A 72,089-nucleotide genomic window follows, 5' to 3' on the forward strand; every position below is an offset into this window, starting at 1 on the left:
GTCTCTATTATATGTATATTCTTGGTTATCCATCTGACTGAATGAGCGAGAAATCATCTGAGAACTAATCCGGGGACACCCTTGTTCAAGGACATGCTGTACCAGGAGTAGGTCAGTGCCTTCAAGTGCAGGGCAGGTCATGCAATTGTCCAGGGCTAGGAGATGCTCAGAGGCATGAAAAGATTATAGTCTATAGCAACCATTTGAATCTAGTCTTTTATTTAAAAAAAAAAGAAGAAGAAAGAAAGAAAAGGAAAAAACCCTAAATTTAGTTTAGGAAAGCATGTGTGGCCATGACAACATCCAGCTCAGTGTCCCTCCTGTACCCTGGACTGTTTGGGTTCGAAGCCATCATGGTTGTCAGGCCACCGAGGAGGGGAGAGCAGGGGAGAAAGGCTCGAGCTGGATCATTCCCACCCTCTGCCCAGCCTCCTTTGTAGTAACAGCTCACAGCTGTGTCAGAAGACCATCAGAATTTGGGTTGTGTGTGGTCACTGTGCCTTAGGAAAATGGTGAAGTGGGCAGGATTCACCTCCTGGGTCCTAGGACCAAACCCACCCCGCACCCCAGCCCCCTTGGTCTGTCTTGTCTGCACTGTCTCCAGCTCTGAACTAAGCACATGAGATTCATTGACTTCACTGTCATCCTTCATCAGGTGTGAGAAAAAAAAGTGAGGTCCAAGGTGTGGGATTTCATCAAGCCCCCTCCCCAGAGAAACGACTGCTGGCCGTTGTGCACGCCCTGACATGCTGCCCCCCCAACCTCCTCCCGTTCTCAGGATGCCCGACGATCCCAGGAGGCACAAAGAGTGAAGGGCTGCACTTGGGCTGTTTTACCTGAACTTGGAGTTTATTTTCTGCCTGAGACATCCTTGGCTCCCACAAAAGAAAGCAAGAAAAGTGTGGTTAGCTATGGAACTTGGGGGACTGCTTCTATAAGGTAGTTTTTGAGGAAGCAAAACAAACTGGATAAATAAATGAACACGGGGGTCCTTCTGGGCATTAAGAGGGCTAGACTAGCACAGGATCGTTCTGTTTTCTGCGGTGACAGGCAGAGGTGAGGGGGGGCTGGCTGTCCGAGGCTGAGGGCTAGCCTCAGCTCTGCAAAGCGTTGTCAACATGACCTGGAGCAGGTCATTTCCCAGAAACACAGTGAGAATGAACCCACGCTGCCTTCCCAACTTCCTTAGGCTGGGCATGGACGGGGCTAGAACTGACCCTTAACCACCCGAGCCTTGTTCTCTCTCTCTGAAGGAGAATCCTGGGAGCCTTCACACACACACACACACTGACCCGGCAGGTGTTGGGTAGAAGCCTGGTGTTTCCCTGGACACTCCTCATTGTGCCTATTGCCTTCCTTTTTCTTGCGCTGAAGAAACCAGGCTGATTTGTGTGTTTGTTGTTTTTACATCATAAAAATTTCTGGTTTATTTTATCAGGCAGTTATAAAAAAATAGGCAATCCTTGCTTTATATGATCCGAATGCATAGCCTTGCTGTGTCTGGGCGTGTGGCATCGTGCAGAGAAATCAACACAGACTCTGGGGTCACAGAGACCCAGGTTCAAATCTGCCCCATCCCTCTTTGCCTGAGCACTGTGGGCAGATTGCTTGACCTCTGTGCATTTCAATTTCCTCGTTCGATAGATGGGGACGGCAGTAACTACCTCATAAAGCTTGCGTGGAAGATGAAATCGAGGTGGAAAACGCTCTCGCTCCAGCCAGATACTTAATAAAGAAGGCCGCTTCCTGTCTGTTTCCACATAAATCATTTCCAGGCCCTATTAGGATAAGATTCAGTTCACACATAACCATTTAGGAAGCGATACCTGCATCTACGTATTTTTATCTATATCTCTCTACATCTACATCTTAGATGCCAGGTAATTTTGATCCACTCATTTGATCCTGCAGACTGCTATCTTTATTGTGTTGTATTTCTGGTTTTTAGTTTTTGGCCGTTTACCACTTTCTCCGTGCTCACCCTGGCAGGCTCCTCTTGCCCTGAACTCAGTATCAGTCAGTTGCTGTCAGCTTTAAGAGTAGTTTAGAATCACATGAGGGGATTGTTCAAACACGGGCTGCAGGGTACCATCCCAGGGGGCTTGTGGATCAGTAGGTTTGGGAGGACGCCCGAGCATCTACGTCTCTAACACCCCCCTGGAGGATGCTGATGCTGCGGGTCCGTGGACCACACCATGAGAACCACTTCTCTGGGTGTCCCCGTTCTCCCGTGATCTCCTTAGAATTGCACGCCAGATTCCTGGAGAACATTTGACAGGGGCGTATCGACTATCTCTGTGGGAAAATGGACTCGGTCTTTTAATATCGTGTTCAATAACCAAACATTTGGCTCTATCATTTACTGAGGACCCAGTTGGTTGTTGGTTGTTTTGTGTAAAAAGAGTACGAATCATGGCTTTAGCTGCCTTATAGCTTGGAGGCATCTTGAAGCTTTGGAGTTTCCAAGGGCTTGTAAGATCAAAAGGAAAGTTAAAGACTCAAAACACCAGTTCACGGAGAAAGGGTTAATGCAGGCAGGGAAGTTGTGGATAGAGCTCATTTTAGGCTTTTCGGGGCAGAAGGGAAGAAGCTCTTTGCTCCTCAGTCAAGTCTGATTCCCCTCCTACATTCTTTGGATTCTTTTGCCGTCACCCTAGTGAGCGTACACAAAGGTTTAAGAGGTCCCTGCTACCTGCTGTGAAAATGAGCCCCCCCCCCCATCTAGTTAGATGGAAGGGGGGCAAAGCTCTCCATCTGTGCTTTTCGGGTTTGGGTACCTGAAACTCCGCCCTTCTTCTGGGTTCTAGCAAGGACTTCTCAAGGTGCTTCTCAGAGTTGTCCCAGGGTCCCACCCGAGGACGTGAGGCGGCGAGGGACCTGCACCAGCCCGCAAGCCAGAACACCCCCAGGGAGAGGGTGCACCAAGGGGAAAGGTTCAGGCGGTGAAGCCAGAAGCAAACAGCTTTGCCCCGTGCCGGCCCGTTTTCCTGCAGCGAGGAGGGCAGGGCTAGTCCCCATATTACCCCGTTGGTCTGCCAACACAGGCAAGAAGCTGAATTTAAAAACCATTTTATAAAACTGTGGCTGCACAATCTAGGGTACCTTTACACATTTCAACAGGTGTTAGAGTAAGGAGCTGTTCTCTTACGGTGGACTCCTGGAAGCGTATATGTGTGTCACACGTGTTCCCACAGATGGCTAAGCGGCTCACCCTCCAAGTGAGCTAGGAGAGTCTGTACGTGAAAGGCTTTTCCCCCCGAAGAGGGAGGACGAGGAGAAACGTTGACATGTTATAGAGAACGTGTCCCTGGCAGTGCTCATAGTCTTCTTACTTAACCCATTCTCAGAACTGGTGCGTGTGTGTGTGTGTGTGTGTGTGTTCACTAGATTGTCACATTTGAGGAGAAAATTGCAAATAGGATTTCTCAGAGAACTTGGACATCAAACAGAGACATCAAAATCCATCTTTATGTTCCCTCCCCTTCACAGGTGGTACCAAGTCATTACAGATGTCTGTCTCCTTCCTCTGGTGTCCCCAGCTTGCCAAGGGAGAAAGGAGGCATAGGACCTGGGTTCGAAACTGGGGGCTCACCCCCTCACCTGCCCCGGGGTGAATCACTTAGCCTCTCTGCGGCGACAGCCTGAGAAGGAGACGTTCCATGCCCCACAGGTGTACAGAGAGGAAGCGATACGTGCAAGCACCCTCCTGTTCCTGGGCAGGAGTGTGGGGAATAACAGCCTGTAGTTTGTAGTGTCTACTCACACCCACCTCCCCATTTCTTCGGAAAAATAACATTTGCGAGAACCCACACTGCCTCCAGTCTATTACCTTTGCAAAGCAGGTCTCTCTGTACCAACAAAGGGAGGATGGATTATTCCTTACCTAAAATGCAGACTGTGGTGTTCTGCACTCTGCTCCCTGGGGCTGGTGCCCAGGAGGGCGCTTGCAGCCTTTGTCTCTCACCCCTGTCCAGTCCCCAGTACGTCCTGCCTAACCCAGGGCAAATAAGTCATCTTTCATGGACAGGTCCCCAGCCCAAACCTTACCTGTGAGTGTCCTTCGCTTCGGGGTAGAAATGCTCAGTGAGGCGAGCGGCAGCTTCAGGACCAGGAGGTCTGCCCCAGAAACATCCCCTTGAACTTCTGTCTCTGCTGGGGTCACGGCTCCTTCTTTTCTTGTATTGTTCCTAAGTGGGCCGTGATATTTCCTCTCTATGGAAACCACTCCACTCCCTCGTGTGTATATATAAAAGTGACAGATTACAGGGTGGATTGTAATCCCAGACGCAGTGTCTACACTGGGATGTGATTCCGTTTAAAATACAACCGAACCAGCTGTGCGCGTCACTCTGTGTCCCTGACCCCTCCTACGCACCTCCCCACCCGGCCCTCCCTTTGCCTCCCACTTCCCCTCCTGCCCTAGCAACTTGCTCATTGATAAAAAGAAGAAAATGCGCTGTTAAATTGAGAAGCAGCTCCTTTGAAGGGTTTTATTACTGATCTCAGCTCTTACTGATTTCCGTCTTCCTACATCCTCGTCACTCGACCCCTCCTTTTGGGAATCTGGACGCAGGACCTGCTTTGAAAGTGGAGAAGGTGACTTGAAGTTCATCTGTTGTCTTTAGTCCTTGTGGGTCCTGATGTGCAGTGTTACCTCTGGTTGCTCACAGAGCTCTGTAAGTTCGTGTTCATCAAAGAGCACACGAGGGTGCCTGGGTGGCTCAGTTGGTTAAGCGACTGCCTTCGGCTCAGGTCATGATCCCGGAGTCCCGGGATCGAGTCCCGCATTGGGCTCCCTGCTCGGCGGGGAGTCTGCTTCTCCCTCTGACCCTCCCCCCTCTCATGTGCTCTCTCTCTCTCATTCTCTCTCTCTCAAATAAATAAATAAAATCTTTAAAAAAAAAAAAACAAAAAAAAACCAAAAGAGCACACGAGAGGACAGGCATAGTGTACCTAGAGCTTCTGATGGAAAATCATTTGAATTTTACCCATTTTTTTTCATCCATTCATCCAATATTTTTTGGAGCCCCTGCTGTGTGCCCGGTGTTGGCAGGGCCCTGAGGAATTCAAAGAAGTTTATCTTCTAGACACCACAGTTTAGAAAGATACGTAAAAACAGCCTAGTTTCAGCATGGCGAATGCCAGCGTACAGAAGGGAGCATCCCCGTCCTGGAGACTCAAGATAAGTCATGTGCATCAGGAGAGGAGAGTGGAGGTTCAGACAGAATGGAGGTTTGGGAGGGAGAGAACCAGCGAGGAGGACTGAGGACGTGGGAGGCAGGTGGGCAAAGCTGGGTCAGGAGGCTGGCTTCCCACTGGGAGGCCCCAACACCCAGGCGAGGGGGTTTCGATTTCATTCCAAATACAATGGTGAAGATATAGGGACATTGAGGCAGGCAACCAACCCCCTTTTTTCACAGATCGGGACACCAAGGACAGAGTCAGGGTGAGAATCCGGGTCTCCTGTGGGCCCAGAGCTCTTGGAACCTCTGGCCGAACCATTTGAAAGGGCCATGCAAGACCCACACTGTGTCCAGGACTCTAGGCAAGACCACAGCTCCCCAGCCTTGATGGGCGTTCTCACCTCCTGAAATTCCTCTAGATGAGGAGCTAAGTGGACTTCTGGAACTATCCCAACATCTTCATGCTCACAGGTATTTTGGGGAACAAGTGGAAAGCCTTGTGGGGAAGGATGCGAGGCCCCCCAGAGTCTCAGCCTTCATTGTGGACGCGCAGGATTGGACCTCACTGCGCCTTCTTCCGAAGGTGCCTGGCTGAGGTTTTCCTGGGATGAGTGGCCACGTGAAACTAGAGATCTGATCCAAACTCATTCATTCCCTTGTTCACTCATTCATATATCCGTCTTTGGGAGAAATTCTCTTTCTCCCATTGCAGATAATTAGGCAGTAATGGAATTTGTGTAGGTTGAGGGGTAGATAGTTAAAAACCCGGTTTAACCCCTTCTCTGCCTTTCTGAGCTCTGGGATTCGAGGGAGGTGGTCTTGGGAAGATACCCAACATTGCCACCCCTAGAGTGGAGATCTCAGCCTTGGCACTACTGACATTTTGAGCCGGGTGATGTTGTGGGGGGCTGTCCTAGAATCGTAGGATGTTAGCAGCATCATCCCTTTCCTTATGACATTCCAGAGCACACCCTAGCCTTGCCCATGTGTGACAACCCACACTGTCTCCAGCTAGGTCTCCCGGGGACCAAACTGACCTAGTTGAGAACCACTGCCCTAGAAGATGGGATTTAGAAAGAGAGACCATAAACACTGGCTTCTCTTTTTGCTGATCTGCCCTGTCTCCTCTCAACTTCCTACAAAATCTCTCTACCTGAGTCCAAAGCGCCACAGGATTGTGGAGCCTCTCTTGTCAGGGGCTAGTGGCTGTCCTTGAGCATACCATCCCCTCTCCAGACAGAGGCAGGCTCATCAGTCCCCATCGGCCCATCCGCGTTGGCCTTGGGGTTGCTGATGGCTCCCAGGAGCTCTCAGCCTGGGAGGAGGAGGGTCCCACGTGTGGTCGCATAGCCCTGGGTGGTGGCTGAGCGTGCAGTCCTAAAGGTGCTTTTCTTAGAGATTAAAACCTCAAGAGCAGTCTGTTTGCTTTACAACCACACAGCCACTTCTGGCTGCATCTGATGGAGGCTTGGAGAGAACCGTGGACAGAAGGAAGCCCACTGGTGAGCAAAAGCCCCCGGGGTGTCCTTCCCTTCCTGGTAAACGGTGGTCTCCGTTCTGTTCTTCTGCTGCTGAGCTCTGCTTGTGCTGTTCTCTGGCCCTGGCAAGCCGTCGGTACCTTCCGTGGATTCCGCACTAGAATGTTGGTTAGGGATGTAGAGGGTACGTGGAACACGCTGACCAGCTTCATATGAGAATAGAACCGGCTTATATTTACAACGCTCATGTCTCCGAAGCACTCAGAGCCGTTACACGTAATAACACAATTAGTTTCTCAACTGCTGAGCGAGGCAGCAAAAGAAAAAGGCAGGGAAAGGAGTTAGGGAATTGCAAGAGCGCTTGATTTACAGGGGAGAGGATTTACCTTGGTTTCGGGAAAGAGCATTTTCCTTTCTGCCGTAGTGGCTCGCATGGCGATTTGCTTGGGACTAGCGCATTCTCTGCTCCTTTGTATCCTGCTTTATGAAACTTGGGTTAGTGAGCCCTCCCTATTTTTCTAACAAGGTTGGTATCAAGATAGCATTTGTAGGAACTTGATGAAGGCTTACATGAACGCAGAATATTATTGTCAGGCTTACAGTCCTGTCTTCCCCTCACTTTCCCTGATTCTCAGTTTACTTGACTCCTCCGTGTCTGGCCAGTGTGTTAATGTCTCACTCTGTTTGTGGGTTTCTTACTGTGGATCCTTCTATCTTTTTGGCGTGTTGGGTACATACAAGTGTCTGTTTCATCATATGACTGTCTACCCCTTCATGCCAAATAATGCTGATTGTCTTGAAGTGTGCTTTGCTTGGTATCCAAATAGCTATTCCAGTTTTCTGTTGGGTAACGTTCCCTTGGTGCACTTTTCCGGTCTTTTCCGCATCAACATTTTTTTGTCAATGGTACATATTTAAATTTTAAAATAACCTGTATTTTAACAAGACATTTAACACACTTGTACTAAGTGATTACAGATGTATTTGGATTATTTTCTGCTGTGTCACATTGTGCTTTCTATTTGCCCTGGGGTTTTCCTCGTCTGTGTTCTGCTGGATTAATTCCTCATTTTCATTTTCCCTCCTATTCGTTTATAATATAAACATTCAAAGCCACAGTGTTTCCTTGAAGCCCTGCTTTCCCTGCATCCCACAAAAAATGAACAGCCCACTCTTAACCTGGTAAAATTGTTCTATCTGTTGGGGAGGGGAGACCCGTGCTTTGACTCCTGTTTCCTGCAACAAGCAGGATGGATTTCGTTGTTAATAGTGAGTACTTCTGCAATAATAGCAGGCCCATTACGCCGAGGTCACATCCAGTCCTAACTGGGAGCAGTCACCCAACACCTCCCCCGTGGATCTGTGGCAGATTGTTTTCACTGGGCTTTGTATTCATCTTGCACCCAGTGGTGGTGGGAACAGGTGGGGAAAGTTCTGGCTTGTCTCCAGATCCAGGCGCAGAGGTGATGTGTCAGACATTTTATGGTTCTCTCTAATGGACTTTGGGTAGCTGATGGGTTCATGGAGCAAAGCTCCTGGGGGCCAGGGCTATGTGGAACAAAGACTCAAAAGCTTTCTGCTTCTCCAAGGAAGGGGCGGACATGCGCCTTCTTGGAGAGCCTTGTATGCCTGTTCTACAGCTATCTTCCCAAACTCGGGGGGCTATTTACGTGGTGGGCAGACCAAGTAAGCAATAGCACCAGATCCATGTAGAGGACAGACGTTTTCTCTAGTGACAAAGGAAATGGGAACTCTCTGAAACATCTGCACAAAAACAGTAGAGTGGGCAGCGTGCTCCCCCACGTCTGCATGGAAGACGGTCAGCAGTGATGGTGGCCAAACAGACGCCATTCCTCCAAGAGCAGTAAATGCACCTGTGCCCCTTCTTCCCTTCCAGCGCCGGCACTGACTCGACGCGGCTTGGAACCCCTGTCTACATGCCTGCAGGTTAATCAGGTACGATGCTCCGTCAGTTATCTCATCAATAATGAGAAAGAGAACCCAGCATATTCCTATCTGCTAGGAATTTTAATCTGTTTCCCTTGGCAAGCGTCGGCTTTGGAGCCGGCTGCCATTACCACTGAGCTCGCAGCTGACGGTGCTGTACCTCCCGCTTGGGCGCAGCTCCGTCTAACGGGTATCTTCTCTGTAAGGCACATCACAGAGCTCCTGCTCTGAGGACCGCCTGACAGTATTTCAGCTCTCCACCTGGGGGCCATTTAAAGCAGCAAAATCACCACCAAAAAACACACAAATGCTAAAGTGCAGCAGTAGTGTATTGCAAAAAGGGCACGCCTTTGTACTAGGGGCGCTGGAAGCAGACGGCAGCGTTACCTTGCTCAAGCTGAGACAGGAACGTGTGCACTGGGGTCTCAAACTTTCACCCCTCTGCACAGGTACCTGTACCTGAACGACCCTGAAAGGGCCATGAGTATTAATTTTGGAGTTACAAGTAAGTTGTAATAAGTAAGTGGTCTCTTTTTTAACGTTTTATTTATCTGAGAGAAAGAGAGAGCACACAAGCAAGGAGAGGGGCAGAGGGAGAGAGAGAAGCAGACTACTCGCTGAGCAGGGAGCCCAACTCGGGACTTGATCTCAGGACTCTGGGATGACGACCTGAGCTGAAAGCAGACACCTAACCGACTGAGCCACCCAGGCACCTCAAGTAAGTGTTTTGTATTCTTTTATGACCTGGTCAGTCAGGTGCGGCTGTAAGAGGAGATGCAAGGAGGACTCGGGAAAGCAAAGTTTATTATACTCAAAGGTCCTGCAGGCAGGAGGCACGGCCGCCATGCAGGGCCACATGGGGAAACACCAGGGAGGTCAGGAGGCAGAAAACAGGAACAAGGAGAGTGCTTAGCCGTGGCCTTTTTTGGGGTTTTTGCAGGAAAGGAAAGACAAGATAGTGAACAACTTGGCAGGCTCGGGGCTGTAGGCGTGTCCCTGATTACCTGGCCCCTGGTCCTGGGATGATGAAAGCAGAGGAACCTTGCCTCCTGGGGTGCACAGACCCCACGGAGAGGTCTGGTTCAGGACTGGGTAGTTCGCAGGTCACAGGTGTGTTATCTGGAAGGATTGCCTAGCCCCAGGAAGGCAGTGTCTCCCAGCTGGAAAGTTTCTTCAGGATGACAAAACATCATAATATACAGAAAATCATACATGTATTTTTTTATGTGCATACAACATATACAATACAGTGAGCAGACTGTGGTATAGAATCCGTGATCACAAGGACCAGCTCCATGTGCTGAATGAATGAAAACAGGAAGCCGGAAGCAGGGTGACGAGTTTTTCCTTTGTAACAAGTTCCCTTTACCCTTTTGCCTCTCTCGTGGTATAACTTGTGACTCAGGTAAGGATGGCAGACTGCAATAAGCCTAAACCTCCAACTCTGACTATATAGAAATTCTGGATAAAAATACATCATTTAAAAATGCATTTCTGAGCTCACAAGGAGGAAGGGGAGTTGGGGAGGGTCCTCTGGCACCAGAACACAGGGGACTAAAAATCAAAGTTACGAACACATAAATGGATGTCACGTTTGCCCCGGGGGGAGACCGCTGGGCCTAGGAGTCAGGGACATTGGCTTTAACATCTACGAGGGACTCAAGGTTAGTTTTAGAACTGAGACGCCCGCAAAAACTTTCTATGGGAGCCAAAGATAAATCAATGTTCATTGCAGCAATGTCCACAATAGCCAAACTGTGGAAAGAGCCGAGATGCCCTTCAACAGATGAATGGATGAAGAAGATGTGGTCCGTATATACAATGGAATATTACTCAGCCATCAGAAAGGATGAATACCCACCATTTGCACTGACCTGGATGGAGCTGGAGGGGATTATGCTACGTGAAATAAGTCAAGCAGAGAACGTCAATTATCATATGGTTCCACTTATTTGTGGAACATAAGGAATAGCATGGAGGACATTAGGAGAAAGAAGGGAAAACTGAAGGGGGGTGGAATCGGAGGGGGAGATGAACCATGAGAGACTCTGGACTCTGAGAAACAAACTGAGGGTTTTAGAGGGGAGGGGGGTAGGGGATGGGTTAGCCCGATGATGGGTATTAAAGGGGGCAAGTACTGCATGGAGCACTGGGTGTTATATGAGAACAATGAATCATGGAACACTACATTAAAAACTAGTGATGTAATGTATGGTGACTAACATAACATAATAAAATAACATTTAAAAAATAAAAAAAAATCAATGTGGAAATGGAAAGAACTTTAAAATGTCTCAAGAGCAAAATTGGCTCCTTGTGAGAAGTGAATGGCTTGGTGAAATTAAGATATTTGGTTACAATTGTAGAATATCTCCCGCCCCTTGATTTGGAAGGCTGTGCTAAAAAGGGGTCTGAGAAAATTTGCCCTCTCCAGCTCTACGCTGTCCTGTGTGGGAGGTACTAGCCGCCTGGGGCTATCGAGCACTTGAAACGTGATTAATCTCCATCGAGGTGGCTCTGAGTGTGAAACACACTATATTTCAAAGACTTAGTATGGAAAGGTGTAAAGATCTCATTAACAATTTTTTATATCCTTATGTGTTGAAATAACATTTTGGATATATTGTATTAGATGAAATATATTAATCAAACTAATTTCACTTAGTTTTTTTCCTCTTTAAAAATGTGGTTACTGGGGCGCCTGGGTGGCTCAGTCGGTAAAACGTCTGCCTTCGGCTCAGGTCATGATCTCAGGGTCCTGGGATCGAGCCCCGCATCAGGCTCCCTGCTCTGTGGGGAGCCTGCTTCTCCCTCTCCCGTTCCCCCTGCTTGTGCTCTCTCTCTCACTCTCTCTCTCTCAAATAAATAAATAAAATCTTTAAAAAAAAATGTGTTTACTGATCCAACCCACCATGGTGGGTATAGTGACAATTACATGAGGTCACACATGTTATCACCTGCATAGTACCTAGCCTAAGAAAGGTGCTTACAAGATGTAAATTTCCTCCATTTCTTCTTGGCAACCGAAATAAAAAGTCTATTAACTTCAGCCAATAATGTCACCATGCATGAGGGAACACATCTCTTCATTACCCTTGTCAGCTTTGAATATTATAAAGATGTTTATCCTGTTTGTTTTAATTTGCTTTTCTTCGTATTAATGAGGCTGAACATTTTCTCAACACTGCTGGGGGTAGTGTAAAAGTTTTCTGAAATGATCTTATCAAGAATCTTTAAAAAGTTTATTTATACTTTTATTCAATTTCTTTTCTTCAAATATTTCTCTAAAATAATAGAGATAAAGACTGAGATTCATGTTTAAGAATCTGGGGTATGTCTAGGAATCTTCACTTTTTAAGATCAGGTTAAAATGGTTAAGTCATTAACTTAACCTGGGTACCTGGGTGATGCAGTCGGTACCTGGGTGATGCAGTCGGTTCAGTGTCCAACTCTTGGTTTCGGCTCAGGTCATGATCTCAGGGTCCTGGGATTGAGCCCCAGGTTGGGCTCTGCACTCAGTGGGAAGCCTGCTTGAGATTCTCTCTCTCTCTCTTTCCCCCTCTGCCCCTACCCTACCCTCTCTCTAAGATAAATAAATCTTTTTTTTTTTTTTTTTTTTTTTTTTTTAGGGTTGAGTCTCAGTTAGATTGGAATGTTGTTTCTACCAGCTGGTAGAGAGGAGCTGTGTGACCCTGGAACTGGGGGGGGTTGCCTGGTCCCCACCTGCACTGAGGCTGGGTTGCTGGTGGCTCTTTGCCTTGATGTCCCTCCTTTTTGTGTTACATCCCGCTAACCTTTCTATTCTCACTCCCTTCCCCTCTATTCCCCCTCTGCCTCCCACCCATGACCTACTCTTAACCTAGTGACATTTTTGTAAGGGAGACCCTTACTGTGACTATTTGCTATTCTCCCAAACATTTGTTTTATGCCAGGAGTCCCCTCTGTTCTCTTTTATGCTTGGGTCTTTGGAAGTCAAAGCCAAGAAGACTTCTCACTTATCTGCCTGTCCCATTGCTCCCCTGAGTAACTGACAGCAGGCCAGTCTAACCAATTAAATAGAAGGTGGGGAAAGAAAAATATGCAGTCGTGAGGGGAAAAATAATATATCAAAAGATTATTGCACTACACATATTACGTAGATGTGTGGGAGCAAGACTTTGCTTGGTAAACTCTCCGTCACTTCCTAAGAAATCCCATTTGGCTGTATATTATTTTATCTAATTATTTTTTCTCACATATGGCTTACGATAATGTGTGGTTTGTTAATTAAATGATTCAGATAGGTAGTTAATATATAATTATACATGTATTAGTAGTTATGCCTAAATATTATTTTACTGGTAGTGGTCTGTGCTCCTTAAAGTGAAGATACCATTTTTCCTTACATCAGTATTATCTTGCTGCTTCTCCTGAGTCCAACAGACAGCAGAACCCATCTGTACTGGGGGTTCAGATGTATGATGGTAGGAATTATCTGTTGTAAAAAAAAAAAAAGAAATCCCCTTTGGCTGCAGAGTAATTAATTTCCTTACCGTGCTGTGGTAAAGACTATGTACTGTACTCTACACAACAAATATTGATTGTTTGGACAGCAGAGTGGAAATAATATGGAGGAAATTCTCTGTCATAGAGGGAAGATCTTTTAATAGAATATCCTAATCCTTATCTTCTACAAAGAGCACGGAGGGTGGGACTAGTGGAGCAGGACTCAGGATTGTGTGCTTACCACAGATTGAAAACCAAAATCTAAGCATCATCAACCTGCTTCCACAATGAGCAAAGAAACAAAATAGAGCTCAGTTTCCAGAATTGCATGACGAATATGTAAATGGATATTTGCAAAGGTACCCCCCATAGATCCTCAATGGGTAGGATATTTTTCCTGGCAAAGTTTTACTCTTACAAATGCTTCAAATTCTGGTGTCCACTTTGAGAGAGGAAGGCTCTAGGGAGCAGGATACTGATAACCACAAAACTCATTTTATTTCAGAATGTTACTGAAGACCCATATCTATTGAGAACATCACTGGCTTTTGTGTGTCATATATTTAAAGTGATGTGATAAACTGGAATTTGAATGAAGAGGCTGCGTGAGGTGATGAGAGACCTGAAAATATAACACAAGAGCCGAATCAATGGGGGAAATTTCATGTGAAGAAGACAGAAGAGAGAAATGTTAACTCCTATTGAAAGGGCTTCATATGGAAGAAGGAGTAGATTTCTTTTGTTAATGTGATTCCAGCTGATAGAAATAGGTTTCATGAATAGGAATTACTGAGGGTCAGAATTTTCTTAGTTTTGAAGCTCTTAGACTTCCCCTCACCCCACCAAAAAAAAAAAATCTCCTGTGAGTGGAAGTGAGCACTGACAAAATGATGGAATGCATCAGCTAGAGTGCTGAAATGTTGGGATTCTGTGGACTGTTTCTTTTTTTTTTTTTTTTAAAGATTTTATTTATTTATTTGACAGAGAGAGATACAGCGAGAGAGGGAACACAAGCAGGGGGAGGAGTGGGAGAGGGAGAAGCAGGCTTCCCGCTGAGCAGGGAGCCAATGTGGGGCTCGATCCCAGGACCCCGGGATCATGACCTGAGCCAAAGGCAGACGCTTAACGACTGAGCCACCCAGGCGCCCCGTGTGGACTGTTTCTTAATGGGGAGGGGGGGCATGGGAGTGAAGGGTAACTGTGAAGGTAGAGTTTCAGATTGCTTTCCATGCTTTAACCACAGTGTCTACTTTTGTTTTATATACTGCGGTTCTGTACAGAATTTTGTTTAAAACAAAGCTCTTATTATTATAACAAATAAAATTAAGGAAGCTCCAAATCAAACAACGCTTCTAAACCACAAGTCTGAAAATGCTGCTGCTGAAGGCAGGATTGGGTCAGTGGAAGGAACACTAGTGGGTGCTGGTGGTGGCGCTTGATTGTGCTGTTGGTGGTGGTTCTGGTGGTGTTTGGTGATGGTGCTGGTGTGTGTGTGTGTGTGTGTGTGTGTAACTTTTACTGGAGATTACACTGGAAATCCATGGCAGAGTGAGGAAAGAATGCAAGCCATTTGACTCCTAGACCTGTGTGGTATATATTTTAATCTGTTTAATCTGTGAAATCTAGAACAAAGTAGAATTAGCAAAATTTTACATATACATATGTATATATGTGTATATATATAGCAAAAATTAATATTTATATGTGTTGCAAAGTTTATATGTATATAACTTATATATGTTTATAATTTATATATATGTATATAATATATATACATATTATGTATATGTATATATTTTATATATATGTATAAATGAGGCTGAACATTGAGTGTATATACACATATACACACACATACACACACTATTGCAGTCAATCACATATACCCGAACAGATGCTCTATTCCTTTAAATTTTATTTGTTTATTCATGAGAGACAGAGAGAGAGAGGGAGAAGCAGGCTCCCAAGGAGCAGGGAGTCCGATGTGGGACTCGATCCCAGGACCCTGGGATCATGACCTGAGCCGAAGGCAGACGCTTAACCATCTGAGCCACCCAGGCACCCAACAGATACTCTATTCTTTAGGTATTTTAAGTGCTTTTGCTTCTGTGAACTTTTCTAGAATCATAGACTGTTTGGCCTAAGAAACTTCATAATTCAGTCACTTAGAGTCGCACACAGGTTATTGTGATTGTTCAGGCCTCCTGCCACAAATATTTGTGAGGGTCATCTCTGTAGCAAAGCCAGACGATGCTGCATTTCCGACCATGAGGAGGGAACAGAACTTTGCCTTGAGAGTGAGTGATTGTTTTAGATGAGCCTATTACTGAAGGTCATATTATTGAAATAAAATAAAAATGAGAGATTATTAGATATATATTCAAAAAGACAAGTGCAGTGAGTCAGATCACATTGAGATTACACTTTATCTCTAATAATAAAAGAAGGATGAAGAATGTGTGTCTTGTTTTATGTAGGTCTAAGGCTAGGTTAGAAAGCGGTAATACCACTAATAGTTTGCTTTGGGTAGTGTAAAATCAAACAACTCATTTTCATTAGAGAGGCAGAAGGAGCCATTTAAATTAAAAGGAGTATGCTTGTACCTATGTATTCAAGATAGGGAGTAGTAGGGGAGAGTCAACAGTGGATAAATCTACGACTTTGACCAATAATGGTTGTGCAGGTAGGGATGGAAGCTGCTACAAGCAGGAACTTCAGGCTCAGCCTACGACGCTGGATCATCAGGCAGAATGGAGCGTGCCCCCCAACTAGTGATTCGCTTTCTTACAAACCCCCCTTTGCCAGTTCGCTTCTGCCTAACAATGCTCCAGCTTCCTTACTCCAAGAAAAAAGAGGTGCATGAGTGGGAGGAAAGGCAGATGTCTTGATAAAGCTTTTCTACTTTATTCTACTATTGTAGAAACATTCCATAGATGCAATCAGCCCACCAGAGCATGTTTATTGGATACTAAGTATGAGGAACACAGGTGCTAAGTAAATAGGACTTAGTACTAAGTACTGTGGGAGCCTGCTGCTCAAAGTGTGGTCCGTGGACCAGCAACCTCAGCATCCCTGGAAGCTTTCTAGACAAGTGTAGAATCTCAGCTTTCACCCAAGACCTAACAAACCAGAACCTGCATTTTAACAAAGTCTCAGGTAAGAAGAGCAGCATGGGTGCAGCCAATAAATGGCCTTATTATAGGAATATTTTTGTAGATAAGTTTGAGGAATCAGGTGGTTGAATGGGCGGTGAGCCTCCAAGAAGATTAGAAATGACCAGCTTTTTTCATTCTTTGTAGAACACACCTTACCTTTGGCCCAGTGAAAGCTGAGAGGAATGACATCACTTTGGTCCCATTAGGGTCTGTAGCTTTGGGAAGGACATCTGTGTGATCATGGTGGGGGGGCTGGAAATGGAAGAAGAAAAAGTCATCTTCAGGAGTTCTCATAAGACATCCCCAGAAATAGCTCCTAGGCTCTTGGGGCTAGTGTGGCACCGTGGGTCCCCTTGTTCTTCAGACAAGGGCATGAGCACCTGGATTTGTAGCCTGAGAAACCGGGTTACATGGATTTGTGACCATAGTATAGATAATGCTTTATATTTTGCCATTTTTCCCACTACCCACCGCACTTTCGAATATTTTCAAGTCTACTTCCCTTTTTGCTCATCCGAGACTTACTTTCCCACTCTGTTATGGGGATAACAACATTGCTCTTCTCATTTCACACTCTGGGTATCAGGTGGATGACTCGCTGAGCTGCACACACTCCTCCAGCGCGCCCCCCCCCGCCGCCGCACCCGCAGGAGAGGGAGGTTGGAACATCATCTTGGTAAGCAGCAGGCACTCACTCAGGGACCGGTGTCTGCAGGGGAGACTGCTGATGTCATACTGTGTAGAACACGTGGAAATCTGAGCTGAGCCTGGGCTGCTAATGAGAACATCACTTTTCTCTCAAGTCTTCCTGCCCCAGCTCAGAGGTGAAAATGAGATTTCCCCTGACAATAATTCATCATGCATTCACAACTGCTCATCCTTCTCTCCTAGGCTTATTTTCAAACATCCAAGCTTGTTCCTGAAGAGATGGGCCACGTGTCAGTGCTCTGCCACAAGGATAACACCACCACCCCTTATTTTAAATAAGGGGTTGCCCAAATGACTCCCTATGTGTTCTTTTTAAACCTGAACCTTTTATTTTGAAAATTTTCTAAATCTCCAGAAAAGTAGAAATAAGAGCATAATGAACACTGGTGTACAATTTACCTAAATTAACCAATTGTTAACATTGTGTGTGTGTGTATGTGCACAATCCAAGCCACGTATCTTGTAAAATGCCTCACATTCTAGATTTGTCTGTTTCCTCGTGTTTAGATTCAGGTTAAACGCTTCTGACAAGAATCACACATCAATGACATTATGTACCTCCTATTGCATCACATCAAGAAGTGTGTGATAACAATTTGTTCCGTCACTGGTTATATTACTTTGATCACTTAGTTAACGTGATTTTGCTGGTGTTCTTGATTGTAAGGCACCTTTCCCCCTTTCTAGTCAATAAGTAATCTGTGTTGATATTTTGAGAGCATGTGAATATCTTGTTTCCTGGTAACGTTTCACTCAGTGGTTTCAGCATTTACTGACAACATTGGATAAATCTTAACATAGAGGATGCAAATGGTGACTTTCTAAATCTACAATTCCTTCCACTTTTATTGGCTGGCATTTATCTGTAGAGAAGAACTCCCCACCCCCACCTTTCTACCTTTCTCTCCCTCCCTCTCTCTCATTTCTGCATATCAGCACACTTAGAGATTCTTTTTTAAATTCCAGGCATTATTATCTATTACCATATTTTTTTTTATTCTCAAATTATGCAAAATGTGTTCAGTAGTGGCCCTTCAGGCTAGCTCCTGGGTCTTTTGACATGTCCCTATTAGTTTCTTTTTATTTTTTAAATACATCCTTACTTTCTGGTAAGACAAGATATTATAGGCTTATAATTTTATTATCGAAGGACTGGGATCAAACATTGTTCCAAGAAGCCCTGGTTATTTTCAGTGGGGAATGGTGTTTAGAAATGATATTTAGTGGGCGTACATGGTGGCTCAGCAGCTGAGAGTCCAACTCTTGGTTTTGGCTCAGGTCATGATCTCAAGGTCGTGAGATCGAGCTGCCCTGCTTTGGACTCCGTGCTCAGCAGGAGTCTGGTTGGATATTCCTTCCCTCTGTCCGTCCTCCTGCTTGCATGCATGGTCTCATTTTCTTTCTCTCAAATAAATAAATAAATAAATCTTAAAAAATGAAATGATATGTAGTGGAGAACTCCAGATGTGCTCCTTGCTAGGGTATCACTGTTTTTAGGCCCTTTCTATAGAGTGAGCTAGGAAATAGACTTTAAGGAATAACAAGTCCTTCTCAAGTTGATTTATAGATTCAGTGCAATCCCAATTAAAAAAACCCAGCAAGGATTTTCTCTGAAAAGGCAAAGGGCCTACAGTACTTAAAACAATCTTGAAAAGAAGAACAAAGTTTAAGGACTTATACTACTAGGTTCAAGACTTACTATAAAGCTATAATACTGGATGCTATAAATCAACAAATAGATCAATGGCACAGTAGAGAGAGTTTAGAAATAAACCCGCACATATAGGGCCAATTGATTTTTGACAAACACACAAAGTCAGTTCCATGGAAGGGTAAATCTCCTCAACACATGATGCTGGGGCAACTAGATAAATGGAGAAAAATTAACTTCAACTCTTACCTCCCATAAGACACAAAAAGATTTTTATATGGACCATAAACCTATATAAAAGCTTGTAATATGATGCTTCTGTAAATAAATATGGGAGACTATCTTTATGAACTTATATTGGCCAAAGATTTCTTAGACAGGAACCAAAAGGCATAAAGCATAATAGAAAAATTGGTACATTGAATTAAAGTTGAAAAAAAGTCTGCTTACCAAAAGATATTGTTAAGAAAATGAAAAGGTAAGTCATAGACTGGAAAAAAATATTTGCAAAATATATATTTGACAAAGGATATAGATCTAGAATCATAAACAATGCCTACAACTCTATAGGAAAGACAAAATCCAATAAAAATTGGCAAAAGGCTTCAACAGACATTTCATAAAACAACATATAAAAGTGGTAATATGAGGTTGGCAAAGTTGTCATCAGTATTAATCATCAGAAAATGCAAATTAAAACCAAAGTAAGAGACTTCCAGCTTCTGCTTAGAATATAGAGATCTAATCTAACAAAAAACAAGTACCTCTGTCTTAGATTTGGCTGCTTTAACAGGATACCCCAGACTTAGTGGCTTATAAACAACAAACATTTATTTCTCACAGTACTGGAGTCTGGAAAGTTCAAGATCAAGGTGCCAGTATGGTCACATTCTTGTAAGAGCCCTTTTTCTGGCTCATAGCTGATATTTTTGTCCTCACATGGTAGAAGGAATGAGGGAGCTCTCTGGGGTCTCTCTTTCTCTTATCAAGACACTAATCCCATTAATGAGGGCCCCACTCTCATGACTTAAGCACCTCCCCAAAGCCCTACTTACCAGTACCTAACCATGGGAGTTAGGATTTCAACATAAGAATTTGGGGGTGCCACAAAAACTCAGACCATAGCAACCTCCAAGGAGAGATGATTACAGACTCTTCCTTAAGCTTTACTGGATGATCATGAGAAAGACAAGGCAGAGTGAGATATGGAGAAAGCCTATTTCATGGTGTAGGCTTGGAGAAGCCACTATGGGAAAGACACAAATCCTTTGGTTTACTGTACCTACAGAAAAAAGCTCTATATTGATAGGAGAGGGCAGGCATATGTGCTGGGTCCACATCTTCAGAAGTCTCCTATCACTAAGGGAGAGGCAGAGTCATTGAGTAAACCTCATCCCTGAGGCCCATCTAAGACCAAAGCTGTACCAGAACAACAGAGAACCCTTTCCTGTGCCCATCACTACCAAGCTAGAAAGCAATAAGTAATAAACAACATGTCTACTGCTGGGGAGGGTCATGAATGTGGAGAGAGTTCTTCTCCAAGGTGCAAATGCAAAGAAAGAAGTGAAACTGAGGGTGGAGCAGACACTGGTAAACCCTCTGACAATCTAGCTTCTGCTCTGACACAGATGATGCTGGAGGAATTAGAAGCTTGTGTGCACTGAGGGTAACCACAGCAAACAACAAATTCCAAACCCTACCTCAAATTACTCAAGCCCTCATCCCCTTCCCCCCAACAGTAAAGGATTAGCACAGAGGCCTGTGTGTTTTCAGATATAGATATCATTTACCTGGATCTCTACTGTCCTATACAAAGTATGCAAATCAGAAGACAACAGGGAGACATCTTTAAAGTGCTGGGGGAGAAAACTGTCAAAGCAGAATTCTACAACTGGGAAAATTATTTTTCAAAATTGCAGGAAAAATACTTTTTCTACAAAAAATTAGGAGACCTATAAAGGAACAAGAAAAAAAAAATCAACACTTTGTCAAGAGTGAAAGCAATCATTGGAGCTAGACCTGCATATAACATGGATGTTGGAACTATTAGAATTTAAAGTAAATGAATAATATGTTAAAGTCTCTGAGGGAAAAGACAGGAGACATACATGATCAGATGGGGAAATTTAGCAGTAAGATAGAAGCTATAAGAACAAACAAAATGGAAATGTAAGAAATAGAAAAGCATGGTAACAGTGATGAACAATACTTTCCATAGAGTTGAACACAGCCAAGGAGAGAGTCAGTGTACTTAAAGATAGGTCAATACAAATTATTCAAACAAAAATGCAGAGCAATGAATGAAAACAAAATGAAACAGATTACTCTTGGTCTGTGGGGTAAAAGAAATTGGTCTAATATGACTAACTGCAATTTCAGAAGGAGAAGGGAGACAAAAAGGAGAAGAAATCTCTGAAGAGATCATGGCCAGGAATTTTTCAAAATTACTGAAAAACCCCCAGAAATCCCAGAAGTCCAGAGAACACCAAGAGGGATAAATGCTCTGCCCCTCATAAAGCCCCATCCAGATACAGAGAAAAAAAGATACGATTCAGAGGAACAAAGATTTACCAAAGGTGTCTTCAGAAGCAGTGGCAGTTATAAAAAGTTATAAAAAGTGCTGGGAGAAAATAGTATCAATACAGAACTCTAAACTAAGAAAATTGTCTTTCAAAAGTGAAGGAATAATAAAGATTTTTCATACTAACAAAAACTGGGAATACTTACTACACAGCAAGAAATGTTAAACAAAGTACTTCAGGCAAAGGAATATGTTGCCAGACCGAAACTTGGATCTATACAAAGGAATGAAGAACACTGGAAATGGTGCAAGTGTAGGTAAATGTAAAGTGAATATTTTTCTCATTTTTAATTGCTCTAAAATGTGAATGAATAAAGAAAAATGGTAGCAATGTATTTTATTTTTATAACATGTAAAAGTAAAATGTGAATACAATAGGACAAAGAATAGGAAAGTGGAGTATACTTTGTCTTAGACTGCACATGAAGTGGCATAATACTATTTGAAGGTAGACTACAATTAAACTCTAGAGTAACCACCAAAAGCATTTTTTAAAGGATAAATGACAAGCTAATAGTGGAGATAAAATAGAGTCATAAAAATAATTCAGAAGAAGGAAGAAAAATAGTTAAAAAAATAAAGAACATGGAACAAATAGAAAATGGCTAGAAAAATTACTTTAATCCAACAAATCAATAATTACATTACATATGATCAATATAAACATATAAAGAGTTTGTCAGATTAGATAAAAGAAAAAACCCAAAAGTCAACTGGATTGTCTAAAAAGCCTAACTTAACCATAAAGGCGTGGATAGATTCAAGGATAGTAAAAGGATGACAGGGACCTATTATGTACATGTTAATAAAGAGGAAGTTGGAGTAGCTATATTAACATCAGAGAAAGCAGACTTAGAAGAATAAATATTACCACAGATCAAGATGAATATTACATTAATGATAAAGGAGTCAACTCACCAAGAAGCTGTAATAAACCTAAATGTATATGTGTGTCCTGCAACAGAGATTCAAAATACATGTAGCAAAACTGATAGAACTGAAAGGCAAAAATACATAAATCTACAATTGTAGTTGGAGACTTTAAAACTTTGGTCAGCAATCAGAACAATTAAAAAGAAAACTCAGTAAGAATTAGAAAAATTATCTCAATCCATTTGACCTAATTGAGATTTCAAGAACCTGCCACTTAATAACAGCAGAATACATATATATTTAAAGTATACATGTGAGTAATATATGGAATTGTTGAATCACTATATTGTACACCTGAAACTAATATAACACTGTATGTTAACTACATGGGAATTAAAATAAAAAGTGTACATGGAACATGTGACCAGATATACCATATTTTGGGCCATAAAATAAACCTTAATAAATTTTAGAAAATGAAACAATACAAAGTATGATCTTGGACTGTAAAAGAATTAAACTGGAAGTTAATAACACAAAGATATCTGGAAAATCCCCACATCTTTGAAAATTAAACAAAACACTTCTAAATAGTCCATGGATCAACACAATGGAATATTACTCAGCCATCCAAAAGAATGGAATCTTGTCATTTGCAATGACATGGATGGAACTAGAGGGTATTATGCTAACTGAAATAAGTCAGAGAAAGAAAAATACTATATTATTTCACTCAGGTGGAATTTAAGAAACAAAACAGTTGAACATAGGGGGAGGGGAGAAATAAGATGAAAATTGAGAGGGAGGCAAACCATAAGAGATGCTGAACTCTAGGAAATAAACTGAGGGTTGCTGGAGGGCAAGTGTGTGTGTGGGGGGAAGGATAATTGGGTGATGAGCATTAAGGAGGGCACTTGATATAATGAGCCCTCAGTGTTATATGCAGCTGATGGATCACTAAATTCTACCTCTGAAACTAATAAAAAAAAGAAAAAGAAAAAAATAATCCATGGATCAAAGAGGAAGCCACAAGGAAAACTAGAAAATATTTATAATTAAAAACAAAGAAGCAATGTATTAAAAATTGTGATTTGTATTTAAAGCAGTGGGTAGAAGAAATTTATAGCTTTAAGTACTGATATTAGAAAAGAAAAAAGTTCTCAAATCAATGATCTAAGCTTTCACCTAACAAAACCAGAAAAAGAAAAGCAAATTAAACTCAAAGCAAGTAAAAGGAATTCAATAGTAAATGTAAGAGCTTTCATCAGTGAAATTGAGAATAGAAAAAGAGAGAATCAATAAAAATGGAAGACGGTATTTTTAAAAGATCAACACAATTGATAAACCTCCAGCTAGATTGACCATGAAAAAAGAGAAGACACAAATTACCAATATCAGAAATTAAAAAGGGGCATCATTACTGACCCTTCAGGATAATAATGAATATTACAAACAACCCTATACCCATAAAATAACTTAGATGAACGATAAAAAGGTTTTGAAAAACACAAAATCCTAAAGCTCACTCAAGGAGAGATAACCAATAGTAACTATATTTATTAAAGAAATTGAACTTGCAGTTAAAACACTACCAACAAAGAAAACTCCAGGCCTAGATGACTTCACAGGCAAATGCTGCCAAACACTTAAAAAAGAAATAATATGATTCCTACACAAACAATTCCAATATAGAAGCAGGCCTGGGACTAGAGTGAGGTAAGAGAGGCATTAATGCAAGTGCAGGGTCATTGCCTGTGAGTGACTGCCCCCATAAATTTTGTACCTTGGTGTCTCACCCTGGTCCCAGCCCTATATAGAACATACATCCCAACTCATTCTATAAATCCTACAAGAAAAGACAACTACAAACTAATATCCCTCAGGAATATAGATACAAAAATCTTCAAATACTAGCAAATCAAATCTAACGATATATATAAAAAGGGTATTACATCATGACCAATTAGAATTTACCGTAGGAATGCAAGGCCAGCTCAACATATGAAAATCCATCAATTTAATTTACCCTATCAACAGACTAAAGAAGAAAAACCATCAGATCATCTCAATAGATTCAGAAAAACCCTTTGACAAATTTCAGCATTTCTTCATAATAAAAAAACTCTTAGCCAACTAGTAATAGAAGGGAACTTCAACCTAATAAATGCCATCTACATCAACATTATATTTCATGGTGAAAAACTGAATGCTTTCCTTTAAGATGGTGAACAAAGAATGTCTGCTGTCACTCTTATTCAACATTGTCCTAGAATAATTCAAATGCAATAATTCAAGAAAAAGAAATTAAAACGTACAGAATGTAAAGGAAGAAATAAAACAATATTCACAACTGACATGATTTCTATACTAAAAATCCCAAAGAATCTACATGAAAACAATTTAGTAAACAAGTTAGTTTAATATTCACAACTGACATGATTTCTATACTAAAAATCCCAAAGAATCTACATGAAAACAAGTTAGTTTAGTAAAAGATACAAGGTCAACATGCAAAGTCAATTGTATTTCTATATATTAGCAAATGAACACTTAGAAATCAAAATAAAGAGTACCATTTACAATAGTAACAAAAATTTTTAAAAAGCTACTTAGACATAAAAATAATTATGTGTGAAATGCATATGCTAATAACTATAAAACATTGATGAAAGAACTCAAATAATGCCTAAATAAATGTACAGATATACCATGTTCATGGATTGGAAGACTACAGATAGTAAAGATGTCAATTTTTCCCATACTCACTAGTAGAATCAACAAAATTCCAATTAAAATCCCAGCAGGACTTTTTTTTTAAGAGATCAATGAGCCATTTCTAATGTATATGGAATGTTAAGAAGTTAGAATTGCCAAACCAAATTTGAAAATGAAGAACAAAGTTAGAAGACTCACTGTACTTGATTTCAAGCGTTAGTCAGAAAGCCATGGTAATCAAAGGAATATGACATTAGAGAAAAGATAGACATATAGGTTAATGAAAGAGAACCGAGTCCAGAAATTGACCCATACATATGTGATCAATGGATTTTCAGTAAAGGAGCAAATGCAGTTCAATGGAGAATCGACCACCTTTTCAACAAATGCTGCTGAAAAAACTGGATATCCATCCATATGCAACAAAAGGACTTCTACATTACACCACATATAAAAATTAGCTCAAAATTCATCATAGATCTAAATGTAAAACCTAAAACTATAAAACTCCAGAAGAAAATGTAGGAAGGAATTTCTTATGAGTTTGGCAAAGTTAGGCAAAGATTCCTAAGATACAATGCCAAAATCATGATTCACTCAAAAAAAAAAAATGCTAAGTTGAACTTTAGTAAGATTAAAACCTTCTGATCTTCAAGATCACTAAAAAGAGAATGAAAAGACAAGACACAGACTAGGAGAAAATACTTGCAAATCACATTTCCAAAAAAGAACTTGGATTTGGTATTTATAAAAGAAATCTCTCAAATATTAACGAGATTTGCAACACTATAAAACAATGCCACTTTTCACTAAATTTACTTTTTGTTTTAGGTTATATAGTTATTTTTCATAAGTATGGTTATTTATGTTAACAGGTAGTGGGTTTACTATTGTTATTTTTTATTTTAAATGGGTTAATACATATTTTTAAAAAAATTTTTTAAAAATCTTTTAAGGTTTATTATGATAAATATTGATATATGTATCTTACATAAACAAAAGCTCTTTGGCATTCCTTTTAGAGTGTGAATGTGTCCTGAGACCAAGAAGGTTGAGATTTGCTATTATAGACAGTAGATATTATGGGAGTTCAGGGGCAGCATTTGCTATAATTGTTTCAGCCAAGTGTTCTGTGGGGAAAGGCTCTTTGCTTTAAGATCAGTTCAGTTTTCATTATATGCCTGGTTGGCGCTAGCTCTCAGATGGCCCTTAAATGCAAATTTGTCACTCCTGTTATTTATTAGATTCATAGGTAGCACCACTTATCTAGCAGGTGCTTTAGAAGCACCTCATTCTAGAATGATGCTAAGAGGAAGATGCATCCTCCCAGATGAGTCAGGAATGCCAGGAATGCTCTGGTTCTGGCCATATTGGTGTGTTCCTGTTGTGCTCACCTGTTCAGGTGCTACCTTGAGACTTTTTCTGCCTTGGTAAGTGTCATGGATCTGCAGTTTAAGAAAGACAAGTCTAAAAGGACAAGAAATCCCTTCCATGTGTTTTTTGCAACTATCAATCACAGTGGATAGTTCTTTGCTGTGTGTTAGAATAGGCGTCTGGTTCCTTTGTCTCTTCCTTCATTCTGACTAATTGCTGATTAAAGCTCTTCATTTACTTGATTCTTTGGTTGTCACCTTTTCCCACTGTCCTAACCTTTTCTAACACTCCTCCACTGAGTGTAGTCTAAAGAGCATTCGATGTAAATGAGGATAAATCTATCCAGAAATGGATTTTCTTCAGAAATATTTGTAAGGGGGGAGTAGGTGGGAGAAAAAGTTAAATGTCAGTAATAAATACATTTCAGTTTTCAACAAAGGAAGTGCTTCAGAGATGCTCTGCTTTGCCATTTCAAAATTATAGGACTGGTTAATTGTCCCATTTGGAAGAAGAACACGTGGGCTTTTAAAAATAAATTTTACATAATGAAAAAGTCTGCGCTTTGGGTACAGTCATTTATCCACTTAATTTTCATTGAATGCCTATGGGTGTGAGGGACGGTCTTGACTTCTGGAGATTAAAAATGGAGTGGGACAGTCATGATTCTTGCTCTCAGAGCTCATCTCTCAAAGCAGCGTCTCTCGGAACAAGCTCATTTCCTGTGAGGAATGGATAATTCCTATTCATTCTTCAATTCTCAGATTAAGTGTTAGGTTAGGTGTCTAAGAACCGCTGGATCAGAGGAGCTGTACTTTTATGATTTTAAAAGATATTATAATACCAGAAAAATATTGCCAATTATCCTCTATAGTGATTGTACCAATTTGTACTCTTAATAGGATTACAGGAGAAGGGAAGTTAAGGTCCACGGAACTGGCCAGGTGAGCTGGGCTGGGCTGAAGATGGGTAGATGGACAGTGGCAGGACAATGAGATCACCTGCTGCCACGGGAGGGGGGGCCATGGTGCCGTAGGGACATCTCCAGGGGCCCCTTGTCCAGTCTCGGGTGCCACCCAATGATTCCCAGGCATCGAAGCTCACGCTTAGTAGGGCAGTTGAAGGATGAATAGGAATTGTTCATTCCCAACAGGAAACGAGGTTGTGGTTCACTCTGAGAGCTGGTGTGGTCTTGCTTAGGATCTAATGTTCCTTTCTATACAAGAGGCTTTTCTGATGCTGCCCATCAGAAGAGAAGCAGCGAGAAGTCCTGGGAAGGTTCTTGGCAAACTTAGAGGTGTGTTGCTTGTGATGCTGTTGCTTGTTTGCATCACAAGCTAGGATAATATGCAATTTGTAAACTATTTGTTTATAGATGTAACTCATTCACGTGACCCAAAATACAAGAGGTACACAAGGGCACACAGTGAAAACTGTCCCTTTCACCCTGTCCCTGAGTCACTGAGCTTTTCCTCTGGAAGAAACCAAAACCTACACATTTCTTGTGCTTCCTTCCAGAGATATTTCATGCAGAAAACAAGTAAATTATATGTGTGTGTGTTGTGTGTGTATATATATATGTGTGTATATATATATATATATAGTGCTGTATATAAATATATAGTATAATTTATATATAATTTTTATATTGTGTATATACAATTTTTCCTTCCTCTTTCCCACAAATGTTAAAGAGCTATAGCACTTCCTCATTCTTTCATATTCCAATTTAAGATGTACCATAATTGACTAAACAAGTCCCCTATTGATGGTCGATCTTTTGCTATTAACAACATGCTTCCATATGTGTGTATCTATAAGATAATTTCCTAGGAGTGGAATTACTGGATCAAAGAATCTATACTTTATCATTTTGGAAAAAATTGCCAGATTTGCCCCCATAGAGTTTATATCAGTTTACACTCTCAATAGGAATATATGAGAACGCAGCCTAAGGCCCCCTGAGTACAACTTTGGGGATAGGAATTGGAGGGCATGATTACACAACAGTAGCAAGCCCTTGGCTTCCTGATAAGTGTGACACCGTGGGGGTGGACTGTTCCCACGTGATCGGACCTGAGACGCATCTGCTGGGACAGGTTTAATACGGCTGCTCTAGCCAGCCACAAAACTTGCACTAGAGCACCAACAAATGTCATCATAAGACCCAGAGAGCAAAGAACAAATACAATGTGAGTTTTATAATAAAGTTGTTTTACCTTATTATACCAAAGGTCTCAGGTTTATTCACTGCAGGAGTTTAGAATTATTCCCATTAATAATATGAAATTCTCACTGGCCATCAGCCCCAGCTGACTGTAAAAAGTCAGTCTTTTATAAACCTCCTCCCTAAATATTTCTGGGCTTCCTTGGGAGTGGTACATGTGGTAACAAATCATTCCTGACCGTTGTTCACCACATGGCTGGTCCAGATAAGTTTCTGAAGTCCCTGGTCCATATAATTCACAGGGGGCTTTGCTGCTCTGAGGATGGAAGTCCCTTCTGCCTGGAAGTCTATATGTTGAGTTTATGGGAAAGTGAGACATCGCCCCCCAAGTCTCAGAAGGAGAAGCTCCATGGTCCGCCAAGTCTCTCCCCACAAGTGAAGCATTCTTACTGTGTTTATACTCTGCTAGGGGTCAGAGAGCGAGGTCATGTACTGTAAGGCATGACTGTGAAACCTCTTTCAGTGCACAAACACTGTCTTTTTGTTGTGGGAGAGCACCAAGGGCTTCATCATGATTGGCTTCAGGGTGAAGTGGAATTCATGGAGTCGAAGAATGAATCTTGCCGACAAAGGAGAGTGAGTGAAGAGAGTTTTATTAAGTGAGGATACAGAGAAAGCTCTCAGGAGTGAGAGGGGTCCAGACAGGGTTGCCACTGAGGACTTTTAGGGTTGGTCTTTTATTGAAGGCTAAGCAGGGAACTTATATCCTTTTAACATCTCTATTGATATCACCACTGAGTAAGGACTAGTGATAACACCTTCAATGGCTTCCTTCTTTTCTAAATTCTTTGTTGGTCATAAGTAGCTGTTATAACAAGACCCCACCTCTGACACCTAAGACAGGATGGTCTGGTTTGTTTCCTTATCTCTGGTTTCCTTACATTTTTGTGGTAATGGTTTCCACATTTTTGGAATTTTGTGGGCCTGATTCCATGGCCCCCTACCTATCTCTCCCTACCTAGTCCTGCCTGTCCCTTACTCAAGGGGATGAAACCCTGTCTGAAACTCCATGTCTGTTGCCAGGCCTACTTGCTGTGGCAGGATCTTTCTACCCCGTCTCCTACAATCTGATCTCCACAAGACCCCTCCAGATCATTAGACACATCTGAATCTCAACAGTGGCCAGGGTCAAATACCTTTCCCAGAGGCTTCTTGGTCCTTCCGTAAACCAGGGGACACAGAGAGTGACACACACACACACACAGAGATATTTTGTCTAGCTTCCTTTACCAGAACTAACCAATCCCAAGGCCCAACCAAAACATCTGATTACATAAATAATAAAGATTAAAATTGAATTGAGTGGATTTATGAATGAAAGGAGAGATAACACCTAGGAGCTGTTTTTGTAAGAGGAATTATCAACTAATATATTTCTCTGCCAGTTTGACTGTAGTGTCTAAAACATTTAATTGCTTTAAAGAAGCACAAATAGAATGGCCCCAGTACTTGTGCATGATGGGTCATTAGCCTGTCTGATGGCAAATATGTATAGTTGACTGCAAATTATTATTATTGCCCCCAGGCAAGTTGTGAATTCAGGGCATCTTCTCCTTGACCCTGAGCACGTTTCAGGTTTGTGCAGCAACTCACAGGGCAGCTCGGGAGAAATGAGGATTCTTCCCAAGGAGAAAGGGTAATGTGAATTAGGGTCAAGACTACTCCTGGCCTCATTGTTCGGGGCTGAAATTTCACAGTAGAAATATAAATTATCATGGATTAGGTCAACCACACTCTCTGCTTTGGTCTCCTCTGTCCTCCAACTTTTTGTCCTTCCAGCAATAAAACATCAAAGGCCAATTTTAAGGTTTGAGACTTGGGAGGGGCACAGACAGCTCAAGGTCAAGGAGGCCATTCTTTCTGGCTTGGCCTTCGGGCCTTGAATCAAAGACAGGAAAGGAGCCCTTCTGCCTTAGCAGGATTAGGAATTCCATTTAGGAGTTTAGGGCTCATGCTTGGGTTAGTCATGGTAAGCCCTGCCTTTTCCCAATGTGTCCCCCTGTGCATCTCTCTCCTTTGAGACTGTAGTGGATCCCAGGCAAATCTTTTCATTTCAACTCGACTAGTTGTTCTTTCAGAATTTTCCCAAGAGAAAGATAATTTTAAAGGCAAATTTGTAAGTAAATGGTGTATAAAACAGTCACAGGTAGTGGATGGGAAAGAGCTGGAGCTTTGGAGGCAGACAAATGGGTTCAAATCCCAGCTCAGACTCTCATGAACTAGAATGAAGAATAGGTTCTAGAATCAGGAATAATAATCAAGAATTTGCTTTTCCAATTCCTCATCCATTAAATGGGAATAATAGTTTCTATCTCATGGGGTTGCTGTAAAGGTCAAAATGCAGTAAGGTGTATAAATTCTTAGCAGAGCACCTGGCACAGGGTAAGTACTCAGTATATGGTTGCATTATTACTAAGAGCATAATGAAAAATTACTTGGTATTATCTGAGTTGATGGCAATTTCTGTCACTGCTTGTCTTCATTTCTGTGAGTAAATATGTTCTGTCAACTTGATGTGGAGAACAAGGGAAAAGAAATGTACATAAAATCAAATCTTAAAACTTGCAGCCCCTTGACAAATATTTGAGACAGGCTGAGTGATGGGCTGCCTTGTGACTGGGTGTTTTTCTGTGGGGTGTTTGCATTTACTTCTCCTGACAACCCTCCAGGGTGGATATTATTGCCCCATTTTCAAGATAAAAAAATGGAATATTAAATAATTTCCCCAACTTCCTCCAAATCTCTCACTCAGTGTCTCTTTCACTTGTCACTTCCCCCTTAAGAATGACCTCTTGGCTTTCAGGACTAATGTGTACTGGTTCTCCACCTTCCCTGCAGTTTCTCAGTCTCCTTTCACAGAATTCTCTTACTCAGCCGGCCTGTCTTGTCATGTGTCCTCTTCCTGGAAGAATTCTGGAAGCTGTGGCTTCTTCCTCCTTAGGATGATCCTCAATCTGTATTTAGAGCCCAGACATTTCACCATCCAGGCCCCCAGACTTCACATTCAACTGTCCACTCGGTATCTCCACTTGAATGTTCTAGAAGCACATCCAAGTCAACATTTCCAAAGCTAAGCTCATTATCTTCCCTCTGCAGTGTTCCCAAGCTCTATTACTGGCCCTACTGCTTGGCCAGATGCTGGGACAGATCCTTGATTCCACCCTCTTATTCCCAGCTCTCAACTAAGCATTTACAAGATGGGATGAACTTACTCCTTAATCTTCTTGTCCCTACTAGTTGCATCTTGTTCTCCAATATGACTTCCTCCCCTCAATCCTCTGCACAAGGGCAAAGCACTATTGCTGAAATGCAAGTCATTTTTTTGGCCCTAAAATTCTTTTCTAGTGGGTGGGAAAAAAAATTCCACTTTTGCTAGTGGGTGGAGAAAAAAAATCTCAGTAGCAGATGTTGGAATTCCTCTTAGAGCAGAAATTGTCTTGGTTTAGAAAAATACTTTGAAGTTTCAGACAGAAATGAGAACCTGGGGGCATGAATTTCAGGAGTCAGAAGACAGGAGAAAGATATATAGTCATTATGATTGGGTTACCCTCAAGCAAAGAAGCAAAGATTTTTGATGGATTGTTTAATATCCTCTTCTTGCATCAGCTTCTGATACATTGATTAACAAAGCAGAAGAACTTTGTGAAACAAAAGTAACAGGACTGCTTCTAAATATGCTCTGTCAAGCCTTAACTACAAATCTTAATACAGTCCTGACATCTTCAAGATATCCAAGAGCCCTTGCCCCTAACTGGCCTGTGCAGAAATAAACCTGAGCCAACTCTCCTGAGGATAATGAAGTAATAACATGATCGAAGTGGGAGAGAAATTACCAAGGCTTAGCTGAGCCCCGTGTGCCAAGACTGATCTATTGCTTCTCCCTCGTTAGTAGCTTCACTAAGAAATAGAGCAAGAATATGGTTCAACAATATTCAGAAAGCATTTTCGGGAACAAAAGTTTTGTGCCAGGTTCTATTTTAGGGCCTGAGGATACCGCAACAGCTATGGTAGGGCCTCTCCACTGTCTTCCATGACCTGCACGCAGATGGAGAAAATAGAAATAATGTAATTCAGTCCATGAGAAGTACCACCACATTTTTAAAATGCTATTAAAGTTGAGCAATTATTATATCATTTGGATGTATGCCAGAGCCTTTGTTTGGAAAGACAATACCTATTCTGTCACCAACAAACTACTCACAAAGGAAACACATAAGTGTATTTTTTTTAAAAGATTTTATTTATTTATTTGACAGACAGAGACACAGTGAGAGAGGGAACACAAGCAGGGGGAGTGGGAGAGGGAGAAGCAGGCTTCCCTCAGAGCAGGGAGCCTGATGCGGGGCTCGATCCCAGGACCCCAGGATCATGACCTGAGCCGAAGGCAGACGCTTAACAACTGAGCCACCCAGACGCCCCACACATAAGTGTATTTACAAAGGCTAGGTGTATCAACAGGGTAAGTGAGTTATGCATCTTCTCAGAGTGTCTTCCTATCTGGCCATTAAGTGTTGCTGTCTCGGTATGGGGCATTGGCATTTTCAGTTCAACCAATGTTTTTTGAGGACATACCATGTGAAATTTTCTACTAGGGATACAAAGATTAATAGAGCTCAGCACTTGTCCTCAAGGGCTTACAGTTGTGTGTGTGTGTATGTGTGTGTGTGTGTGTGTGTGTGTGTGTGGAGATTGGCAGCTTGGGGCAGAATACAAAGCTGCATAGACTGGGTACTTCCTATACTCCAGGCACTACTCAAAATTCTTTTTAACCTCATCTAATCCTTTCCATAACCATGTAAGGTAGGTGTTAGTCTTGCTTCATGCTTAATTGACTTTCTGAGGGTTACAAAGCTAATAAGAAAAGGATCATAAGAGAATTTCAAAACGAAGTGATATGGGGGCTCAAAGGAGGAAATATCATATTTGAATAAGAAGGTATCAAAAGCTTCATAGTGGAGGGTGCTTTTTCAAGACCTTGACATCTGGGCAGAATTTTGAAGGGCAAAGATTGTGGGTATGAGAAGGATTCTTGGTAGAAAGAAGAATATGAGCAAAAGCTCAGGGTGTCCACGGAATAGCACAGTGTGTTTGGGCAGGAGTGTTGGGTTGTATAGATGGATGAGACTGGAAAGATAGGACTTTTGGGGGAGGCCATTTTTTTGAGTGACAGCTGAGGAGTTTCTGTAATGTAGAGTTAATGGCAGAGGAGGAAGATTTGTGGTGTGCTCACAGCTGTTTTTTAGGAAGATGACTCTGTCAGGATTAATATTAGAGAACGGAACCACAGGAAGCAGTGAGACCCATTAGGGCCACACGAATTTCAGGAAAGGTAATGAGAGTCTTAACTAGGGCAGCAGTGTTGAGAGCAAATAACTTATCTTTTTTTTTTTTTAAAGATTTTATTTATTCACAAGAGACAGAGAGAGGCAGAGGGAGAAGCAGGCTCCCTGCTGAGCAGGGAGCCCGATGCGGGACTCGATCCCAGGACCCTGGGATCATGACCTGAGCCGAAGGCAGACGCTTAAACATCTGAGCCACCCAGGTGCCCGCAAATAACTTATCTTTTAAGATGAGCATCATGTGGGTTATTTTGTTTCAGGATTCCTAAGGAAGAAGTTGTGCCTATTGTCACCAAGTAAACACATACTATAAATACTTGGATTGAAAATATGGTCCCACTAAGCATCTAAAAATTGTATATGTAATCTTTTCTGGCAGCTCCGGCAGCCAAATGCTGACAGGGCAATGCATGATGATGCTTTTGGGAGGGGGGGGCAGAACTGATGGATGAGAGAGGGGACAAGAGTCAAAGTTGGGTCAAATTGCCTCCCAAACCTAAGCAGAGAGTAGTGTGGTAGAGACGTTAGGTGCATATGTGGGGAGCCAGAGAGACGAGTTCAGGTGCTAGCCCTGGTCCTGGCTGGCCGTGTGACTGTGGAAAGATGGTATCAGTCTTCGGTTCCTCTCTTGTAATGGGATTAATAATACCACCACCTCAATATTTATTTAATATAACATTGCCTACTCAATTTCCATCTCTCCCACAAGACCCATTTCTTTTTTTTTTTTTTTTTAAAGATTTTATTTATTTATTTGACAGAGACAGAGACAGCGAGAGCAGGAACACAAGCAGGGGGAGTGGGAGAGGGAGAAGCAGGCTTCCTGCTGAGCCGGGAGCCCGATGCGGGACTCGATCCCAGGACCCTGGGATCATGACCTGAGCCGAAGGCAGTCGCTTAACCAACTGAGCCACCCAGGCGCCCAAGACCCATTTTTTTAATCCCGTAACTACCTGATAAGGTAGACACATAGAAGTGTCTAATAATTGTTTGATTTTGTTATTATTATATATTAATGTTATTTTAATATTATTAAGATGATAGCATCAAAACCTCCAATAGGGGTAAGAGCTGTTTATGTAAACTAGCTTTATAAAAGGCTAAATATATTTCCCATTCATTAAACTGTAGTTTAAAAAGTGTTTTTTTTTTTAAAGATTTTATTTATTTGACAGAGAGACAGCGCGAGAGGGAACACAAGCAGGGGGAGTGGGAGAGGGAGAAGCAGGCTCCCCGCCGAGCAGGGAGCCTAATGCGGGGCTCGATCACAGGACCCTGGGATCATGACCTGAGCCGAAGGCAGACGCTTAACCGACTGAGCCACCCAGGCGCCCCTAAAAATAGTGTTTGGTGATGACGTTTAAAACACAGAGATTGGCAGTTTGGGGCAGAATATAAACTTCCCAGGACCAAATGTCCACTAGTGAAAGAAGCCATGATTATAGGGGTTGGAACCACTGATCACAGACTGTCTAGAAAGTGCTTGGAGATAGGGACTACCAGATGAAGAGAACAGCGGTGGCTGAGGGGAGGTTGTTGGAAGGGGATGAAGGATGAACACACTCCTGGTACATAGCACAGTACCATGCGTATCAAAGGGGTCAATATGTGTGCGGTGAATGAATGATGATTTACCTTCAGAGGGGTGGAGAGAAGTGGTCTGGAGAATGTGGCAAGGTTCCTGGCCCATAGTAGACACAAAATACATTTAAATCAAAGGAGAGAAGGAAAGGAACTCTAGCTCCCTTATGCAGAAGGGGAGCTTACTGATGAAGAACCTAGAAGGGAAGTTTACAAAACTTATAGAATTTTGCAAAAAAACCTCTGGCTGGTTATCAACAGAGGTAAAAAAAAATATATATCTGTGGGATTGGAGAGCAAGGAAAGAGATCCTGTACCCTTCTCAGCCTAAAAGTAAACATACTTTACTTGGGCTCATGTAGACTGAATGTTTTCCCACCTTGGGAGTGACCTGAAACTTGTAATTCCTTCTTAGGGCTTCAATATTTCCAGATGCCTTTATGAGATGCCCTGCTTGGGGCTCCTATGGGACTCAGCAGAGATGAGGAAGGGAATATCAGATCGTGCAGCAGACTAGTAATTGTTTGCTCCTCTTCCAGAACCCTGCAGTCCCTGGCTCTGCTCCCCTTTCTCTCTAGGCTGAGTCCCTAATCCTCAGGGGCCTTTGATAATCAGCTCTGTCAGAAGTTCATCTATGTCCTACACAGAATGACTCAAGCAGAAAAAGATGGTCATTCTCGAAAGCTGAAGTGGATCAGAAAAAGGGTCAGTGGAGACTGAAGGAAAGCCTTTTTGCCACTAAGTGCCCGGTCTGAGGGCTTTGCCACATGGCCTGTGTTCAGAATTGACCTGGCATGAGGTCATGAGAGAGCATTACACACACACACACACACACATAATATGTTATATTATCAAAGAACTGTTCCGATTGACTGTAGACTGAATACATTTGGTGGCAACCTACAGAGAAATCTGAAAGGACTTCATCTATAAGGGAAATGAGAGCTTCTTTCCAGCTAAGCTTATTTTCGGATCTGCAGGTGCAAAGACCAGCTTTTCAAGACACCGAGATTGGGAGCACTGTCATGTTTTGAACACTTAAACCCTTTCAGATGCCACCTTAGGAAGGACTTGATGGAAATCATTCTGTCAACTTGAGTCCTCAAACAGGCACATTTCTCAAGCTGTCCAGAGGATAAGGGCTGACTCTGAGAACCAGATTTGAGTTGGCATATCTAATCCGACCACCACCTTTAGTGCTTCTCCTTCACGGAGAACAAGAGTGAGTCTCCTCCATTCCTATTTCCTTGCATGCCATCCTGTTAGACTAGTCTTCTACATTTATCAACGTGTTTCCCTTTTCCTACCCCCTTTGTTCTTATGCTGAGTCAGTGGTATTCAGCTTCTGTTCCAAAGGTTCACTTCTCCCGTGTGCTGAACCCTTCACCTCCCCAAGGATCTCCTTCCCTTCATTCTTTACCTCTGCACCTGCATGTTCTTCACCTCTAACTCTTACCCCTCAATCTATGGTCACAAGCAAGATTCCAAATTACTGGAACAATCAAAACCCCCTGGACCCTGGGTCTTGCTTTAGTTGCTTTTCTATCATTCTCTTTAATAGCCATGCCGTTCAAGAGAGAAATGTATGCATTTGTTCTTTACACATTTAGTCGTCCATCAGCCTTTGGTGGAGGGCCTCCCCCCCACCCCCCCCAGGAATTGGGCAAAGTGCAGGGGCCATGAACAAGACAGTCCTTACCTTCAAGGAGCTCACAGTCTTGTGAAGGAGACCAGTAAATTAATGACCACACACACAGAGGGTGGTAAGTGTGACACCAGGGACATGCACAGGTTCTCTGGGAGTACATAGCACCTTCTGGTTCATCCTTTGAGACACAGTAGAAAAGTTACTTCCTCTATGAAAGTTTTCTACAGGATTCTTCTTTCCAATCTTGGCCTTCCCATATCACCTGGTGTGTACTATCCCAACATCACTTAGCACATTTTACTGTGATTATCTCTACCCAGCTTACTCTTCTCCCTAGTTGTGAGTTTTCTGAGAGCAGGGACTGTGCCCAACCTTTATCCCAAAGCCCAGGATTTAGAGGGTAGAAGCTCTTAGTAAGTGCTCGTTGAATGAGGCAGAGTGGATGTTGGGAGGAATACAATATCTTTGGGGGCCAACTTTGATGGCGTGACAAGATCTGAGTCAGAGGGGCCTTATGGAGGAAGGCAGAGCCAACACCCACCTGCACATTCAATCCATTCTCTTTCCTGTCAGCTTCTCCTAGCTACCATTTTTCTGTTCAAACCTAGGGGGAGGGTTGAGTTTTGGTTTTTATCACGGAGCCATTTCCCTTTCAGAACTGGAGGAGTTTGGCTGGTTGTGCACGAAAACTGTGCTTTCTGCCATGATGCAGCCAAACTCCTCCAGCCATGGCAGAAGGAAGTTTTAGACCTCCTAGTCTGAAAATGAGGAAGGACATGAGTACTTGACTTAGGACAGCACCCAGGTAGTCTCTGGGGCCCCTACCTTCTAATCTTGGACAAGATATTGGGCAGAATTCATGTGACCAAACCTCGTTCTTGGGAGCAGGTAAGGTTTTATTATCCTTATTTTACTGAAGATGTAGCTGGACCCAAGGCGAAGGGTTATGTGATTTGCCCAACAGGGGGTAAAAACTTACACCTTCTGACTTCTAAGGCAAGACTCTTTTCTCAAACTCTCTAAAGCTACTTGAACAATAAAGTGAGAAGATCAGCCTGAGGTTTCTCTGGGATGTGTAATTCAATTTCCCAAGTATTTCACATTGATGTAGATGCCTTTCTTCTTTTGGGCTCTGGATTTATCAGAAATCATCTTAGACACAGACATAGGTGGTTAGGGTTAAGGGAAGGGGCATATGAGACCCCCCAGGTGTAATGCAACTTCCTGCCACCCCACCCCCTTCTGGAGGAGGGTACTGGGTGCAACAGTGCTCTGGACTCCTATGACATCGTTTCCTGAAAGTTCAATAGCTTGTAACTTTGCTAAATACTCACTAACTCTGTGTATTTCTTTTTGTTAGATACTCTAGGGCAAACTCATTAGGGGCTTATTAGCCAGCACTGTTGGAGCTGAGCTGATGCTAGTTAAGGAAAATGAGTTTGTGGAGCATAAAGCAATGCCGGAAGTATCCTCGTCTGGGTGAACGAGAACTTGATAAATGCCACAGCGCCATTGGCACGTGTCGGCAATCAGAAGCAGTCAAACCATTACCAGATTTAATAATTCAGTCCAAAAAGGGCACATGACAGTCAAGCAAGGATGGGATGTGCAGAGGAAGGATGTAGGAGTCAAAGAGTAATCTCATCAGGAATCCAATAAATTTGCCAGGTTTTGGAGAGAAAGCAAAGTGGTGTTGAAGCCAGGACGGCAGGGCAACTGTGCATATGTTGAAGGAATCCTGCTAACTGTTAAGGAAGTAGATTCATTCCTGATAACTTCTATATGACCGTGGGTTCCTTATTTGTAGGATAGGAACGGTGAGCCCGATTCAGAGAGAAAGGTGCGAAGATTGCTTTCCACTCACCAAAACTTTTGGCATCATACTTGACTTCTCTCTCTCTCCTGTCTCACATCTGATCTGTCAGCAAATCCTCTTAAGTGTTCCTTACGTTGCCCATCTTATTTGATTCTTGCAATAATCCTAGGAGATGTTTACGGCATTTCAGTATAGGGTGGCTTACTGTGTCCCTTGGGGGTGCAGGACAATGAATGGGCTTCTAGGTAACTGTGCAATCTTTGAAGGCCACTTCCAGGTTCAGTTTGATCCAAGAACTGGATCTCATTCCAAGAATGGAATGAGAGGACTTTGTCTCTGGCTCAGACTCCACGTGGTTTAATAAAGGGAAGCTCATAGTCCTAGACCACCCCCTTTATAAACACCAGCACCTTTCATTTTACCTGAAGAGATCATTTCTTCTCTTTAGGCTGATTGGTGGCTTTGGAGAACCTCAAAGGCAAAACTTACGAGGCTAAAGCATTTTTTAAGACATATTTTTAAGTTTACATATAGCGTAACTGGGGTGTGTGTGTGGTCTGCTTCAGGTTTGCTTGCCAGATTGCAGAATTTCCATATCATCCTGCAGATCAGTAGACTCCTGAAGGCAACCTACCAGAAAAATAACTACTAGAGAAAAAAACTTCACATGTATGGTGAGGAACGTCACTGAAGCCCAGAACGACAGGATGTGCTGGATAATAAATAACATACGATAGATGCCTTGTGTGTGTGTGTGTGTGTGTGTACATTCTCCTAAACAAGAGAAGGAAGAGTGTGTTGCAAGGAACCCTGAAACCTATTTACTCTTGGATATGTACATTCTTCGGAATGTTTCCTTGCATTTCCTTTCTTCCTCTGTTTCCTCAAATGCTGATGATTCCCAAATGTGTAAGTTCCTATCTGTGGCCCGAGCCCGTCTTCTAACTCTACGGTGTATATCCACCTGCTTTGCCTCTCAGTTTATGGTCTTCCAGGCATGTCACATTTCACAATACAAAACTGAGCCTCTGGTTTGGAACCCTCCTGCCCCTGCCAAAAAATATCAGACTTTCTCTGTAGCCTTCCCTGTTTGGATTAATAGCAATTTTATTTGCTCACTTGCTTAGGCCAAAACTTTTGGCATCATACTTGACTTCTCTTTCTCTCCTGTCTCACATCTGATCTGTCAGCAAATCCTGTAGACTTGATCTTCAAAATATATTTGGAATCTCTAAAAAAAGTCTATAAACGTACAGATTAAAGAATAAAATGATATGATTATCTCAATAGCTATAGGAAATGCATTTAATAATACCATAAATTTTGACTTTAAAAACTCTGGTTAAATTAAGAATAAAAAGGACTTTCTTTAACCAAATAAAGGGTATAAAAACCATAAACCTAAACTGAGAAATAGTAGAAGCATTCCCTTTAAAATCAGTAACTAAACAAGAGTGACTATTATTACCACTTCTATTCAACATTATACTGGGGGTCCTAGACAGTGCCATAAGACCAAAAAGAACAAAAAAAAAAGAAAGAAAAGAATACCAGCATACCCTTTTCCCTTTCTTTTAACATGCAGACGTCTTCCCACCTAAGCTGTTTGCTTATGCAATTCTCTTCTCCTGAAGTGTTGTTCTTCTATAGGATGTGATCAATAAATATTTGTTAAATGAATTAACAGATGAAGAATGTAAGCTCCAAGCATGCAGAGTTTTTGTCTGTTTTGTTCACTGCTGTCTCCCTAGCTCTTAGAAGAGCATATATAGGAGCAGACCCAGCTACATAACTACAAAATGAAATCATGGGGCTCCCTGTTAAAAAAATTCTTAAGATTGGGTGCCTGGGTGGCTCAGTTGGTTAAGTGACTGCCTTCGGCTCAGGTCATGATCCTGGAGTCCCGGGATCGAGTCCCGCATCAGGCTCCCTGCTCAGCAGGGAGTCTGCTTCTCCCTCTGACCCTCCTCCCTCTCATGCTCTCTGTTTCTCATTCTCTCTGTCTCAAATAAATAAAATCTTTTAAAAAAAAAATTCTTAAGATTTTCAAGATAGTGACAGTTGAGCGTTAAACCAAGATGGGGCCCTTCTGAGCATAGTACCCTCAGCATAGTACCCTCAGGGCCTATGAAGCCAGCCCTACATAGAAATGACACACCAGGCACTCAAAACTAATTGCTGAAGAAATAAATGATCTCACTTGATCATCTCAACATCTCATAAGGCAGTGGGGACAAATGAAACTGAGAGAGCTAAATGACTTGCTGAATTTTACAGTCTGTGCCCTAACTTGGCCAAATCCAACTGGAAGACAGGGCCGAGGAGCCTGTTGATGGAGTCCATCAGGTTAACCTATGGGGCTACAGAGCAAGGTGCAGAGGAGCTGAGTGTGGGCGTGGAATGAGGGCAGGCAGGAATAGTAGCCTACCCATTTATCATACTTTCTTCTTGACTTGCTTCTCCATCAGGGCAGTGGAATTGTGTGGTATCTCCAGAATCTAGCCCCTGGGCAATTGCATAAACAGTAGGTCTCTCCAAAAAATAATTGGTTACCATGTGAACAAATGAATTAACAAGGAAAGAGAGTAACAAAGAGAAGATGTAGTCAAAGTTATTTTAGGTGAACGGATAGAAGCTTAGTGAGTTTGGGGAATCTGCCTGAGATTCTCTCCCTCTCCCTCTGTCCCTCCCCCTGCTCACATGCATGTGCACACGCTCTCTCAAATAAATAAATCTTAAAAAAAAATCAAAGCCTTGTTAAGAGAGAAGTATAGGGCTATAGTCTAGATCCTGGTGTATGTTATTTAATATATACTTGTTAGGGAAATTTGTTATTGTTAGCCATTACATTTATGGGTCTGTATTGTTGACACAAAATTAAAGTCCATTTAATGGCAAGGAGAATCCTAACAGTCTAAATTAAGGAATGGTTCTAAATTAAATCCCATAAACGAACAAGAAAGGTGGGACCAGTGCCTCTGAACTCATCACCAGGAATAGCAGCTCAGGGGTACAGTTCTGGGGTGTCCTGAGCTATCAGCATAGCTTAGGGGTGTTTAAGGGAGTCATTAAAGACAACAAGTAATTAAAAGGAAAGCCAGGGGTGCCTGGGTGACTCAGTTGGTTAAGCGACTGCCTTCGGCTCAGGTCATGATCCCAGGGTCCTAGGATCGAGTCCCACATCGGGCTCCCAGCTCAGCGGGGAGCCTGCTTCTCCCTCTGACCCTACCCCCTCTCATGCTGTTTCTCTCTCTCTCTCTCAAAAAAAAAAAAAATTAAAAGGAAAGCCAGAGGTGGGAAGGTCAAATCACAAGCTAGTAGGATTATGTACCACTCAAAAACACGAACACAGAGCTGTCCAGGCAAGTTTGGCCAGATTTTTCCACCTTCATTATGTCACCTCTTCTGTATAACTCATTGTTTTAAATTCAAAAAATGGCTATTATCACCTCTAAATTATAGAACCCTTTAAAAGTTTAAATATTTGTCTCACATACAGCTGTTTCATTTATTTAAATATCCTTTTATTATACTCCCATATGAATACTTGTACTATTATTATAAAGCATATATAGTTTGTTTCTATTTAATATCACATTATAAGCACATTGTTGTGTCTATACTCTTCATGTGTCTTTTTAAAATTGTTGTGGAATATTCCCTGACTTTGCTAGACTTTGTCATTTGTCGTTTGGACATTTTATATTGAATGTCAGGTGGACAATTTGTATTGAAAGTCTTTTTTCCCTCCTGTGACTGCCTTAGCACAAAGTATCTTTATGCATATAGTTTTTTTCCACTTTTGAATTATTGACTTGGGAATAAGTTCCCAAGATGGGATTTTGTTACTCAAAGGCATAGCTCCATGAGAGCTCTCGCTGGCTCCTGAGTATACTGTAAACTCCTCGAGAAAATCTGACCCCCAAACTCAGTGTCTCTCCTCACTCTTCACCCACATGCGCTTTGTGCATTAGCGGGACCGTCTCCCTGAATGATTCTAGTCTTTCACGCCATGTTCAAGGTCCTGAAACTTACTCCTGCTTCGATGTCTTTGATTTCACCGTTCCTACCCACACTTTCCGAACCCCGTCCTCCTTCCTTGTCACTGCTGAGAAAACAGCCGTCCTCCTTGTTCTACTGCTGTTCTCCTCCTCAAACTCACGTCGTACATCTAGTCTTTATCGTGCAAATCAGCATGGCGTTGCATTCTAATCATTTCATGTGAACTGGTTTTATTCTCCTCAGTTTTAAGATTTTTAGCTACTTAGGGCTGTAGATTATACATTTCCATCCCCTGTTCCTATCAGCAGGGTCAGACCCACTTTTGAAACTCAAATACTTCATCCTCTGTAAGTAGTTTTTACTTCTAAGCTATTTCTTCCAATAGTCCTTTGAGCTATTCTTTCAAAACCTTGTATTAGAATTTTTGGGTTTTTTAAAATTTTTTAGTTTTTTCTAGATTTATTCATTTTAGGGACAGTGGTGGTGGGGGGCCCTGTAGAGGGAGAGAGAATCCTGAAGCAGACTCCCAGACCTGGGGCTCAATCCCTCAACCTCAGTGGAAATCAAGAGTCACACTCAACCCACTGAACCACCCAGGCACCCCACCCACCTTTTTAAAATGATGGTGGATGGTGGGGAAGGAGCAAAACTTCGGGGGTGGGTGGGGCTTACTTGCTCTCAAGGAGATGAAATGCACAGAAGTCAATGATAAAAACAGAAAAATGTCAAGGAGCCTATAAATAGAGGAAATTTAATTCAAACATTGAGCCTAATGTTGGGGAATATTAGCAATTACTGATTGCACGAATAGTGTTATGTAACACCCAAAATCCCAGTTTGTTTAAAATCCTAATCATACATTTAGCTCTGTGGGTCAGTGATTTAGGCTGGTGGTTTACAGGTCCTGCCTGGGCTCAGTTATAAGTCTGGGTGTCCGCTGGCTGTTGGCCAGGGCAAGTTCATCCTCCCCATTCCCTGGGGCCTCTCCAGTAGATTCTCACATTATAGAAAAGCAGCAAGAGTAGGGTGCCTGGCTGGCTTAGTCAGAGGAGCATGTGACTCTTGATCTCAGGGTTGTGAGTTCAAGCCCCACATTGGGTATAGAGATTACTAAAAATAAAATGTAAAGAAAACTTTAAAAATTTTTTTAAGAAGAGCAAGAAAGCAAGCCAGTGCCTCAGCACTGTCCATGTGAGGACCTATCTGAGCTGTGGAGTTTGACCAAAATGTGGAGGAGGTAGGGACAGCACCTGAGGTATAAGGAAGCCCACTGAGGCAGGTCAGGACAGGTACTAGTTCAGAATCTTGTAGGGCCAGCTACTCTTGGTGTGGAAGGAATTGAGAAGCAGGAGAAATTGGGGTCAACAAACTGGAAAGGTATCAACAGCAGGGAGAGGACTTATTCAGGTGGCTACAACCTTGACCAGGGGAGCAGGCTGATGTGCTGGAACTGAAGAGAGCTGTCAGGGAGGGGACAGGTGCACACAGGGAGCTGGGAGTGCTCAGCATCTTAGTCCCTGGGGAAGGCAGGTGTCGATCTCCTGCTGTGGCTGTGGTTTCGAGTGAAAGCAGAAAGGCAGGTAGGTCCTTTTACACCTTGTTCCCCCTTCTGGGATGACTGGACAGACTTAAAGTTTTCTCTACCTCCCCATCCCCCCCGCCCCCAGCTTCCCTCCTATCTGAACGTGGACCGGAGACAAGGACTTCAATTGTATTAAGCACAGCGTGATGACTGATCTGTGTTCTCTGCCTTTGGAAATCAAATCAGAGTCAAATCTGATCACTGGGGAACAGAGGAACTCAATTTAAGTCCTGAACTTTGCCGGGCATTTCCATCAGTTTTAATAGGGAGAGGAGGTGGTAATCAGTGAGACTGGAGGGGGGACAAGGCTTTGCATGAAGGATTTATAAAAGAACTTAAAGCAAGGATGGAATCCTGGGATGACTTCTTCCCACCCCACACGAGGTTCATAAGCAATACTAATGTGTTCAGTACCCATGAGGACCTGGGGTGGTTGTTCCCATCATAAGAGACTTGAGAGAAGGCAGTGCACAATGTGGTGTAAATTTGGGAGCATAGCTCAGAATTGGATGATCCCGTTGGACGATCCTGGTGTCTGGAATCAAACCATTAGAGATTTTCTGCTCTGAGGCTTGAAGCCTGTCAGTCTTTTGGAAACCCAGACTGAGATGCAGATGCCTTGGACAGTAAAATCCCATCAGCCATCACCAGCAGGGGGGGTATGAATAGCCAAATCAGGAGGTAATGGGACAAAGCCTATCTGGGAGGAGGAAGAGGAGCTGAGTCAACTCAAGATGAACCAGAGCAGCTTAATCTTGTCCAATTCAAATACTGCCAGAATTCTTTTCTTCTAAAGTTTTGGGTGCTCTGGACAATACGAACAGCAAGCTAGGTTGTTACAAGTTCTAGTAGATTGAAGCTCATGCTCTAGACTTAGATGTTTTGTGGGAAGATATCCCTTCTTTTCTTTGCTAATTGTGGACTTTATGCATGATTTTCTTTCATCTCTATTTAAAAATATAAACTCCATGCAGTAAGAATCATGCATATTTTTTTGACACTGCAATCCTGGCACAGAGTAGACAGTAAATATGTGAGCAAGGTATATGAACTGGGGTGATTTTCAATCTATAACACCTCCAAGGGAAACAAGTTCTACCAATTGGCTACCTGCCATGTAAAGTAGCACTTCCTTTGCTTTGTTCTTAAAAAAGAAATCCGTATTTTAGGTTCAGAAAGATAGGTGATCAGATCGTAAGTGGTTTTCAATATCTCCCTTTCCTGTTTGGTTTGTTCAAAGCAGAGAAACTATTTTATTAAACACAAGTTTACTTAGAACCATAATATGTAAAACATATATAAACCAGGCTGCCTGCGTCCATAATGAGCCAGACCTCCTCTTTCTTTACTCCATAAGGCAGTTTAGAAGGTAAGAGAATCCCCTGGACCTCCCAACTCCAGCACTGTCCATATGATGTCTAGTTCACAAACACCTGTGAGTGCCTAGAGTACAGGGTGCACATTCTCCTTCTTTCACCCATTTTAGAATTTTACACTCATCTCTGTTAGGAAGTGCTTCTTTTTTTAATCTAAGCCCAATTTTTAAGCAATATTTGATCTCTATTTAGGAGAGAGGTAAAGGACTCTGAAGTGACCTGAATTCAGTTTACTTCTTTTCAAAAGCTTTTTCATTTAGCGTCAAACTCCCAGTTAAAAAAAAAAAAAAGACATGAAAAGATAGGATTCATAGTTGTTTTACCTGATCGCTTATTTAACTTGACATGGCTAAGTTTCTGGAATGGGTAGAAATTGAATATTTTTTTAAATCACTTTTTTCCACTCCTGAAAACTTAAAAAAATACACTTGTTTTTTAGAGCAGTTTTAGGTTCACAGCAAAGTTGAGCAGAAAGTGCAGAGATTTCCCATATATGCCCATCCCTGATACATGCACAGTCTCCTCTACTAGCAACACCCCAACAAGAGTGGGATATTTGTTACAACTGATGGAGCTACACTGACTCATTATCATCACCCAGAGCCCACAGTGTATATCAGGGTAACTGTTGGTGTTGTACGTTCTGTGGGTTTGGACAAATGTGTAATGACGTGTATCTGCCATTACAACATCCTACATAATCATCTCATTGTTCCAAAAATCCTCTGTGCCCCACCTATTCATCCCTTCCTCTCTCTTCTATGGCACCCTTTGATCTTCTCATTGTCTTCATAGTTTTGCCTTTTCCAGGATGTCATATAATTGGAGTTATGCAGATGCAGCCTTTTCAGATGGACTTCTTCCACTTAGTAATATACATTTAAGATTCCTCCATGTCTTTTCAGGCTTGGTAGCTCATTTATTTTTAGTAATCAAGTACATTCCATTGTCTGGATGGACCATAACTTGTTATTTATACATTCACCCTCTGAAGGACATCATGGCTGCTTCCAAGTTTGGGCAATTATGAATAAAGCTGCTATAAATATCTGTGGGCAGGATTTTGTGTGGACATAAGTTTTCAATTCATTTAGGTAAATATCAAGGAGCATGACTGATGGACTATATAAGAATGTTTAGTTTTCTAAGAAACTGCCAAACTGTCTTCCCAAGTGGCTGCACCATTTTGCATTCCCACCAGCAGTGAGTGAGAGTTCCTGTGGTTCCACGTGGTTGCCAGCATTTGCTGATGTCAGTATTTTGGATTTCCCTTGCTCTAATAGATGTATAATGGTACCTCACTGTTATTTTAATTTGCAGTTTCCAAATAACAGAATGTCAAACATCTTTTCATATGCTTATTTGCCATCTGTATTTCTTCTTTTGTGAGGTGGCTGTTCAGGTCTTTTGCCCATTTTTTTAATTGATTTGTTTTCTTATTGTTGAGTTTTAAGGGTATATTTTGGTAACTGTCCTTTTATCAGATATGCTTTTTGCAAATATTTCCTCCCAGTCTGTGTCTTGACTTTTCATGCTCTTGACATTGTCTTTTGCAGAGCAGAAGTTATAAATTTTAATGTTGCCTCTATTCTTTGTCAAAAATTGGCTGACTATATTTTTATGGGTCTATTTCTGGGCTATTCATCCATCTGTTGTTCCACTGGCTTATGTGTCTATGTTTTCATCAATACCACACTGCCTTGATTACTGTAGCTTTACTTGAAGTCAGGTAGTATCAGTCTTCCCACTTTGTTCTTTTTAAATATCACATTGGCTCTCCTGGGTCTTTTGCCTCCCTATATAAATTGAGTCAATTTGTACTATTCACAAAATAAGTTGCTTGTACTTTGATTGGGGTTGCATTGAATCTATAGCTCAAGCTGGAAATAACTGATACCTTGACAATATTATGTCTTCTTATCCATGAACATGGAATACATCTCCATCGATTTAGTTATTCTTTGATTTCATTTGTCCTGAAGATTTTCTTCTCCTAAAATTGTCAACTGGGAAAATCCACATCTCTAAGTGGAGAGGCTGTTGGCTCACTTTGACTTTAATTTATTCCTTGTGCTTTGCTTTCAGCTCATGCTCCTGTAGATTATAGTAGTATCTAAGGGGAGGAATCAGTGGGTAGTAAGGACTAATGAACTTCTCTGTAAGGCGGGGGGGGGGGGGGGGGCAGGGAAGAGCAGTGGTGGACACTATCAGGAAGTTGTTTGTTGTAGACTCTGAAGCTCACTTTCTCTCCCAATTAGCAAGGACTTTGGAAGCAAACAGATCTGAGCTCCAATTCCAGTTCTCTTATTTTACTAGCTTGCCTATGGCAAGTTACCTTCTCTAAGCTTCTGGTTTGTCTGTATAGTGGAGAAAATGTCTATTTTGCAGGATTTCTGTGAAGATTAAATAAGGTTGCATATGCAAATGACCCACACATAGTAGATATCCAATAAATGGAAACTATTCTTGATGCTCCCTCCCTTCTCTCCTCCTAATAACCAAGAGGCACGGGACTTCCCCAGTTTTCCTCTGGTGCTCAACCCCTCACCTTGATGGGGAAAAGAGGTGTTACCCTTCTAGAGCCATCCATCCATAGGGTATGGGGCAAGCTTACAAGGCCTCCATGCATCGAGGTACAGAGTATGACCCTTTCAAAGCTTCACTTTAGACCTTTAGTTTAAAATTCTTACTCTCCTCCCCCTTCCCCTTGCAAGGAGCTAACGAGTCCCTGCAATACTTTTACCACTCTTTCTCTGCCATCTAGGTTCTGTGAGATCATTTCATGTTATCAGAATGTCCCTTATAATAGGTCTCTTCTGATACAAATGTCCTTATTTATACATTCTCAGAGAATCTGTTCTTACCCATTAATATTTATATACCACAAGGTTCTTTACATCCACTGTTTTCTCTTCTCGTCATCTTCCCCCATCTTGAAGTCTTTCTCTTTAGTTCACGTATCGTTTGGCTTGTTTTCTCATGTATTTTTCTTAGATGGGATCCAGAGGTGGTATACTTTCTTAGTTTGAGCGTCTCACTAAATAGCTTTCTTTTATCCTGATAGAAAGCAGTATCTTAGAGGGTACTAGGGTGGCAGCCTCTTGCTCAAAAGTCTGTAGATGCTCTTACTGCCTTCCACCTCAATGTGCCTAATCATCACTGGAGATCTTGTTAAGATGCAGATTCTAATGCAGAAGAACTGGAGTGGGGCCTGAGATTCTGCATTTCTACAAAGCTCCCAGTTGATGTAATTGCTGCCAGTCGGCAGACTATAATCTCAGTAGCAACGGTCCAGCTTACTGTGTAGCAGGTGAGGAGTCAGAGGCAAGTCAGATTCCCCTCTTTATGGGTAACTTGTTTTTTTCCAGGAAGTTTGCAAATTTCCCTCTTGATTATAATTCAGGAACTTTGTTAGGATATGCTTACAAATGTGTATTCTGTGTCATCAATCTAAACTAGGATTTAGTGAGCCCTTTAAATCATAGATTCAAATGTTTGACTCAGACATTTTTCTTCTACTATTGCAGTGAATACTCAACTATTTACAGATTCTGTATTTGTGAATTTTCCAAACCGCTACAATTTACATCTAACCCCAGAATCCATGCTTGTGGAGCTTTTGTGGTCATTCACAGACATGTGCATAGTGGCCCAAAAATGTTACCTGATGTGCATGTTTCCAGCTGAGGTCGGACAAGGCTACACTCTGCCTTCTTGTTTCAGCTCTCACACTGTAAACACATGTACTTTTCATGGCCTTTTGGCTTTTTTTTTGTGCTTTGTGTTGGTGATTTCTGTTTAAAATGGTCCCCAAGCATAATGCCAAAGTTCTGTCTAGCATTCTTAAGTGCAAGATTACTGTGATCAGCCTTAAGGAGAAAATATCTGTGTTAAAGTTTCGTTCGGGCATGACCTATAGTGCTGTTGGTCATGAGTCCAATGTTAGGGACTCAACACTATATATAAAATGACATTTCCTCAAACAGAAACACACACAAAACAGGGTTATATACGGATCAGTTGAGAATGGTGTGACCAAAAGCTGGCAGGAAACTAACCCCATATTTCCCTCAGGAGCAATGGTTCAGTATTTGTTGATTCAGGGTCCACAGCAACTTTATCAAACATAAATACCAAAAATAATGAGAATCCACGGTGTTTTAAAATTTTTTTTTCCCCCCTCTATCTCTGGGGTATAATACCATTTGATCATGATGTATACTTGTTTATACATATTGCTGGATTTGATTAGCTAATATTTTGTTGAGGATTTTGTATTCATGTTCACAAGGGATATTATTCTGAAAAGTTTTTTTTTTTTTAAGATTTATTTTAGAAAGAGAGAGAACACATGAGCAGGGGTTGGGGCAGAGGAGGAAAGAGAGAAGCAGACTCTGCCCTGAGCATGGAGCCCAGTGCAGGGCTCAATCTCATGACCCTGAGATCATGACCTGAGCCTAAATCAAAAGTTGGATGTTCAAGCCATCCAGGTGTCCCTGAAAAGTGTTGTTTTCTTGTGATATCTTTGTCTGGCTTTGTTATCAGGGTAATAATTGGCTCATAAAATGAACATTTTAACTACAAATTTCATTTCATTGATAAATATAGGACTGGTTACATTATCTGTTTCTTGTGGCTGATACAAGTTTTCCCAAAATATAATTTTCTCTTGAAAGCTCCATTTTTATCCTTGGCAACAAACGTTGTTAGTTGTTTTCCCCTTCAATGAGAAAATGCCTGCCATATGCCGATGTTGGAATAACCAACCATAGTTTGTCAGAACCATAGTTTGTCAGTTGTTCTTTCAAGTAAAAATAATGCTCAGTGGAAAGGTGACTTGTTCAGCCCACAATTCAAACAGCTGTACAAGTGCTTTTCCTGGAAATAACCAGTGTGCTGTGGTACACAGCACAGAGTGCTTTCCATTTTGTCACACAGAATACTAAAAAGATGCATGAGCAGCGGTGGGGGTGGGGGACAGGTAGGGGGGAGGTGGGGAGAAGGAGGGTTGGGGTTGAAAGGGTTGAGACTTCATCTAGAACCTTATCAAGGACAATCTCAGATGAAACTGGCAGTCCTGTACTGTCATCCGATGTCTGAAACACGCGTTATGCATTTGTCTGGTCTTCTAGTTGCTTAAGGCAGGAGGGTAGATGTGGTACCTGTTACTCCCTCATAATAGGTTTGAGTAATGAACGAGTAATGAAGCTCCCTGCCTAGCATTCCTCAAGAGACCAGAGGCAGAAATCCAGAGGGACATCTATATTGTTTATGGTGATCACCAACCATCTGTTGAACTCTCACCCAGTGCTGGGCACGGAGATAAATATTTTACACATATCAAAATTTCTCGTGATGCTAGGTTTTCTGGTTACTAACACATTTGCCGTGTGACATAGGTGCAATGATTCTCCCCACTTCTACATGAAGAAGCTGTCTCTCTCCCTGAGATCGCATAGGCAGGAAGTGGTGAAATTGGGATTTGAATTCAGGCCTGTCTTTGAAATCCTTGACTGCATTTGGCTTGGACAAGAATGGAAGTGGTTTCTCTGCTGCCCCTCAAGAGCTCAATGGGTGACTTCCTCATTTAGAAAAATCCTTCAGGGGCACCTGGGTGGCTCAGTTGGTAAAGCGTCTGCCTTCAGCTCAGGTCATGATCCAGTCCTAGGATCAAGCCCCACATCAGGCTCCCTGCTCAGCAGGGACCCTGCTTCTCCCTCTCCCTGTGTGCATGCACGCTCTCTCTCCCTCTAATAAATAAATCTTTAAAAGAAAATCCTTCATATTCTTTCAGCATAGAAGGTCAAGGGTACCACCTCTTCATCTTCTATACATTCTTTCCAACATAATAGCCCAGCTATTATTATTATTTTTAATTACTTTCCCATTTAATGATTAATTAAAGAGACTGGTGGGTTGAGTGGTGTTACCAGGTGATGGATTCTGTGCTTCCTTTTGCTCAACCTTCCCTGCCCCTTGTCCTTTGTTAGCTGATTCACATGCTGTCTCCTTATTACCATGAAATCTGGGGGCAGAACAATCCTATTTCTGGTTGCCATTAGCATTTCTCTTTTGAAGACCTTTTGAGTGATGAGTGTGGCATACTCAAAACTTCTCTTAGGGATTCAGCGGTCCCTGCCAAAGGAGTTTTTGAGCATAGTCTAAGAAAGAGAGAAGAGATGTGGATTAGCTGAACCAGTACTTAACCCTTAAATCGCTTTTTGAAGATTGGAATGGAGCCCATGGGAGAAGGTCTGAAGCAGGAGCTATGTACATCAGGCACCCAGCTGGGGGCTGCCACAGGGGCTCAGTGGCAGGAGTTCTTTCTGGTACGGTGGGATCGGTCAAACCAGGATGCACTCCAGAGCCCAGATCAGTAGCTTTTCACCAGGAGTCATCCTTCTGACCATCTGGGGATCTCCTAGGCTCCACCTCTACAGGAAAGTCTGAGAGTCCTGGTATGTATATTTTGACAAAGCTCCCCTGGTGATTGAGGCATACTTCTTGGGTAAGATGGTACACCAGCCACAACTGCCCAGAGGAGGCAGGCCTTAGGGTCTATGGTCATTTACTACTGATGTCAGAGATCTAGAGTTTATTAAAGAACTCATGCAAAGTGCTTAGCATCGTATCTAGTGCTAACTGAATAACATTACTGGTAGTAGATCAGGAGCCAGGAGGGTACTCCTAGGACACAGACATGAAGTAGGGCAGGAATGCGTGGGATCAGACCATCAAGGCAAGGACAGCAAGAGTCGGAGTCAGGGATGCCAGCGGAGACCCTGGACTTCAGATTTGTAAGGTTGGAACAATCCAGAAAGGTAGGGATAGGTTCACAAAGGATGCAAATGACCAAGGTCCTTGAACACTGGAGTCTACCCAATGCCAGCCCCCTCTCCTGCCTTGCTCACACAGTCTTAATAGTTCCCCACTGGGTTCTGATATTATTTCCCCAGAAACTTCAGGATCCAGACATTATAGGATATCAACTCACTGTTAGTACCATGGCAGATTTTCAATTTCTAGCACTTAAATGACTTTCCTATCTGGGCCCCAATGCACCATTTCTGGTAGCTCTGCACAGAGAGATGAGGTGAGGGAGGAGTCTGCTCAAGGAAAGGTCACAAGGAACTCAAGAGTGGGCATCTTGCCATGACTAATGACATGTCTCTCTTGCCTGGCAGAGTAAAATCTTTCGTTGAGCACTAGGTGACTCCACCACTAAGGAATTTAATTGCTTGGCTTGCCAACCTAAAATAGATTCATCACTGATGTTTGGAAAATGAGACGACCTGAAGCCATCTTCCCTGCCTGGGACAGCCCGAGGCGTCAATGGCATTGGATATCATGGAGAAGGGGGATATCAACCCTTGGGTTGGCTTCCTCCCCCTCCCCAGCTCTGGGACTGTCCCCACCTGTGGGCTGAGAAAGGAACTGATGCAAACAGCTTTCCCTCCCAGGACCCCAGGCCAACATTTTTGGTCAAAGTGATCCTCTTTTCTAGAAGAGCGACATGTATTCATTGGCTTAAATGTGAAAGTGAAAATTTGGAAATTTAGCTTCAGTAGATTTTACCAACTGGCCCCTCAGTTTTACTTCTGCCACTTGGGTATAAATGTACAAGTTCCACACTCAGTATCAAGTAGTAACATTTTTGCCAGGCTGCTGCGTGTGAAGCAAGATTTTATTTTGGATTAATTGGCACTTCCTCAATCACGAGCAAAGTTGATCAACTTTCCCTATGTTGATTTGAACATTTTTGTTTCCACTTCTCCAAATTGCTGACACATATCCTTTGCCCATTTCCCCCTATTTTTTATAGTCTTTTTGTATTGATTTTTGGAATTCTTTATCTTTTATGGCTTTAAGCCCTTTGCTAGATATTTGTGATATTTCTCCTGGTTTGTCCCATTTTAACTTGCTACTATAAAATAAGAATTTTAAATTCTGATGTGGTCAAATTTACCAGTCTTTGTTTACTTTTTTTGTGCCTCAGTTAGGAGAGCCTCCATCCTCCTACAGGTATTCCCTACGTTTTCTCGTCATACTTTAAAACTATTGCCCTTTATATTGAGGTTGTCCATCTTCTTATTGATCTTGTGAGGTAGGGATTTAACTTAATTCCTCCCTCAGATGTCGAGCCCATAGGCTCATGGCAGGTATGGACTAGAGCTCCACCCTCCCCACATCCCCTGCCACTGACTAAAATGGCATCTTCCATAGGTACTAAATCCCTCCTATACTCTATTCTGTCCCGTTGATCTATTTGTTGATTACTGTTCTAATAGCACACGGTCTTAATCACGATAGGTCTAGAGCATTTGAAATCCTAGAGCTAGTGCCACATGTTGTCTCTGAACTTTCCTGGCTCTTCTTACCCACACGTATTTTAGAATCCCCATCTGTTCTGAGGATTGTTCATCCTCTGTTTCTATCTCATTTCCCAGTTTAATCTGACACCCTTCCCCTAGTTTTAGCTTTCTTTATCACCTACTTTTCTCCTTTTCCTCTGTTTCCTTCACGGAGGTGGGTAGAAACCCTGAATGGAAATCAGGAAAGCTATGTTTGAATGCGTGCCCGTGAGCATGAGCTTGCTGTGTGACCTTGGGCAAGTCACCTCTCCCCTGAGTTTTCTCCCCCTCATAAAATGAGGGAGTGGAGGAGACGAACCCTGACTTCCCTTCTAACTTCTGCTCTTCTAACTCTTTCACACAACAGCTCATTCATCCATGTGATTAGCTCTCCTCATCAATGTGTATGTCCTAGAACAATCCTTTCTTCCCATCCCCCCATTCAGGCACGTGATGACTGGATGTGGCAAATATGCTTGGACTCCATATTTTTAGACTTCTCCTCTGCAGAACAAAGAAAGGGTGCATTAAGTGGCTGCCACTGAGAGGTTTAGCTATTTAAACAGGTTAATCTTCTGGCTCCCCTTTCACAGAGTCCTGTTTGAGGACACAGAGGGTCTGTCCACCATGCTCATTGGGTAGGATTAGCAGACAACCTGCTGCCCAAGTGCCTACCACCTGTTGGCAACAAGGGCTCCATCTTCAACCTTGCAAATAGCTAGAGTGTATTTGCCTTGCCCAGCTGCCTATTTGTTTTTCTGTTAATGGTCACAGAGTTAATGAGGCAACAGAAGATCTTCTGGGTAATTACACTCAGGTGAAGCATTAGATCAGGTTACCCGAGTTCTCATCTGCCTGGAGGGATAGGCTAGTGGGCAACCCTGCTCATTTGAATTTTCTAAAGGCTTGAGAGAGCTTTCAAAGCAATATATACACTTCACCAGGTTTAAAGGTGAAGGGTGTGGGGGTGCCTGGGTGGCTCATTTGGGTGTCTGCCTTCTGCTTGGGTCACAATCCAGGGGTGTGGGATCGAGTCCCCGTGTCGGGTGCTCTCTCAAATGAGGGAGAGAGGGAGGGAAGGAAGGGGAGGGAGGGGGAGAAAGAAAAGGAGATGGGGGAAAGGGTAGGGACAGTTTATCTTGATTTTGTCTCTAGCTCTAGAAACTCTTGGTATGGCAGGATGGTTCACAGCTGTGCTCCTTTGAAATTGCCTTGGGAAACAAGAAACCACCTCACCCAAGTTGCCCACCCTGCGGGGGTGTGTGACTCAAAGTCAGCGATTGCTGATGCAGGAAGACCAAGGCCCAGCCTCCTTGCTTCCATGTGGGATAACTCCCAAAGACCATGCCCAACCTAGAGCACTCCACGGGGTTAGCTGCAACTGTAATAGCACTCGGCCGGTCTTAAAGGTTAACTTCCTTCAAGGTAACACACTCTTTGCTTGCAGATCTAAGGCCATTGATCTGTAACAGAACTAATTTGAGATTTGCAGATCGCTGGCCTTGGAAAATTCTGGTTCTTCCTTCTCAGTCCACAGAGGCCAGCAAATCTGTTTGAAGCGACCTTGGCTTTGATTAGCCCAGCAGTTTTTAGCAAAATTGTTTTTCTTTAAGACTTTACTGATCTCCCTTTATACCACCTCTGGGTACCAAGGAACCAGAACTTCTTGTATTAACCCCCACCCCTCCCTCCAGGGCCCAAGGAACTATAACTTCTCTCGCACACCTCTGGACACTGAGAACTCTGTAGCTGACATGGAGTCTGCATGTAAGCAAGAAAGGTCACAGACCACCTTACTCCCTTAACTGACTAAGCGCCTTTAAAAATCCGAACCCAGGGGCACCTGGGTGGCTTAGTCGTTAAGCGTCTGCCTTCGGCTCAGGTCATGATCCCGGGGTCCTAGGATCGAGCCCCGCATCGGGCTCCCTGCTTGGCGGGGAGCCTGCTTCTCCCTCTCCCACTCCCCCTGCTTGTGTTCCTGCTCTTGCTATCTCTCTCTGGCAAATAAATAAATAAAATCTTTAAATAAAATAAATAAAAATCCGAACCCAGGGTGCCTGGGTGGCTCAGTTGATTAAGCGTCTGCCTTCAGCTCAGGTCATGATCCCAGGGTCCTGGGATCGAGCCCCACATCAGGCTCCCTGGTCACTGGGGAGCCTGCTTCTCCCTCTCCATGCGCTCGCTCTAATAAATCTTTAAAAAATAAAAATCTGAACCAGGCGGAAACCTCTGAGTCGGCCTTTGGACAATCTTCTTCCCGGATTGCTGGCCTCCTGAATAAGGCTCATATTCCTTTCCAGTCAAAACTGGTCTCGAGTATTGGCCTTTCGAGGTACAGGCAGCCCAATCTGGGTTTCCATAATACTGCTTTTTGGGTCAGCTTCTGTCTCAGCCCAGCCTGGCCTTCCCCAATCCCTTACAGGTGTATCTCCCCAGAACGTTCGCCCCAGACTTGCATGTGGCTCTGGTCTCTTTTCCTAGACCCCTAACCAGATGTGAAGACATACCTATTCCCTGGTCTCCCTGGGAACATGATGTCCTCTGAGGGCATGTGCTTCCATGTCTCCACCTTCTCCATGGGGGATCTGACACAGGGCACTCACGCAGCGCCCATTAAATCGGTGAATGCAGACGAGGTGTGGCTTAGGAGGAGAAGCTTGGAATTCCATTTTGTTCTTCAGTCAAGCTTCACATTCTCACACTTCTCCAGTGTATCAAAGCCAAACAGGAAGAACAGATGAAGACTTCATTTTAAGGCAATTACTGAGGGAGTCGAAGATGACTTGGAGGAGCGTACTGTTAAGATTATACAACTCTTACCATATTGCCTGGTGTGGCTGTTGTCTTTACAGCAAAAGGACTTCAGATCTGACAGTTGGGTGGCGGGACCCAATCACCAGCGGGCCAGGGACCTGAAGTGCTGTTGACGCTCTTAGGTCTTTGCCCATTCTCCCATAGGGTCCCATCCTAGATCCAGAAGCAGGTAACCAGACCCTGGCTCTGGTTACCACGGGGTCGTTCAGAGCTGTTCTTGGCTGAGCTGTCCCTTATATCCTCTAGCCCCTTCCTGCCCGAGCGCTGCTGACATCAGGCCCTCACCACCTGGCTCAGGTCCACTGGCTCTGGTGCATCCGCCCTGGCCTTTGGGCCTGGCCTTTCTTCCCTCGACCTGAAAGCCACTGTGAAGGGCTGCTTTTGTCCTTCAAGAACCCACTCTGCAGTGAGCTCATGACAGTCCCAGGGACAGAACCTAGGCCCGCCCGTTCTGGAGGAACCCCTGAGGGCTACCAGTGCCCTCCAGTAAAGAATAATCATTACCCGGCTTGTGTACCTTTTTTTGCTGGTCCACAGTCAGGAGCATTTCGATCTTTCAAAAATTTTATTTTTCTGTTAGCAATTCCAGGCTCTTTGCAGGTAGACTCATTGTAACTCTGGGACTTGAAGGTCTCAGAGAGGCAATAACAACAGTTAACATTTGAGTGCTGTTTATATTATGACACTTTGAATTTTAAAGAAACCCACAATATTATACAACTTAAATTCTTATATTTCTGACTGCCACTTCGTCTCAGGCTTTCATCCCTTCCCCAAATCTCATCCATTCTTTACTTTCTAGAGCAAGAGTGAAGCCATGGGCCATTCGTTATCATAGTGAGGATTCAAAAGCCAGAAAATAAAGTAAATGCATATGATTGCAAAAGAAACAAATAGTAGTGAAATATAGTGACATTGGTTTCTTATCATGCTATAAGAAAGTACCACAAACCTAGTGGCTTGAAATAACACAAGCTTATCTTACAAGTTTTAGAGGTCAGAGATCCAAACTGGATCAGCAGGATTGCATTCCTCTGGAGCTTTGGGGAAGAACCTGTTTCCTCACCTTTTTCCGGAGGACTCCTGCGTTCCTTGGCTCATACCCCTTTCTCCCACTGGAAGACCAGCAGGTGCATCACTCCGGCTCTGACCACTTGCCTCCCTCTTATAAAAAAGCTTTGTGATTATATTGGACTCACCTGAAGGTCCCAGGCTACTCTTCCCAGCTCAAGATCCTTAACTTAACTCACATCTTCAGACTTCTTTTTACTATATAAGGAAATGTATTCCAGGTTTCTGGAATTAGGATGTGGACATCCTTGGGAGGGCATTTTTCTGCCTACCATGCTGTTAACACAACTTTTTTATTCTGTAGTAATGCATGAGCCTCTTTAACAATGCATCAATAGCAAGAGCTAGGGGCAGGTTTAATAAGGACTGTGATTTCAAAGGAGTGGTGAAGATAGACAACATTGGGGATATCTGTAACAACTGAGAGAGGGTAGAGAAATGTTGACTCTGTTCGTGAGTCAGAAGGCCTGTGAAAATCACTGTGGTTTGTTTTCTATAGTTATAATTGAAAGAAAGGTGAGCTGCAGTTAAAGCTTAGTGAATGCAAGGATGTTGTTTATTCCCTTTTAAGTTTATGGACACCCTGAACTCTGTCTGCATGTGGTCTGCCAGCCCCAGATGAAGAAAGTGCTCTAGTATGTGTCCCAGAGATGAGGTGAGCCTGATGGATAGGGGCGTGTCAGAGACAGGTGAGGCTCATCAACACAGAGGGCATCGAGATGTTTATAAATTGGGAGATGTTTATAGATTGCACGTGAACTTGTCTGCTTCCAATAGCACTTGTCAAAATATCCTGTTTCAGCTGGTGCATGGTGAGCTTTCAATGAGTCCCACTGGTGGTTACTACCATATTGAGGTGCAAGGTCAAGAGAGAAAGGGGAGAGGGAGGAATGATGAAGAAGGCCATCCTCACCAAAGTGACGATAAGCCAGGCCCAGCCCTGACACGGGTCTCCAATCCTGGGGAGAGCATTGCCTAAATTTTGGTGCTCCCGTGTCCCCCCCACTTCCCATCCTGTGAGCATCATCCAGAGCCAAAGATAGAGGTGGAGTTTTCGTCATTGTTGTCACCTTGTGAAGGCCGTGAAGAAGTGGGATGAGTCAAGATGACTATGTCATCTGAGTGTGTACCATCCTGGGGCAGCAGCTCCAACCAAAACATCAGCCTTGTCCAGATTGGGGAGAGTCATGGGAGTGAAACTAAATGTAGTTCTTGGGGGAGAAATGCACTCTGATGGCCCTGGAGGCTCTCTTCTGTCTTTGGAAGCTGGAGACCCCATGGGAGTAAGGCCTCGCTAGATGGTCTCCCACACATTCCCACTCTCTTCCCCTATTAACACGCAGAGCCTCACGGGATAGGTGTCCCTGCGGGGCTTCTCCAAGACATGTCCATCCCCCGTGTTGGCCTTAGTGTGCTTCTCTGTGGGGTCGCGAGGGCCCAGCGGTCGGGCCACTGTGCTCTCCTACTGCTTTGCTCTTAAGGTTCTTTTAATGACCTGATACAGACATTGCATGCTAATGAGTGTCCTTGCCCCTCTGCTCCAACTCTCCTGGGGGGAGGAAGAGGAGAGGAGAAAGTATGGCGGCTCAGTGTAGTGGTATCCACAGTTGGGTGGACTCTCTTGATTGACTGAATCTCATCAATAGCTATTTAGAAAAGGAGAGGGAAAGCACACAGACAGCCTTCACTTGTGGAGTGGAGAGATCCCATGCTTAGGAACCCTCTTACTTCGAACCTCTATACAGATTTTTGTGTGTTCAGGTATTTTTTTACATGTTAATGGCCTGTCCCTCATTTTCCCCAGGTGAAACATATTTCCTCTGGTGAGCAATAGAGAAGTGATTATTTCATTTACTTTATTTCTAGGATCTTTCCAAGGGAAAGTGAGTCTGTGAAATGTTTAGTGGCTCAGAAATTGATCTGAGGTATAAATTAGCACCAGGGGTGGGGTGGGGTGGGGGAGTGGGGATGCCTGGGGGGCTCAGTCAGTTAAGTGTCTGCCTTAGGCTTAGGTCATGATCCCAGGGTCCTGGGATTGAGCCCCACGTCTTCGGGTTCCCTGCTCAGTGGGGATTCTGCTTCTCCCTCTCCCTCTGCCCTTTCCCCTGCCCACGCTCTGTCTCTCTCAAATAAATAAATAGAAAATCTTAAAAAAAATTAACACAGCTGGAAGGTAATGAAGCGAGCTTCCCATGCAGCCAGCCTGGATAGAAGAAAATAAAGCCATCTTTACGATGCACATGGAGTGTTCCCCACCCTGGACTTACTGCCTGAATTTATTCATCCCACAGATGCTCACCAGGCACTCACTCATGCCAACCAACCATTGTTTTGAAGGTTTCCTCAGAATTAGAGCTGGAAGAAACACTCAGCCCTTTGCATGGACCAAACTGTTCTGTAGTCTTTCTTTTCCATCATCCCGTCAATCTTCATCTATTTCTCCACTCTGAAATTCCAGCATTCCAGTGAACAAATTCCAATTATCTCTCAGAAGGACACTGGCTTGCAGGAATTTAGATTGTTTTTTATTTGAGCTATGTCATAATATTCTGTGTTTTAGATTGCACACTCCTAGGGGCAAGGACTGTGCTTTATGGTTGGTTGGATTTCGAAAGCCTAGCAGGAGATGCGCTCCCTGATCCCCACCTTTGTTACGTTGCTGTCTGTGCTGCCTCTTAACTGGGGACGGCAAAAGGTGGGAGACTGGGATCCTGCAGCTAGTTCCCTCTGCCGGCCCCCAGCTGTGTGACCTGGGGCAACACACCCGGCATTTCATTTTCCTTATGTGTGAAATACGCCAGCTGAAGGGAGTTTGGGAAAAGTCTCTAGGTTTCCTCAAACTCTACCTCTCTATGGTCCCAACCCTGGGCTAGTGCAATGCCAAAGCCACACACTAGAGGGAAGCATTGACTAAAATGTGCTGAGAAGCTCTCCTTCGCCGGAAAGTATCTTGGAAGTTTAGTTTGCTGAGTGTTTAAACCAAGTAGACTCTTAGAGAGAGGGTTTCTATTATGGATTCTGCCAATTAGAAGCACTCACGGGTGATTTGGAGGGCAGAAGCTATCGTCCAATGGCTTTTGGTTGTTGTCTGCCGGGAGTTAAAGTAACAGGTGGCAGGCTGCAGCCTCTGGCTTCGGAGGTGACCACAGGCAGTTGTGATCCAGAGGCTGCATCCGGGGTACCACCTTGCAGCTGTTTTGCGCTGTGAGGACCGACTCACTGGCGGGTGTGACTGCTTTGGTGTCCAGGGCACTGCGGTCCGTGGCAGTGGGTCCCTGGTCCCTGGATGACGCAGCTGTGGAGGTGTGTTCTTGAACTCCAGAGTCGCCAAGGCCGCCTCCTGAAGGCTGGCTCTCTGACTGGGGACACCCCTGGGGAGCATCAGTTCTTGGGCTCATTCCTGGAGATCATGTCGAGATCCCATTTTCTGGCCCTGCCAGTGCTTTTCTGAGTACCCGATTCTTTGCATCGTTTCTGCCCCAAATGCACGGAACGGTTTCTGTTTCTGGCACGGAACGTGGCTAGTATGGAATTTGAGCTCACGGGGGAGGCAGGGTTCTGAGGCTACAGAGACACGGACACACTCGAGTGTGTGTGTGCTGTGCTGTCTGTTCCCCGAGTCTCTTCCCTCTGCCGCAGGGGAAGAAAATGTAAGTCAGTTTTCCTTTCCAGGCTTTAAAATCAACAAAAGTAAGACCTAAATATTTAGGGTTAAATATTAAATACCCTACTTTATACCACTGCTTACTTGGCAGAGGTACTCCGTTGTTGACTTGGTGGGTAGCCTTCCACATCTTTACGCCAATTTACGTAACACAGAACACCCTGTGTGCATGTATACACCCCACGTGTACATACAAAGCCCGAAGGTTGGTATAGAGCCAGGCTGTGTAGACACATTACTCCGAATGTGCTCTTGCCATTAGCCTATCACATTCGTTTCAGGGCTCCCCAGTACGCTTTGACCCATGATTTACTTAAACGGAACTTTATTGATATATTTCAATTCATTTTTGGTGACTTTTTACAAACGATGCAGCAAAGCGTATCTTTGCTTATCATTGGACACATGTAGATATTTCTGCGAGATGGGCCTTTTAGAAGTGAGATTGCTCAGTCAAAGGAAAAGAGCATTTTAAACTTAAATTGAGGTCACATCACCTTTAAAAGCACTGGTGGCAACTTAGCCCTTCCAACAAAGGTCAGAGAGATCTTTGTAACGTGCTCAGCTTCCATGTGTTATCCTAAACGTCGTCTATTTATATACTCCTGTTTTCCTTAGTCAGACTTTCTAAATATGATGTCTTTCAAAAACTTTAGTCTAAGTTACCGGGACAAATCTGCATTACTTCTCTTTCCTGTTTCATTACTGGGATTTAATCCCTATTCATTCTTCCCTCTTTCTTCTTCTGTCTCTAAGTTTGTATTGTTATCCTTTTTGTCCCTCCTTTTGTTGTTTGTATTTCTTTGTGTTTGATTGCTTGTTGGGGAGTTAGCTTTTTTTTTTTTTTTTGCCTGTGATTTTGTTTTGTTAGGGAATTTGGCCTGTATGAGTTCTGTTTTATAAGTTTCTCCTTTTCCCCTAACACGTGGCTGATCGGATCAGGTGATGCCAGGGCATCCAGCTTCATACGTGCAGACTTCTCCATCCCACTCACCCATTTCTGGGATCCCTGGCTACAACGCAGCAGGAGCTCCAGGGACTCCCCCCAACCTCCTGAGGGAAACCCGGAGTCTGGCCAAGGGCTGAGTGTCCAAAGCCAGCAGGGCAGGGGCTGGGCATCTCAGGTGAATGGGGTCCTTCGTGCTGTGGGCCTTGTTCTTTTCCTTCACTGCAGTGAGACTTTCCCACGTGTATGTATGGGAGAGGAATTTAAGGCTAAGAGCGAGTGAGCCCTGCTCAGGTTCCTGGAAATAAACACCTTCTCAAATTCAGTCTTTATCAGAGCTCTGCTTTGGACAGCCAGGGACTCGCCCAGATGGATAGAGTTGTATATAATGATGAGAGAACAAAAGGCAAGCTGAGGGCAAAGCACGAGCTGACACCCCGCAACCCACCCCCTTAAGGTGGGATATGTGTTATGTTCCTCGGGCACTCCTTACTGCCTAGGAACAAAGGCCAGGGAAAAACAAATGATCAGCTGACAAAGATCCCAGTCGTGTAGGGCATGAAACTCCACTGAGTTTGTCACTGTCTTAATGATTTACAAGAAAAACACAGCCTTACTAATAGACCTTTCAGGAACCTAAAGACTCAATTTCCTGGAGCCCTAACATCACCTTCGCCTCCCAAGGACAGAAAACCCTACATAATCAGTCATCCCACGCAACCCCAGGGCAGCAGCTCTTTCTGCCCATGGGTCCTGTCCCCGTGCTAGAATAAAACCACCTTTTTGCACCAAAAACATATCAAGAATTCTTTCTTGACCGTTGTGCTTGACGATCCTGCATTATACAATATCCTCAATTACACTGTTAAAATAATAAAACCCAACCAAGTAAATTCAAACATGTAATCAGCTTTATTACATGATTCATAAATCGGACAGCACCCAAACAGACAGTAGAGACTTGTACATAATGGAAGGTTTTTGTAGAAGGAGGGTGGGGGCAAGAAAGTTATTAGCAAAAGAAAAGGGTTGGTTCCAGGCGAGGCCCTTTCTGGGAGAAGGGTCTTATTACGCAGATGACTCATCTTTCTTTGTGGGGTAGAGAGGACCCAGGGTGGCAGATCCATGGGCCCAGACAGAAAAATCCATGAGGGGCCCCATTCTTGGGGAAGGCGAAACTGCTGGTTCTGTATGAAGCCCCAGTTTGGGAACTCATCTACATGACACCGTTTTGGACCTGTGGATTTGTTTGTTTGTTTTTTACCAACACGATACAGTTTTTCTTATTTTTTCATTCCTCGACTCTGAACGAGCCTTAAAACTGGGAAAGCCCAGCCACCTGAGGCCGATCGGGGCGTAAAGGTGTTCTCGAAGCTGGCGTGAGTGCGACACACTTTGGGATGATGATAATCATAGTTAACACTTAATAGCCTTGTCGTGGCACGTGTCACACATGTGGAGGAGCTCAGGTGACGCCTCCCCAAAGTACACCACTTTGGCATAAGGATTGTTTTGAGCTGAAGGCAGCTGAGAAGCAGGCACAAGAAAAGCTCTCTGCCAGCCCCACCCCCACCAGGAAGGACAGCAGGTTCTTAATCACCAGAGACACTTCTAGACCCTCAGCAGCCTGGAGGCCAGGGGGGTCTACACAACAACCCCACTGATTTTAGCCTTTACTCCCCCTTGGTTCCCCAGAGATTCCCCTATATGTACCTCTCCATTTGTCTGTCTTGTCCCTTCTTTACAAAATGTATTGTTCTTCTGCTAAAATGCTCTACAAGCTTGAGTTCTAACCACCTTCTGGGTTACTCATTCCTGAGTGCCCCCGGGTGGACATTGCTCCAGACACCTGTGTTGACAGACTCTGCTTGTTTTTCTCATGTTAATCTGTGTTTTGTTAATCTAATTTGCAGGATCCCAGCCAGAGAATTTACCAGGGTAAAGGGAAAAAGTTACCACAATTTTCCTACCCGACACATTCTGTCAACGTTAGCTAATATTGCCATTATTTTAAAGCATTTCGATTCTGGCTGAATATTCAGCTCCTTTTAAACACTCATGCTCTATGGTTAGAAGATGACCAGGAGGTGTCCAGTCGACAGGACTGAGGCAAATGTGACACCACTGTATTACTCTAGCCAGCAAACATTTCCTGAGTTCATAGTCCATGCCTTGCACTGAGCTCAGCAGTAAAGATCGAATCTCAAATGGTGAACAGAGCTCACATCAGTAAGAAGTCTACCTCATGTGAGCCATGGGCTGTGAACCACAAAGCTAGAGCCCAAGTCTGTGCTCACGGTTACTGTCCATAACATAGGATCTCAGCTACGAGCCTGAGAGTATCGATGGCTCTGGAAATTGTCATCGGCAGAGAGGCGGAGAGTGTTGAGGACAAGCACATTGGTTCTAAATTCAGACGATAACAAAAACACAGCCTTCTATGTTTACCACATGCTCAAAATTGTCCCGAGGATCTTACAGGCACTGATGCATCCTTGAACATCACTACTTTACGAATCAAGGAACTGAGACCAGGTCACACAGTTAGGAGGTGACAGAGCCCCGATTTGCACCTGGGCCGTGTGGCTCATGCTTTTCACCCTACATTAGCTTCTGGTTCCAGGAAAGTAGCACATCACATTTGGTATTCTGCCCTGCTTATGCAACCAAAAAGCAAAGGCAGTGAAAAAGAAGCAGACTGTCTGGGACCCAGCCTTCCGGATTCGCCCATGGGCACAGACAACAAATGAGGAAACAAAGCAGAGAAGAAGGCTACTTTCTTTGGCTCGGGGACTAGGAAGGGATAGCACCTGGATATTGCTGGGAAATAGTTTGGCAGTTTCTTGACAAGTTAAACATATACTTATCATAGAGGAATTCCATCCCTGTGTATTGGAGGCATCTACCCAAGACAAATGAGAACTTATGTTTAAGACAGACTTGGGCACAAATGTGCATCATGAAATGGTTATTTATAATAGCCCCAAAGTAGCAACGATCCAAACACCCTTAACGGGTGGATGGAGAAACACAGTGTGGTCCTCCCCTATCATGGGACATTTCTCAATGATAAAAGGGAACAAACTGTTGGTAAATGCAGTGACATGGATGAATCTCAAAAATATTTTGGCAAGTGAAAGAAGCCCAACATAAAAGGCTACATATTGTATGATTCCATTTATACGAAATTTGTGGGAGAGGCCAACCTCTGCAAGCAGGAGGGAGGTTAGAGGTTGTGTTGAGCTGGGGTATGGGAGAAAGAACTGCCTTCCAATGGGCACAGGGAGACTCTTTGGGGGTGATGGAAGGGTTCAGAAACAGGTTAGTGGTGTTGATTGCAAAACTATATATTTACTCAAACTCCTTGGAAATACATTTAGAATGGATGAATTTCATGATGCGTAAATTATACCTCAACGAAGCTTCTGAAAAATACCAAATAGAGCTATTATTATTACTATTCCTATCATTCCAGGATTGATCTAACCTTCCTGTGGTGGGAAATCCAGGAATGACTATGGTCCCTATGTACCAGCAGCTGCCATGCAGACTCTGCTCTTGGTCTGGACAGGCACTCTTGGGTTTGGGGCAAGAGACCTGGTCTCCTTAAGAGTGTGTCTCTTGATTACTCTTTTTTGGACGCTGGGGGCCTCCTCTCTTTCCTCAGCTCATGCATTGTAACAAGGCCTGGGAAAGAAGAAAGCTCAAGGGTGCTGAAATCAGCTTGCTTTTTGGTATTAAAGGGGCAGCTCCAACCTCTGAAGTCTGAGGGTCTTCATTTTGTGGCTCATCCTCCAGAAACCAGCACAAATTCCATGATATGGGTTCTTAGGAGAACTGTGCTGAAGAATGTGAGATCCTAGACCCGTCCAAACTCTGCACTTGAGTACGGGCAGATAGACTCAGCCTGTAGGCGCCCCCCCTCCTAGCCAGGTGTGCAGATGACAGAGTCATAGGCACTGCAGCTGCCCGTGTTTTTCTGTGATGTAATTATGGTGTAATCCTTGGTCTTCTGAGCCGTGGTTTGGAAGGAGTTGACCCCTGGGACTACAGGCCTTAAGATCCAGCAATAATTACTCCTATGTCTATATTTCAAAGAAGATTAGGGATAGCATTTTGCATATAAGAGGGAAGGTAAATATTTGTTGAACTGAGGTCTGAACAAGACACGTTACGTGGCCCCCCCTGTGCTAATCCCAACTTTGGCAAAGGTGACCTGAATCTGGTGAATGCTAACGAATTTTAGCAGATTTGCAGGAGCTCTAACACATTCTAGTCCGACGTTTGGGCCCCATCTGCGTGGAGTACAGAAGAAGGCAATATTTCATCAATACCCAGTTTAGGGGGTGCGGCCGGGAGCAGCCTGGCTGGTTGAATGACGTTACACCACCAGCCCCAGAACGCCCCTCCCCCCTTGTCATGGCCATGGTGGCCCGGGAGGCTTGGCCACTGTGTCTGTGCCCTGATTTTCCTGTCTGCGGGTTTCCAGCTGGTTTGGGTACCGGGAGGGACTGGTGAGAGCATAGAAACAAATGGGGGTGTGGGGGTGTTTCCTCTCCTTTTCTGGGGGATGCAGGCTCAGCCTCCACTTACCGGCCCTTCTAGCTCCGATCCACCCGGCTCACTGTGGCTGCAGCTTCTGCCAGGGACCCCCAACCCCGAGCTTCCTAACCGTCCTCCCCCTTGTTTTCTTTACCCAGGGGGGGCAGCAAACAGGGGCTTCCTAGTTTTACTCATCACTGGGCTGCTTCCTTGTTCCCCAGTCGGCTTCCCAGATGCTCCCACTATTTGAATACCCTGCATGAAGTTTCCTCGGTGTAAATAACCAGCACCATTTCTTTCTCGTGGCTGCTTCCTGGCTGAAGCTGCCCCTCGACGTCTCCAGCAATCTTTGTTCCTTCCCTGTGGCTGCCACGCCAGCCTGCCTTACTGCTGATTTCTCTGTGACTCTGGTGTCACTCAGCCAGGCACAGCTGTTCCTGCTGAAAGCTTTCACTGGCCTTGAGGGCAGGGAAGAAAAATGCTTCACCACTCTGTTCCCTGTGTGAGATGGGCCCGTCCGTTTCCCAGAGTCAAGTGGAGTTTTAAGGAGTTAATAAGGATTTAGAGACAGTCGCACAGAACAGGGAGTACGTCAACATCTGCAAATGTGGCTAATCCCAGAGCTCAATTTCATTCATTCCACAAAGATTTGCTGAGCACCAGCCATGTGCTAGGGAGCCTCTTCGAGGTGCGGAGTTTACAGTGTTGAACAATTCAATGCATGTGAACTCAACGGCAGCAAATAGATAAGACCCTTTCAGAGAGTAGCAGTTGTTCTGCAGAGATTAAAGCAGGGTGTGAGACGGGGAGAGGCCGTGGAGAGCGGGGAGTTAGTTCTGGCTAGAGTGAGTGATGGAGCAGAGAAGACCTCTCCAGGAAGGTGGCTCTGGAGTGGAGCCCCAAGTGGCCAGAAGCAGGGCGTGGCGGGGGCGGGTACTTGGGTCTGGGATAGGGGTGGGTTGTCCCAGCCGGTGAGGCGAAGTTTCCCTTTGTTGCTTCACAATGGATTCCCACCTGTTCAGGGAGGATTATATACGTGCTTTATTCCCATACCCAGTTAATACTTTTCTCCTAATCCTGGCCACCCTTTCCTTCAGAATCTCAGGGACCTAATTGTATTTTGCTCTCCCTTTGCTCAAATCCCCTATAAATCCCCCACTCTGCTCAGCTGTGTGTCAATAATGATTGTCCTTCCTTCCAGCAAAGTGTTTTCCAACAATCCAGCTTTTTCTCAGATGGCTCTTGATACTGAAGAGCTGGGATATTTCTTCTTCCTTTGGGGTGCCTGACTTGGTAGGGGAAGGAGAAATCCCTCATTCCATCATCCTCTTTGCTGGGCCCTCATAGAGAAAAACCAAAACCAACAGGAATCTCCCTCAGTAGAGCCGGAAGATGATGACAGCCGGGATTTGCTCTGAGAGGAGAACGAATCTCAGTCTGGGGGATCAGGTTCCTGTGGTTAGCAGTTCCTGGCTTCCATGGGAAATAGAAGAGGGAGAACGTGAGATGGGGGGAAAGTGCACCAACATCCAGAAAAGTGAGACATGGGGAGGGCAGGTTCTCAGGGGAAGAGAGAGGTGAGGAGTCTGTGATACAGATCAAGAAATATCACAATGAGGGCCTCCTGGGTGGCTCAGTCGGTTAAGCATCTGCCTTCGGCTCAGGTCATGATCTCAGGATCCTGAGATCAAACCCCGCATGGGGCTCCTTGTTCAGCAGAGAGCCTGCTTCTCCCTCTCCCTATACCTGCTGCTCCCCCTGCTTGTGCTCTCTCTTTCTCTGCCAAATAAATAAAATCTTTTAAAAAATTTAAAAAAAAGAAGAAATATCACAATGAACTTCCTTCATACTTGGTGAGGATCTGGAGTAACTACTTCTCTTGACCTTTGATATACCTCAAAGGTGCCTCATCCCCCCCCAGCTCCCATTGCTTAATCTAACTTGTTCCCCTCCAGAAAACAAAGCAAAACAATAAATAAGCCAACCATCCAGACCCTGTAAAGTGATGCACATTTTCTTTCGGATAGAATGGGATTACAAAAGCAACTGAACACATAAGTCTTGTTCTCCAGAGAGTCCCCACATGGACGAGGGTGGGTCCAGACAAGGGTAAACCATATCTACAGGGATCACAAGGAAGAAATCCTGTCAGAGGGCAAGAGGAGTCAATAAGCAGATAGGAGTCATAAATAGATTCTGGGCGAGAAACTGAGGAGGCTTGGGGGGATGCTTGCTAGGGACAGAGCTGTGTCTCCCGGAGGCTCTAGGTTGAAGTCCTAACCCCCCATCTGACCATATTTGGAGGTGGAGCCTCTAGGGAGGTGATTAAGGTAAATAAGGTCATGAAGGTGGAGCCCTGATCCAAGAAGGCTGGTGTGCTCGTGAGGATGACATGTGAGGATGAATGAGTTCTTTTTATAATTTGGTTATTAACCCTGTATCAAATTTGTCGATGGTTTCCTCTACCGTGCAGAAGCTTTTTAGTTTAATGTGGTCCCACTTGTTTATTTTTTATTTTGTTGCTTGTGCTCTGGGTGTCATATCCATAAAACAATTGCCAAGGTCAAGAAAGGTTTTTCCCTATGTTTTCTTCTAAGAGTTTTATGGCCTCAAGCCCTACATTTAAGTCTTTAATTCATTTTCAGTTAATTTTTGTGAGCCGTGTGAGATAAGGGTCCAGTTTCATTTTTTTTTGGCTTCTGGTATCCAGTTTTCCCAGAACCGTTTATTGAAAAGACTGTCTTTTCCCCACTGAGAATTCTTGGCTCCCTTGTCGAATACTAGTTGTCTATATATGTGTGTGTTTATTTCTGGGCTCTCGATTCTTTTCTATCGGTCTATGTGTTTGTTTTTATGCCAGTACCATACTGTTTTGATTATTATAACTTTGTAATATAGTCTGTAATCAGGAAGTGCAATGTCTTCAGCTTTGTTCTTCTTCCTCAAGATTGCTTTGAGTTTTTTGGTTTTTGGGTTTTTGTTTGTTTGTTTTTGTTCTCATGGGTCCGCATGAATTTTAAAATTGTTTTTTCTATTTCTGTAAGAAATATCATTGGAATCTTGATAGAGATTGCACAGAATCTACTTTGGGTGGTATGGACATTTTAACAATATTAATTCCTCCAATCCATGAACACAGGATATGTTTCCATTTATTTGTATCTCGTTTAATTTTTTTAAATCAATGTCTTATAGTTTTCTGGGTACAGATCTTTCACCTCCTTGAGTAAATTATTTCATAAGTATATTATTTTTTTGATGCTCTTATAAATTACATTATTTTATTTATTTATTTTTTGGTTAATTCATTGTTAATGTATAGAAATGCAACTGATTTTGCACATTGGCATTTGTGTCTTCAACTACTGAATTTGTTGATTACTTCTAACAGTTTTTTGGAGTCTTTACAATTTTTCATATGTAAGATCATGTCATTTGCAAACAGAGACAATTTTACTTCTTTTTTTCTGATTTAGAAAATGCCTTTTATTTCTTTTTTCTTGCCTAATAGCTCTGACTAGGACTTCCAGTACTATGTTGAATAGGAGTGGTGAGAGTAGTACCCTGTCTTCTTCCTGATTTCAGAGGAAAAGCTTTTGACCTTTCCCCATTGAGTATGATGTGAGCTGTGGGCTTGTCATATATGGCCCTCTTATGTTGAGATATATTCCCTCTATACCTAATTCATTGAGAAATTTTATCATGAATGGATGTTGAATTTCATCACATGCTTTTTCTGCATCTTTTAAAATGATCATGTGATTTTTATCTTTCATCTACTAACGTGATGTATAACATTTATTAGTTTATGTATTTTGAACCATCCTTGCATCCCAGGGATGAATCTCACTTGATCATGGTGTATCCCTTTAATGTGTTGCAAATTTGGTTTGCTAATATTTCCTTATGAATTTTTGTGTCTATGTTCATCAGAGACACTGACCTGTAGTTTTCTTTTCTTATTGTGTCCTTATGTGGCTTTGGTACCAGGGTCAAGCTGGCCTAATAAAATGAGTTTGAGAGTGTTCTGTCCTTTTTAATTTTTTAGAAGAGTTTGAGAAGAACTGGTGTTAATTCATCTTTACATGTTTGATGGAATTTGCCCATGAAGCCATCTGTTCTTGAGCTTTTCTTTGTCTGGAGGTTTTTGGTTACCGATTTGACCTTCGTACTCATTATTTATCTGATCAGATTTTCTTTTTTTAAAAAAGATTTTATTTATTTGATAGAGAGAGAGCACAAGTAGGCAGAGCGGCAGGCAGAGGGAGAGGGAGAAGCAGGTTCCTCACTGAGCAGAGAGTCTGATGTGGGGCTCAATCCCAGGACCCTGGGATCATGACCTGAGCTGAAGGCAGACGCTTAACTGACTGAGCCACCCAGGCGCCCCTGATCAGATTTTCTATTTCTTCATGATTCAGCCTCGGTAGGTTGTACCTTTCCAGGAATTTATCCATTTCTTCTAGGTTGTCCAGTGTGTTGATGTAGAGTTGTTTATAGCAGTCTCTTATGATCCTTTGTATTTCTGTGGTATCAGTTGTAATGTCTTCTCTTTCATTTATAATATTATTTATGTAGGTTCTGTTTTTTATTGGTTAATTTACTTAAAGTTTTGCCTCTTTTGTTAACATTTTTCTTAAAGGGCTGGGACCCTCTCTCTTTGAAATGTAAACATCAGAGAAGACAGGTTTCTGTCCCTCTGGGCACCTTGCTCCAGGCTATAATTGCCTGTTGTCATAGAGGTTTCATTTTTCCTTCAGAAAAAGTCAGTTAATTAGCAGAGATGGTTCTCCCAGTTACCATGCAAATTTAGAATTGAACTATACAATAATGCATCGCAAATGGTGGTATTAAGCCCTCTTACCTGAGGACAAGCTATCATTTATCTTGAAGATATATCTACTTGTTTATATAAAGGGATGACATTTCTTTCCAGTCTTTGTAACCTTATTAGCAGATTACCTGCGATGTTCATTGCAGTCTGGT

Source organism: Mirounga leonina, unplaced genomic scaffold, assembly GCF_011800145.1.
Source record: "Mirounga leonina isolate KUSES-001 unplaced genomic scaffold, KU_Mleo_1.0 Mir_175, whole genome shotgun sequence".
NCBI classification, from domain to species: domain Eukaryota; kingdom Metazoa; phylum Chordata; class Mammalia; order Carnivora; family Phocidae; genus Mirounga; species Mirounga leonina.